Source organism: Malus sylvestris, chromosome 6 (assembly GCF_916048215.2).
Source record: "Malus sylvestris chromosome 6, drMalSylv7.2, whole genome shotgun sequence".
Lineage (NCBI taxonomy): Eukaryota > Viridiplantae > Streptophyta > Magnoliopsida > Rosales > Rosaceae > Malus > Malus sylvestris.
This window is the reverse complement of record NC_062265.1, coordinates 28,941,665-28,999,430: the sequence shown is the minus strand read 5'-3', so window position 1 is coordinate 28,999,430 and position 57,766 is coordinate 28,941,665. Positions and strand designations below refer to the sequence as shown.

At 38.0% G+C, this 57,766-nt stretch overlaps 8 protein-coding genes across 8 annotated transcripts; 5 read left to right on the top strand and 3 right to left on the bottom strand.

Annotated features, from left to right (window-relative positions):
• The first annotated feature begins 20,983 nt into the window (after window positions 1–20,983).
• Window positions 20,984–24,554, top strand: LOC126627412 (BTB/POZ and TAZ domain-containing protein 1-like). The gene is made up of 5 exons (XM_050296941.1): window positions 20,984–21,243; window positions 21,358–21,491; window positions 21,870–22,173; window positions 22,582–22,898; window positions 24,193–24,554. Exons 1-5 carry the CDS (start codon window positions 21,106–21,108, stop codon window positions 24,383–24,385), a joined length of 1,086 nt encoding a protein of 361 aa, XP_050152898.1. The 5' UTR covers window positions 20,984–21,105; the 3' UTR covers window positions 24,386–24,554.
• A 6,094-nt stretch (window positions 24,555–30,648) lies between these two features.
• On the top strand, window positions 30,649–33,746 carry LOC126627407 (autophagy-related protein 16-like). Its single transcript, XM_050296937.1, has 5 exons — window positions 30,649–30,951; window positions 31,077–31,203; window positions 31,499–31,680; window positions 31,772–31,967; window positions 32,445–33,746. Coding segments are annotated over exons 1-5 (1,530 nt in total). The 5' UTR covers window positions 30,649–30,949; the 3' UTR covers window positions 33,468–33,746.
• Window positions 33,747–34,086: 340 nt separating this feature from the next.
• Window positions 34,087–35,792, top strand: LOC126627421 (uncharacterized). The gene is made up of 2 exons (XM_050296955.1): window positions 34,087–34,307; window positions 35,528–35,792. Exons 1-2 carry the CDS (start codon window positions 34,203–34,205, stop codon window positions 35,615–35,617), a joined length of 195 nt encoding a protein of 64 aa, XP_050152912.1. The 5' UTR covers window positions 34,087–34,202; the 3' UTR covers window positions 35,618–35,792.
• Window positions 35,793–37,536: 1,744 nt separating this feature from the next.
• On the top strand, window positions 37,537–39,370 carry LOC126627410 (vignain-like). The gene is made up of 4 exons (XM_050296940.1): window positions 37,537–38,211; window positions 38,322–38,557; window positions 38,669–38,809; window positions 38,909–39,370. The coding sequence occupies exons 1-4, from the start codon at window positions 37,767–37,769 to the stop codon at window positions 39,173–39,175; spliced, it is 1,089 nt and encodes a 362-aa protein (XP_050152897.1). The 5' UTR covers window positions 37,537–37,766; the 3' UTR covers window positions 39,176–39,370.
• A 1-nt stretch (window position 39,371) lies between these two features.
• On the bottom strand, window positions 39,372–41,549 carry LOC126627416 (peptide methionine sulfoxide reductase-like). Its single transcript, XM_050296946.1, has 2 exons — window positions 41,085–41,549; window positions 39,372–39,865 (listed from the first exon to the last, which is right to left on the bottom strand). The coding sequence occupies exons 1-2, from the start codon at window positions 41,415–41,417 to the stop codon at window positions 39,611–39,613; spliced, it is 588 nt and encodes a 195-aa protein (XP_050152903.1). The 5' UTR covers window positions 41,418–41,549; the 3' UTR covers window positions 39,372–39,610.
• A 787-nt stretch (window positions 41,550–42,336) lies between these two features.
• LOC126627415 (peptide methionine sulfoxide reductase-like) lies at window positions 42,337–45,500 on the bottom strand. The gene is made up of 2 exons (XM_050296945.1): window positions 45,070–45,500; window positions 42,337–42,830 (listed from the first exon to the last, which is right to left on the bottom strand). The coding sequence occupies exons 1-2, from the start codon at window positions 45,400–45,402 to the stop codon at window positions 42,576–42,578; spliced, it is 588 nt and encodes a 195-aa protein (XP_050152902.1). The 5' UTR covers window positions 45,403–45,500; the 3' UTR covers window positions 42,337–42,575.
• A 1,702-nt stretch (window positions 45,501–47,202) lies between these two features.
• On the top strand, window positions 47,203–50,063 carry LOC126627414 (CBBY-like protein). The gene is made up of 8 exons (XM_050296943.1): window positions 47,203–47,606; window positions 47,845–47,915; window positions 48,021–48,179; window positions 48,567–48,633; window positions 48,983–49,078; window positions 49,178–49,224; window positions 49,424–49,504; window positions 49,602–50,063. Exons 1-8 carry the CDS (start codon window positions 47,301–47,303, stop codon window positions 49,720–49,722), a joined length of 948 nt encoding a protein of 315 aa, XP_050152900.1. The 5' UTR covers window positions 47,203–47,300; the 3' UTR covers window positions 49,723–50,063.
• A 3,484-nt stretch (window positions 50,064–53,547) lies between these two features.
• Window positions 53,548–57,325, bottom strand: LOC126627403 (probable UDP-N-acetylglucosamine--peptide N-acetylglucosaminyltransferase SPINDLY). Its single transcript, XM_050296932.1, has 10 exons — window positions 56,796–57,325; window positions 56,589–56,681; window positions 56,389–56,490; window positions 56,119–56,286; window positions 55,941–56,029; window positions 55,719–55,840; window positions 55,373–55,554; window positions 54,767–55,054; window positions 54,258–54,405; window positions 53,548–54,134 (listed from the first exon to the last, which is right to left on the bottom strand). The coding sequence occupies exons 1-10, from the start codon at window positions 57,183–57,185 to the stop codon at window positions 53,761–53,763; spliced, it is 1,956 nt and encodes a 651-aa protein (XP_050152889.1). The 5' UTR covers window positions 57,186–57,325; the 3' UTR covers window positions 53,548–53,760.
• Between the last annotated feature and the right edge of the window lie 441 nt (window positions 57,326–57,766).

Below are 57,766 nucleotides of genomic sequence, written 5' to 3'. Positions count from 1 at the left end.
TTTTTGGAGCCTTCTCTGCGGGCAGTGATGAAGGCTTTTCTTAGGACTAGATCTTCAGACTGGAACTGCCGGATCTTGGCCCTTTTGTTGTAGTTGAAAATGAGTTGTCGGTAGGCTGCGATGAAGGTGATGGTCTGCTCATGCTTGTCATCTGCCAGATCTAAGCTTGTAACCATCTCCTTATTGTTTTGCTCAATGCTTAGTAGTAGAGCGGTGATACTTGGCTTGATGACATTGGGATGAATGATTGCTTCCGAACTAAATGCCAAAGAGAAAGGAGTTTCACCGGTTGCTCGTCTTTTGATGGTGCGACATGCCCATACACATCCGGGGAGTTCATTTGGCCATTTTTCCTTCTTATTGGTGAGGGATTTCTTGAGGTAGTCGAGGATCATTTTTTTGGATGCTTCGACCTGCCCATTGCTTTGAGGATATCTCGGCATGGACATGTGCTGCTTGATGCCATATTTTTTGAAGAGCTTTGCCAAATCTTTGCCCACGAATTACAGGCTGTTGTCGGTGATGATGGATTGAATGATGCCAAATTGACAAATGATATTCCTTCATATGGAGCACTCTATGTCTGTATGAGTTGTGGTCGTCATGGGCTTTGCCTTTACCCATTTGGTGAAGTAGTCAGTTGCCACGATCATCATGCATCTGCCCCCAGTAGTAGGTGGCATAGGTCCTACCAGGTTGATTGTCCATTGCGTGAATGGCCAAGGATTCGTCTGCGAGTATAACTTACTGGCAGATAGTGATGGTATTAGTTTGTAATGTTGGCAACGGTTGCACTTTTGTACTAACTCCTTAGCATCTCGGTGCATGGTAGGCCAGCAGTAGCCTGCGTTAAAAGCCTTCTATGCTAAGGATCGACCTCTAGAGTGACTTCCATAAACGCCTTCGTGGATTGAGCTTAGAACCTTCAGGTTATCGGGAGGCGCTAGGTAGTAGAGATATGTGACACCTCAGCTGCTGGTTTCGCCTTTATGCTTAGCTCATCTAGATACTCCATCGGAATAGAGCATTTAAGTTGGTGGTCGAATGCAAAGGCTAGGTCGTGCGTCCACATGAGCGTTGTCTGCTTGTGGAACTTAAGTGATGGTATAAGTTTGAAATACCTCAAGTAGTCTGGCTAGTGATTAGCTGGGAATCAAAATGAATTGTGAGCTTTTTCACCACCAAGTCTTTTACCATTCGGACGCCTGCTAGTAGGGTCTCGTATTCTGCTTCGTTGTTGGATGCTTTGAAGCCTAGAATGGTCGCCTACTCAAGCATCGAACCATCTGGGTGACAAGGACTATGCCTGTTCTCGAACCTTTGTAGTTGGATGTGTCATGGACATGCAAATGCCAGAAGTTTCCATCGGGTGGAGCAGGCGCGGCTAGGGTGTGCTCGATTACCTCCGAAGTGTCATTGGGCCGCTCTGTTATGTCGCATAGGCTTGGCGTGAGGGCACAATAGGGAGTTGTGGAGCCGTCTTTGGGTCACCCTGTTGCTTTATGAAGGCGTGGTAGGGAGCCGTGAAGCTAGGGCCATGTTACACGCAGCATAAGATGCTCAACTGCTGGTATTGGGCCACTCTAAAGTTGATTTATGGAGCAAGGATCGAGTAGGATCATGTGACACGTAGTAGGAAGGGGTGCTGAACTACCGGTACACGTTGCTCTATGTAGAATCTTTTGAGGCAACAAAGACAAAACTTGCTTTCGAGTGTGTCATTTTAGTGTTCGTCTGCCCTTGGCATGTATTTTGGGCCGAGTTGTTGCATTTGTCAGAAAACTTTGCATTTGCCAGGATCTTACGCCTTTATCATCGCGTGTTTGGATTGGGCGAAATAGTGTGACATGAGGATGACTGCATGCATTTGAAGGTAAAACTTGAGCTTCTGAGTTACAACAACTATCATCAAAGTTAGTTTTTGAATTTTTAATAACATCGAGGAGAGCTTTTGAACTATATAATATAGGTAGTCGGGCCTCCAGCTCTTCTCACATGATGGTAGAGCTTATTGTTGCTTTAGATACCGTCTAACATACGAATAAGTCATCCGCTGCTTCCGGTTTATATAGTATGGAGGTGATGTCAGGTACTTCTTCAAGTCCTTGAATGTGCATTGGCGAGCCTCATCCCAAAGTGCATGATTCTCTGTCATAGCGAAGAGTCTGCCAGAGTTAGATCTTCTTTCATGACCAATTTTCCAAATAGCTGGTGGTATGCTAAAAGTCCTTTTTGGAAGGCTGCTCTAGCTATCGAGTCGTTACATCCAACTATCTTTGCCTTCTCTGCTTTGAACCTCCTCATATAGTCGCAAAGCGACTCCTTTGAGTTCTTCTTGACGTCGAACAAATAGTCAGACTTCTTTTTAATCGAGCAATAAGATTAATATTCTTTGGTGAAAACCAAAGAAAGTTCGTCGAAATTCCGAATGGATTGTGGCGGTAGGGTGTAAAACCAATCTTGCGCCTCACCTTGTAGAGTGGTGGCGAATATCTTGCACATGAGATCATCGTTGTTTCGATAGAGGATCATTGCGCTTCGGTAGTGTTTTAAGTGTCTTTCCGGGTCTTCATCCTCTTTGAAAGATGTGAAATATGGCATGCTGAACTCGCGTGGAGGCTCTGCCTGCTCAATCTCGTCCGTGAAGGATGACCTGCTTATGTTGGTCATGTTCCGTCGTAGTGCATCGTCAGTGACCTCGTTGCTTTGGAAATCGAGCAATCGCTTGGTCAATAGTCTATATACTTCTTCCTGAATTTGCCTTTGTTGAGGTAGTAGAGCTCTAGGATGCCCTCAACCTTGACTTGTTGGTCTAGGCTGCTCTTCCATGTGTTTATCTCGTCTATGCCTCGAATGCGGTGCATGTAGCGCGTTCCTAGCAGGCGAGCGAGTTCTTTGCAGGCTGCCAGTTGAACTTGAGTTGTATTAAGTGGCTGCTTCTTTCCGTCCATCGTGCTGTCTACTCCGATGTGAGGTGGATGATGCTTTTTACGGGCTTAGCCGCGAATAAACACTTCGCTTGGAAGGTTGCTCATGTTGACTATCGGAGTGTGACCCCAACCGTGAATGTATGTTCGTTTGTAGGCCTAGTCGAGAATGCACACTCCTCCGCGCTCTAAGACGGGAGTATACGCTATCTCGGGGGCCCAATCGGGAGTGTACACTGCGTGAATGCTCGGTTCGTAGCTGGTTGAGTGGCTACTTACCGGGGACGCTACTGGAAAGGTTCTTTTTCTGCCATTGTCCTACTTCGGGACACCTCGTCTGGGGCACGTTACATCTCGGTGCGCTGCAAGAGTTGGTTCACCAAGGTCGTCTGTTGTGCGAGGGCGCTCGTTAACTTTGTGACTTGTCGAGACAAGTGTTGTTCTCCATTTAGGTTGGAATAACTTAGAATGAATGCGTCTTCTTAAGCAGTGGAAGTGTGGTAGACTTCGGGCGCGAGATTTGAGTTGGAAAATGTCAAATCCGAAGAAGAATGTGGTGAAAATGTTCCCGGTTCGATCGTTAGTCCAAAATTTTAAAACCGGGACGGTTGAACTAATCTTGGATCGATTTGGGTTGCTTGGAATGTCAAAGGAGCAAGCTAGGCCACAAGAGTGGGCTGCTCGGCTAGAGCAGGTTGGGCCACGGGAGTGGGCTGTTCGGCTAAAGTAGGTTGGGACATAGGAATAGGCTGCTCGGCTAGAGCAGGCTGGGCCACGGAAGTGGACTGGCCGCGGAAGCAGGTTGGGCCACGATAGTGGGCCGCTCGGCGGAAGCAGGCTAGGCCACGGAAGTGGGCTACTCGGCTGGAACAGGGTGGGCCACAGGAGTGGGCTACTCGGCTGGAGTAGGCTGGGCCACAGGAGTGGGCTACTCGGTTGGAGTAGGCTGGGCCACGGGAGTGGGCTACTCGGCTGGAGTAGGCTGGGCCACGAGAGTGGGCTACTCGGTTGGAGTAGGCTGGGCCACGAGAGTGGGCTACTCCGTGTGTGATGCATGTGAGTGCGAGGCTTGGGTCGTGGCTTTGGTGCCATGGGCCTTGGATGGCACGGCTTGCGATTGCATTGGTGGCACATCTTGGGCTGTGGCCGTGGTAGTGGTTCCCGTGGTGGAAACTCGTGGTAGTGATACCGCTCCACCTATTGTCATATTTAGCCTCGTGGACCGTCGTGGTCCCATTTCTTGAATATTTGACTTTTCACTTGTGGAATTTTCTAAATTTCTAGCCATTGTATTTCTCTTTCACATTTTGTCAAAGAATCTTTGCAAATAAAAAAATTCTAATAATAAGAACGTACGAAAAATTTACAAATGGACAATAAAATAGAAAAACCTTTTGACGCAGGAGTCTTCTACAAGTGTGTGACTCTTCTCGCAATGAAAGCACCAATTTGTGGATGCAAATTTCTTCCTCCTTGATCTTGGACAAAATTGCACCTACAAAACAATTAACACCTTAGGGTCAAGGCCAAGAGCCTCACACACCCACGATGAATGAGAAGGGGCTTGAGCCGAAGAATCTCCAATGCCAAAGTTAGAATTTAGAGAGAAAAGTGTTTGGAGAGTATTGGGAACTTTGCAAGTGTGTTGGAATGATCTTTTGGTGAAAATGGGAGCCTATTTATAGGGATAGGGTAGCCGATCCCCTTTGGATGTTTTTTAGGGTGTAACTTATGGTTCAATGTGTGATTTAATGGATTAATTAGGCAATTAATCCATTAATTGGTTAATCAACACATTTTTGGAATAAATATTTTGGGGGTTATGTAATTTATATGGAATGTTTTGAAGGTTATGAAATAATTACCTTGTAGAAAATATAGGATGAGGATGGATGAAATAACTTTGAATTTGTTACCTATTTTGGGCAATTTTGATTTGGTTGAATGATGATTGTCTGCTGCTCGCGCGTAGGAATCCCATTGTACCTCAAGGGTATTTTTGCCCTCTTTTGTCCAAAAATCTACGTGTCGCCTTGTGATTATTTTTGGCTCCACATGTAGCTATTATTGATATGAAGTTTACGGGAGTGAAGGGGACCAAAGAGGTTAAGCATTTTGAAGTGCATGGAATGAGGTAGCCATTTTGACCCAACCATGTGGCAGACATTAGTGGAAGGAGACCTAATTGGAATACGACTAAGACCAATAAACTAGGTCCCCTTTTACCCCAAAACCACATGAGTCTAGAGACGATTACAAGTTTGAACCAAAACGCAAAACTTTCATTGGCATTAGCTTTACATACAGGGCAGGGCTCAGATGAGTATGGATGTCTAGAGAGCGAGATGCTTGATGAAACGCCTTTAAGAATGAGACAAGGTAAGGAGGTAAAGGAAACTAAGTGACAGGCATACTTCATCTTGCCAAAGGGAGAACTTCTTGAATCCGATAGTAATGAAATTTGATTAGGAACTGAGAAGCGGTGCATTTTTGTCCTAATTAAGCAAGGGACGTGTCACACATCTATTATAGTTAATTCATCATTTTTGTGTTTATACCCATGCTAAACTGAAGTCAGTTGTTAGAAATTGTAGTCTCTTAGCTTAATCTCAAAGAGGGTGAAACTTCTCTCTACAAGATAACGAAGCTTAAGTCGCACTAAAGAATTCAAAATATCATGATATTTTATTGACAATAATGCTATAATTGCTATTTGTACACAATAAACTGACCTCTTTCCTTACCTTTCTATTTCAATTAATGAATATCGTTACGTATATTTGATTTTTTTTCGTTGTATTCTTTTTTTTGTTTTTTTTGTGGGGGGGGGGTTGCAAGTAATGCTTAAAATTACGCAACATGAAGGAGACAAAAGAATTGGGAAACAAAAAGAAGCCAAGCCACCATGGACAGATCCAGTTGCCAGTTAGCCTAGCCCATTTTTGGTGAGGATGAACCAGTTAAACGTGATTAGGCCCTTTGCCAAGGGCCATTGGATTGAAAACCCCATTTCTCGACAGGGAGTGCAAAAACTATGACAACGAACCCATGAGGTTAAAAAATAAATTAAAGGTTATGTCATATATATGATATTCATACCATTACTTACGGCAGAGGCGGAATCATAAAGGGACAAGGATGGTCCTAGGTCCATACTAACATTTTTTTACACAAAAAAGTTTAGTGCTATACTTATGATTTTCTAGGTTTTTTCGTAAACTCAGGATCCCAATTCAATGTTTTTACTTTGATGTTTTTATCGGTTTGATTGGAGGTTGATGGCTCCTATGGAGTTTAGGCAATCCGTTTCTTTTGGGCTTTGAGGAGAAGTATGGTCTGGGGATCAGTGGAAGGAGAGAGAGGAAGAAATTCATAAAGGCGTGGGGTTTAGGTTTAAGGAAGATGATGATGAAGACGACACCATACCATGTTAACAATAGCTATGGAATCTGAAAGATCAGGAAAGACTAGAGAGAGAAAGAGAGAAAGCTTAGAAAGAGAGGGAAAATTGTAACTGATTTTTTTATTTCTTCAGTTATCTTCTATTACAAGAGATATTTCACTATAAATACTTGTCAACCTATCTATCTCAACTCATATAATCCAATGACACATGTCACAATCTTGACCACTAATATACTCTAACATTCCCCCTCAATCTTATGTCTTAGGTAAACCAAGCATAAGATTGGAACAATGAGTGGTAAACAAAGGGGAACATAAACCCTTGGTGAAAATATCGGCAAATTGAGCTTGGGAAGCAACAAATTGCAGAGATATAACACCTTGTTGAACCCTTTCCCGCACAAAGTGACAATCCACCTCGATGTGTTTGGCTTTAGAATGCAAAACCGGATTGGTAGCCAAAGCCATAGCAGAGAAATTGTCACAATGTAAACTGGGAGGAGAGGAAATGTCAAGATGAAGATCCTTCAAAAGTTGTTGAAGCCAAACAACTTCGGCAGTGGTAGTGGCCATAGCCCTGTATTCAGCCTCTGTCGATGACCGACTAACAGTATGTTGTTTCTTAGAGCTCCAAGAAATGGGATTAGAGCCTAAAAAGACAACAAAACCTGTAGTAGACCGCCTATCGTTGGGATCACCAGCCCAATCAGCATCTGTGTAAGCTCGTAAGCACAGGGAACCAGGTTGAAAAAAGATGCCCCAGCCAATAGTACCACGGAGATATCGAAGAATCCGCTTGACAGCAACATAATGAGAGTCCAGAGGAGAATGCATAAATTGGCACACTTGATTCACAGAATAGGCAATATCGGGCCGTGTAAATGTTAAGTATTGAAGGGCTCCGACAATGCTCCTGTAATGTGTGGGATCGGAATAACTAGGACTGCCATGTGTGAGAAGTTTCTGATTAGGATGACAGGGTGTGAGACATGGTTTACACTCGAGCATATTCAACCGTTGCAACAGATCATGAACATATTTAGACTGATGCACAAATAAGCCCGAAGAGTGATAGTCAATTTGCAAGCCAAGAAAATAATGAAGAATCCCCAAATCCTTCATGTCAAACTCGGTGGTTAACTGAGAGATAACAGACTGAACACAAGCATCACTATCACCAGTAAGTATGATGTCATCCACATATAACAGTAACACAACCATGTTGGTACCATTATGTTAAACAAACATGGAAGGATCGGCATAAGAAGACTTAAACCCCAATGAGAGTAAGAAAGTAGTGAACCTGTCATTCCAAGCTCGGGGAGCTTGTTTGAGTCCATAAAGTGACCTTTGTAATTTGCAAACATAGTCGGGATGAGCCTTGTTAACAAAACCCTGTGGCTGGGACATATACACCTCCTCCTCAAGAAAGCCATGTAAAAAGGCATTCTTGACATCAAGTTGTTTCAGTTTCCATCCCTGAGTGGCTGCAAGAGAGAGAATAAGGCGCACAGTAGTAGGCTTCACCACCGGACTGAATGTTTCATAATAATCCAACCCAGCTTCTTGAGAAAACCCTTTGGCCACCAAACGAGCCTTATATCTAGCAACTGACCCATCAGGATGGCGTTTGACTTTGTAAATCCATTTACAACCCACCAAATTTTTATTTGGTGGCAATGGAACAAGGTGCCAGGTATGTTGCTGTAGTAAGGCATCCATTTCCTCCTGCATAGCAAGCTGCCACTGTGGAGACTTAGAAGCTGCAGAGTAAGACGTCGGTTCTTTAACAGAATCAAGATGAATGGTAGTATGATACACCTTCTTCTTCTTAGAAATCCCCGATTTAGACCGTGTCTGCATAGGATGGAAATTCTGAGAAGTCAAGGGAACAAGGTGTAATTCCGGGGCTTGAGAAGTAGTAGTATCTGGATGCAAGTCCGAAACCATAGGAGGTTGAGACGGAGGAGTAGTTGGATGTAAGGATGAACCCATGGCAGAATCTGTGACTGAACCAGAGATGTCCGTCGGTGTGGAGACAAGATCACCTTGATTGAGAATATGAGACTGAGTAATAGGACTAGGAGTATGGGAAAAAGCAGGAACACTGGCTCGAGGTAAGACAATATGATTTAAGGAAGGATGCTCAAAGGAATGTGAATGAAGACCAGAGAGTGGAACACCGGAAGACAAAGGTGAAATAGACTGTAGAGGATGAAGGTTAGTGGAACCAGGAAAGTGACTTTCATCAAACAGGACATGTCTAGACACAATTAACTTGTGATCTTTGACAGAGTAACAAATATAACCTTTATACTGAGATGCATACCCCAAAAAAATACAAACAGTGGTTTTTGGATCAAGTTTAGTTGTTCTGTAGGGTTTCAAAGAAGGAAAACAAGTACAACAAAAAATGCGTAAGTGAGCAAGTTGAGGAGGTGATTTATACAAGACTTCAAAGGGAGACTTCATGAGTAAAGTGGAGGTTGGCATCCTATTTATAAGATAGGTTGCAGTGGCACAGGTATGATACCAAAACCTATAAGGTAATGAAGCTTGCTGCAAGAGAGTAATGGCAGTCTCAACAACATGCCTGTTTTTCCTCTCAGCTAACCCATTCTGCTCAGGGGTATAAGGACAAGACTTTTGATGGGTGATACCCTTTTCCCGAAGAAAAGACTGAAAAGAAGCACCAATATATTCCCCACCCCATCACTCTGAAGTGTTTTAATATGAGCATCAAAAGAATTCAATACAAAGGAATGAAATTGCACAAAAAGACCAAAGACAGCAGCTTTATTGATGAGTGGAAAAATCCATGTATACCTAGTACATTCGTCTATGAAAGAGACATAGTATATATACCCCTCAATGGACATACAAGGTGCAGGTCCCCATACATCGGAATGTATAACTGCAAAAGGGAGTACAGATTTGGAAGCAGGAGAAGGAAAAGGAAGTTTTGTAAACTTTCCTTCCAAACAGGGAGTACAAGGCTAAGGGTGTGCAGTACAATGAAAAGGAATGGCAGACTTACTAAGAGCTACCTTAACTATGTGATTAGTAGGATGACCCATGCGACAGTGCCACAATGAAGAAGACACCTTTTGACCAAGAAATGCTGCTGGTAAGACCTTTGATTTTGGAAGCACAGGAAGAGGGTAAACGGCATGATTACTCAGTCCTTGGAACAATATTCTCTCAGTGATCTTGTCCTGTATACAGAGAGAAAACTCATCAATGATACATCGACAATTATTATCTTTGCATAATTGATGCATAGATAATAAATGTTGAGACAAACGAGGAACATGCAATACAGATTGAAGTTGAAAAGTATGAGACTTGGTTGGAAGGGTAGAATTGCCAATATGAGCAATAAGCAAACCTTCACCACTAGCACCAGTGACAGTATCCGGATTAGGATAAGGAGAAGCCATCTGAAGATTAGAAATATCAGAGGTCATGTGATGAGTAGCACCGGAGTCAAGAAGCCAAAACTCTTGTTGAGGTGCAGATGGAGTGGGAGTAGCTTGAGCTGTCATAGCCACAGGAGAAGAAGAAGAACCACTCATGCCAGAGGACTGACCATTGAAATGCATGCCAGAGGACTGACCAGTGAAATTCATAGACTGGTGAGAGGCCGAAGGCCGTTGAGAATGGAACTGTGGAAATGGTGGTTGATAATACGGCTGAGATGACTGATATCCTGGAGCTGATGAATTATTTCTGTCAAAACAGGTTGCAGCCGTATGCCCCACTCTATGGCAAATCTGACAACCATGTTGAAAACAATTGATAGCAGAGTGACCCTTTTTATCACATATTTGACATTTCTGCAATGGTTGATAACTCTGTGGGGAGAGCATTTGTTGTTGTTGTGGACCGGATACTGAATGGAAAGGAGGCTGAGGTGAATATTGATTTCCACCAAATGACAACTGTTGTGGAAACTGGCCTTGATTACCCTGATAAAACTTTTTGCCTTTGCCTTTGTGTTTGAAATTATTCCCTCTGAAATTATTGTATGTACCGGAACCACTTTGAGAGACAAAAGCCAGGGGGCCAGGAAAAGGAAGTTGGTGAAACTGAGGATAGGGTAATTGGGGCTGTGAAAAAGGTTGTGAGAAAGGAATAGGAAAATACTGAGGAGGTTGTTGAAGAGGCACATAGGAATATGGTGACTGAGAGCCAACATAGTTGCTAGATGAACCATCCTTAGTACCAGAGATACCTCCAGTTTCATACGCAGAGGAAGACTTATGAGCCAACATAGCAGACATAAGAGGAACTTGCTTAGTGACTTCATTCAACGTATCTTCTTCAGCTTTCAATTGAGACCGCAGTTCCTTTAGAGAGACCAATGTTTCTCGTCCACGAATGACAGACTTAATAGTGTTATACTCAGGAGGTAACCCCCGCAATGCAACAATAGCAATGTCCTCATCAGAAATAACAACCCCAACAGCAGCTAAATGATCCCTAGCATCTTTAATTCTCTGAAGATATGCATCAATGGATTCAGAACCTTTCCTAATATTCTGAAGATCAATCTTCATTTGAACAATACTGGTCCGAGTCATATTTGCAAATCTTTCTCGAAGACTAGTCCACATTTCCTTAGAACTCTTACACCCAATAACACATGATAAAGCAGCAGTTGACAAGGTAGCAGTAATAAGCGTCATTAAAGCCTTATCATGTATCTTCCAAACATCATAAGCATCAGAATTCAACTCAGTCTTATCAGGACATACAACAGATCCATCAAGAAAACCAAAAATGCCATTGCCATCCAGCAATAACTCCATTTGAAAATTCCAAGTCACATAGTTAGAATCATCAAGTTTGACAGTGACAATATTACCCACAGTGGGAATGAGAGACGAAATTGGGGATTGAGTAAGAGCCAATTGAGCCGTTGTAACCATTGTTTAACCAGACAATACCACAAAGCAAGTAATGCAAATATACACAATGCACACTCAGAAGCAATCCACAAATGACGGTACAATCGCAGAAATCAAAATTCCACAATCTAGGGTTTTCAGACAATACGGGATCAAGATTCCACAATCTAGGGTTTTCAGACAATACGGGATCAAGATTATCAATATCGCAAGAACACTGCAGTAGATATGAGAAGAAACAAGATCACCTTCCTGAAGCTCAAAGATGAAAGAATGCAGCCGCCGAAACACCAGCGACGAATCGAAGAACTCCAAAAGATAGAATTCGCGACGCAACCGACAATCAATCGCACCAGCAACCTTCAACAACCGACGCAAACGACGAGCAGTAAAGCCAATCAACGACGAACGACGAGAACAACAAAACAATGCGGAAGCAGAGGATCGTCAATCAATGGTGTTACCCGTGATCGGCGATGATACCATGTTAACAATAGCTATGGAATCTGAAAGATCAGGAAAGACTAGAGAGAGAAAGAGAGAAAGCTTAAAAAGAGAGGGAAAATTGTAACTGATTTTTTTATTTCTTCAGTTATCTTCTATTACAAGAGATATTTCACTATAAATACTTGTCAACCTATCTATCTCAACTCATATAATCCAATGACACATGTCACAATCTTGACCACTAATATACTCTAACATACCAGACTCAAACGACGGTGGTCAGTTCCTCACCACACAGGACGCAGCAAAATAATTTTTGTAAGGTCAAGAGAGCATTTCGTATTGAGGCTTTTGTGTCCCTTTTAGGTTAAAATTCTGACTTCATCTCTAACTTACGAATTGGTGATAGCCAACAAAATATACCAGCATGTTATTAATATAATATTGAAAATACAAGTAATGTATCTGTCGTTTAATAAAGAATATCGTTATACACAAAAATTTCTAAAATATGATAAAGGATTAAGTATAACGTGACCTCAAATTGTTGTTCATATCTAAATGCCTTTACCTACATTCTATCCCAATGCAACCTAGATCTTAAATCTTACTACAAAATGCAAACCTGGATTATATATAGCTCAAGTGCGTCTGCTATCCCGTTCAGAAAGTTGGATGTGCCTTACTAATAATCCTTAAAAATATGAGTCAATTTTTAAATGTCAAAAATACAATTTAAAATGGTCATGTGCGAATCACACGCAACTTTTTAGAGTGTTGTTTACGTGTTGGTGTCGATTTGTTTCTAAGTTTGGCATATCACATATTGTTCGTGCACGAGTCCTTTGCCTGCCACTCCACATTTAGCTCTTCAGGTTGCTTTCTTCCTCCCAACTTCTAAGAAAGTTGAAACACACAAATTCCGATCGTGTGACTCGTATTCCACTGCTCACAATATAATCAGAAAGGGGTGTGATATCCACACACCTCTTTTTACTTCTCTCACACCTTTTTAGCTTTCGGCCATCAGATCGGATGAATTAAAGAATATCAACAGACAGAAATTAACAAGAGGTGTGTGAGAAGTTAAAAGGGGTATGTGGATAGCACACCCCATCAGAAATTAAGATTAAGATTAAGATTAAGATTGATACCTTATTTTATTTAATTCTAATTTTTCTAGTGTTTTCCATCCTTATTGTGTCTAAAATAAACAAAAACCAAACCTCATTCATGCCACATTGGGTTTGTTTGGTAGGCTGGTTGGGATAATTGTGACTAATTAAAATAGATTTGAATCCAAAATATTGTTTGTCGTGTCAAAATGTAAAATTGACATGACTGGAAATGATAGGTTATGAATTCACAATAGAATGCGTTATATAACCTATCTAGGGATGGGCAATGGTTATGCGGGCAGGTAACCTCGGTTATTTTACCCATAACCGTTTATGTTCATACCCGCATAACCGTTTACCCCGTTGGGTAATTACATAAATAGTTATACCCATAACCATAACCGTTTATAAACGGTTATCCATAGCCATAACCGTGTACCCATTTACCCATAACCATTTACCCATTTAACCATAACCATAACCATTTACCCGTTTACCCATGTTTTTCGCCCGTTTATCCTTTTTTTACCCATTTACCCTTTTTTCTCCCGTCTACATTATTTTTTTAACGATAGTTAATCAAAAGATGAAAAGCACTTCCAACTGCTTTTCCAAGAAGCATTTTCAATAAAAATTTCGACTTTTGTTCTTTATTTTTTGAGTTTCTGATCAATCGATTTTTGTTCTTTAATAAAAGAACTTCTATCTAATTGACCCCAAAAAAAGCACTTATATGTAGTGTTTTCTACCTAAGGAGTCCCAGACTGGCCTAAAAGTGTTTTCCATTTTCATTTTTCTAGGCAACCAAACAGATGATAAGAATTAAGAACCAAAATGCTTGCGTACCTGAACGGAATACTTGACGGCGAGGCTGGCGACGGTGTCCCCGCGGACAATCCGGTGCGAGATGGCGAATTTTCCGATCGAATTGTCCCTCCAGAAGCTTGAAGACGCCGGCTTTCCGATCACCTCCTTTAGATTCCAAGGAACTTTGAAGGCTTTGGCGACGATCTCCTGATCGAAGGCGACGGAGTTCCAGACTCGACAGACATAGCTGGAGCGAGCGAGGTCGGGAATCGGGAGCTTCTCGAAGATGAGGCGGAGGGTGTCGCGGCAAGTCAAGGCTGAGAAGTGAGAGTTCATAGGGGATATCGTGGTGGTGGAGTCGGAGGAGTCGCCAAGGGTTGGGGCGGCGGCGTCGGCGTAAAGAGGGTTGACTCAACACCTGCGACAGATCGCCGGCCACGGCGGTGCTGAAGATGTAAAACCCGTACAGCAAGTGAACTAGGCTGCTCACAAAAAGAGAGCGACGGAGAAAGAGGCGCAAAGAGAGAGCGACGGAGAGAGAGAGTGACGAAGTCGAAAGGCGAATAAAGAGAGTGACAGAGTTGTAACTCTGAGGGTTTTTAATTTTTTTTTTAATTTACATATATTAAATTAAATGGGTAAATGGATACCCGTTATAACCGCGGATAATACCCATAACCGTCCATTTAAATTTCATGGATAAACGATTATACCCATAACCGTTTATTTGTTTAAACGGTTACCCATAACCATAACCATCAACTTTAAATGGGCGGGTAACCGCGGTTACCCATACCCATGGGTATTTTGCGCATCCCTAAACCTATCATTGTACATATGTTACAAGTCTTGTCTTACAAACCTAACCAATCATTGCCCGATCCAATCATATTCCTACAGCTCAATTCCATCCAATGAATAAAACATGCTCTTCAGTTTTTATATTCCTTAGGTTCGATGAAATATCTGATGTACCACCAAAATTTTGGTTTTTGAATAAAAAAAAAAACATGAACCACACGACATATTTTCAATATTGGATAAGATATAAAGATATAACAAAATATAAATTGTTTTTTGTTTGCCTAAAATTGAGAGTATGTACGCCAGTACCTGCCTTACTGGCATCGCGTCGCACCACCCTGCACTCGTTTTTCTATTTGTTTTTCTTTTTGGACGTGGATTGTCTGTTCTCTTCATCTCATACATTTCTCGTCCCTTTTTATTTTTGTTGTTACGGTTAAGTCACGTTAATATTTTATATTGAATTTTTTTAGGTAGTTTTAACAAAACACTCTCGGTACTGTTCACTTTTAACGAAAAAACATATTTTTACCTTTAACTGATACTATTCACTGTACCTTTAAAAATGGTTTTTCGTTAAAAGAGAATTTTTTTTTTAACTTTTCGTTAGTTTTTTTTTTATAGAAATAATAAGATAAAAAACAAACAATCCAGGTCCTTTCGTTTTTTCGTTTTGGAGCACCTCAAAACACATCAACCAATTTAAAAGAGCAAGTTTTATAGAGGCCAACGTTTAGTACTGATAATAAAATATTATATGAAGAGAAAAAAAAAGTACGAATAACGTTATATTATTGGTGTAAAACGCTGCAGTAATTGTGTATTAACATCATATAAGTTGTTTTTAAGATTGAGATTTTTTTAGCACGAAAATTGAGCATCGACTATAATAACGTGTCGATTTTAGTTTAAAGTTATTATATTATATTTTATTCTTTATACTAATCTCAATACAAATGAGATCCGCGATAAAGATGTTATATTTTAGACAAAGATAGAATAATAATATTAAATTAATCTAAATTACGAAGAAGGGAATCGATCGAAATTATTTAGACCATTCAATTTTTCAATAAAAACGGTTCAATTTAGTTTTTTTTTAATTCGACGGTTCTACTTGGTTTAAAATTATTAAGCTGTTTTTAATCCTATATAGTTCATACTAATCCGATTTTGAATGAGACCCTCCATTAAAAAAAAAAAGAGTTAAATATTGATAAACCTAACCCAACTAAATATATTTGCTATAAAACAACTACTCGTGTCACTTTCTTATGGGAATTTGGATTATTATTGCCTTTTTATTTTGTTGATTTGGATAAACTTGCAATAGAAAAGTGTGTTCGAAATTACCATTCCCTAACTAAAACTAAACATATGTGCTTTGGATTTTAAGTTTGAGTTTGTAAACAATAAATTTAAAAAGGAAAATGCTAGAGAAATTACATTTTTGTGGCAAGTTAACCGGATAACATTAAACTATTGTAGTCAACTGAACCGAACAGAAACATATGTAGTTCTATTTACTTGATTAATATTTACAAATGGAGAAATTATTTATGTTGTCGACCGGATAACATTTCATGCTCTAATTTGAACTGAATCAAACTGTACTCCCTACTCATACTTTAAGGTGTGATATTCCTAGATTGTAACCACATACTACCTCAACACATAGCATATGAAAAGAAAATGTTAGGGCGGTTACATTTTTATGGCAAATGATGCATACATGTGTTGACCCTAAAAACTACGAAGTCTACGTGGCACGTAGACCGAGTAATTAAAAAGCCAACTACGTCATTCGGTTGTGTACGAGGCGTGCCAACTCGTCGGTCGAGTTCGGCTGGTGAGTAAAATGAGTTGATGTTGCGTTGGGTGCTTTGTTGACTTAAGAATTTCACAACTGCGGCCAAGAAAGGAACACGTTTCGGCCTTTGGGTTCTAGAGCCTGAAAAACAAGGCTGCTAGTTATGCGAAGTTCAATATTAAATTCGGCTCTCAAGGTACCGAATGTAGTAACCTGGTAACACCTCACTTCGCCTAGAAGGCTGATGAGGTGACATCTGCCAATAAGGACTCGAAAATCCTTCTTGACTGAGACTTGGATAGGTAACCAATCGGTCTCGAAGCAGTGCTGTTTATCCAAACTGAAGATGTTTCGCGGTCGAATGGTTCTACGGCTACAATGCTGTTTATCCAAACTGAAGATGTTCACCGGTTGCCTTCACAATGTTGTTTATCCAAACTGAAGATGTGTTTGCGAAAAAGGAAAATAAAAATCTCAAGGTTGTTAAGAGGTTTCGCGTAGAGCAAGAGTTTGCGCATGGCAGTTTGTGTGTGGAATTGGAGAGGCTCTGAATGATGCAAAATGCCATGTATTTATAGAAAACTTGCTTGATGTGTCGTACTATCGTAGGATCTGACTCGTGGAATACTATCTTGATGTCAGACATGAAGCACTGACCTTCTCCCGTACGTTGTTAATATGCATGTATTTGAAATTATCCTTAAGATAATTCTCATGTACAGGTGCATTTAATCTTCCACGTGGAAGCCATCGAATGCTCCCTTATTGTTACCAAAAATGTAATCATTATCTTCCATCACCTTGCCACTTACCAAAAATGTAATCATTATCCTCCATCACATTTATATCCGTGCATGCATTCTTTGTTATCTGATTAGTCTTTGAACTTGATAATCATCCAGCCATACTTTGATTCCATTCATGATAGTCATGCTATCTTTCTAAGAAATTGCAGCAGTATTAAACCACATGGCATTGCATCAAATCACCACAACTTTATTACCCAACCGTGTTCTAGATAATTTAATATATTATTAAGAGATAATTAATTATTATGATAAAAAGCATAATATTATTTCTCAATAATAATTGAAAATCATTTCAACCACTTTATCGTTCAACGGTCTAAAATCTTGCTCATTCAACGGTCTTGATTACTTGAACCAATGATGTAAAATCGGGTCCAAACAACATGTCACATTAATTATGAAATCTATCATATTAGATGTTAATAGTATGCATTACTTGTTATACGAGATGATGCACTATTGATACTAATGTGGTTTAAAATTGGGAGGTGGGTTGTCTCCCCTCCCATTTCCATACTCTCCCCATGTTCTCCTGTAATGTGTGGTCACGGTTAAGTTACGTCAACATTTTATATTAGTTTTTTTATAAAAATAATAAAATAAAAAGTAATAGAAATATAAAATGTTGACGTGGCTTAACCGTGATCACACAAACAAACAAAAATTCAGAAACTATAAAAATGGGAGGGTAGACAATCCACCTCTTTAAAATTGTTGTTTTGCTAACATTACTCTAGATAAATATAAAAGCTTGAGTTTAGTGGGTCCCAGTACGGCGGTGATGGACGACCAGGACTGAGTTGATCTCCAATAAAGTAAACAAATGTGGATTTTTGTATAGGTGAGCTGTTGACACGTGTAAGTACAAGTGGACGTTGGTTTGTGATCGAACCAGTTGAGATGTCAAAAAGGATTAGAACGAGTGAATACACGTCAGACCGAGTAAGCCCTTCGCGAAACGAAAGGCCATTTATTCTTTTCTTGAAGATTTTGTAATCGTAATCATTAATTGTATATCGTATAATTAGAAATCATACGATATATGATGAACGGTTATGATTATAGAATATTTGAGATCCCTATAGGATCATTTTCCATTTATTCTAAACAGAAATGGATTCTATCCGGATCTAAATTATAGAGATTTTAAAAATTCTCACATCTTAGTTATTTATCATCTATCGTGCGATAAAAATTTATTTAACTTTTTTATTTAAAATTAAACATAAATAATACATGATAAAAATTAATCGCACATATAGGATAAACAGTTATAATGTGAGAATCTATAAGATCTTCGCAAACTGGATCCTCTTCCATTCTAAACGACCTTAGTCAAGTCGGTCTATGCCTTCCACGTCAGACGAAAAAGATCAATTATCCATATGGTCTTTGGATAATTACGAAATTAAAAAATGGAAAAGCTTCCAAATTGGCAGGGGTAAATATGGAAGTGTAGTTATTTTGCTAGCAAATAATGGGATTTTCCCCACGCGCATGGCTGACTTGGACATTTCAGTCAACCAAAGCCATGACATAACAAGGAACAATGTTTTCGTTTAATATTATTGTCTAATGATATATTTTTTTCATTTATAAATGAGAGGTTTTATGTCGGACTTCCGCACCCTTTTAATATAGATAAAATCATTTATTTTCTTTTTCTTTTTCTTATTTTATTTGTCGTGTTTTTTAGACAAATCGATAGTGTAGTCTCCAAACTATAGTTTACTTTTTCAAAACAATTTGTTCGATGTTATACCATACCTTCATTACAAGAAACCTAACAATTGAAGAACGAAGATGAATCAAACCAATAACGTGATGCAAAGAAAAAAATTATTATTGAAAATAATGGTAGATACTAGTTCCAATATTTAAAATTTCCTCAATAGGGTCAATGTTTCCGTAGAAACAACGGAAAAATTAGAAAAATATATAGAAAAGGGACTTCACCCCGTGTCAAAAAAAACTCTTAAACTTCGGCTGACAGATTTCGTTGATATTTTCAACATATCTGTTAAATATCAACAAATTGCCGTATGAAATTCTCTCAAGTTTCATTTTCAATTCCACATTTTAAAGTAAATTTTCATCATTTCCATTGAAGAGAACCAATATCGATACAAATATATGTATCAATATTTCCACAAATTTACATATCAATATTTCGACCAATACCAATATTTTAAACACTACTGATATTGAAACTTAAAGTTTGGTCTTTACCGAAACGGAATTTAAATTAGAGATTAAAAAAAAAAAAAGATGAACAACACTCATTTATAAATCACAAAGCATCATGATAAATGGACTCACACACACATAATAACTTCAGTTTGAAATACCCATTGCTATTTTTTTAGTGGCATTTGATATTCAATGTGTTAAAATCTCATGATCGATTGTCGTTGGATCAAACAATATCTAAGGGCTAGTTTGGTATTGCTGTTTTTAAAAATAAAAAGTGTTTTTGCTGTGTTGTGAGAATAAACAACTATAAAATAAAATTGTTAAGTATTTGGTAAACCTTTTTTTGTAAAAGTGTTTTTAATAATAAAAAAATGGAAGCAGTGTCTGAGTGTTTGATAAATTTTTATATAAATTACTTTGAATATGTTAAATGACTAATATATATATATATATATATATATATATATATATATATATATAATGTGATATAATAATTGTCAAATACAATAATGTAGGGATAAGGATTGTAATTTTGTAAAACATGTGGGGGTATACTTCCTATTTGAAAATTTCATTAAATGAGCATTGATTATTATGCTTTGAAAAAAAAAGCACTGTTTTAGAAGAATGATAGACTTTGTTTCTGCTTTTTTACTTTTATTGACAACAGTTTTTTTTAAAAACTTTTTTTTTTTGTTTTACCAAACATATTTAATGTTCCAAATTTTTTAGTAAGCTGTTTTTTTAGAGCACCACAATCCCAAACCAACCATAATGAGTTTTAACAGGTCCTTTAAGGGAAGAGATTTTCATTTTATTTTTAAAAAATGGAGATTAGTTGTGGGACTCGCTTCACATTGAACTTCATCAATTCAAACCGTTCATTTTGTAAGTCTTGATTCATAGATCATCCTTGTAAAAATTCAATTCAATACGAAAACATTTGCTTATTTAACTATTACGACAAAATCTCAATGTTTTTCTTAGAACAAAGTGTTCGTCAATTTCTTTGATCTCAATTGGATGCCTCAAATATTTTCGATTTGGATAATGTTTAACAATGATGATCTATGATGTGCAACTTGAAAAATAGACAGTTCAAATCGTTATAATTTAATGTGGCATGTGCTTCACAACTAATTTTCATTTTTATAAAAAAAAAAAAAAGAGGGATCTTTTTACTTAGAAGCCTCCATAGTATTTTTTTTTTTTTAACAAACGATAATATCTACACAAAGAGGATGAGGGAGTGGGCTAAGTCTTACAATGGTCTTGCCATAATAATGTGTTTCAACTTTGCCTTTAGCGACAATCGAACCTAAGACCTCTCACTTACAAGTGAGGAATAATGCTACTAGATCATAGTACTAAATTACAAAAGTCTCCTTGGTTTGAATAACAATAATATGGTGATGTGTTGTCATTTAATACTATAATCTAGTGGTAGTCATCTTTACTGGTAAGTAAGAGGTCTTATGTTCAATTATCACAAAAAGTCAAATTTAAATCATATTATTACTAGCCTATTGTGAGACTTACCTCACTTTTATACCTTCTCAATATAGATGATATGTTTTATTCGAAAGATAATATGCCGATATGTTATGCGTGTGAGTGATAAGCACTTTTTGCCCAACTTATAACTTATCTTGTGACAGTGAAAAATGCAGCTATTAGAAAGCGCGTGTCACGTTTGTCGATGTTTCTAATATTTAATTTTGATGTTCCAATTCCACTCCCATCTTTCTTTCTCTATAAAGTCAGGCCGACCATCAAACCTCTTCATCCATCCTCATACAAACAAAACAACCGACTCGCAAAAAGCAGACTCCTTCTTTACTCATAGTCTCTCTCTCTCTCTCTCTCTCTCTCTCAATGGAAGCTAATCCGACCGCAACTTCCGGCACCTCCTTCGACCTGTACGGTCTCTCCGGCACCAAATCTCTCCCCGAACCCGACGTCGACATCCTCACCTGCGACGCCATCCGCATCCCGGTGCACTCTTGCATCCTGGTACGCTATTTCACCAAACATGCGCCGCCTTTCCTCCTCACTCCTCAAGCAATTTTACTTCTATTTTGGAAAAATCTGATTTATGTTTGTGTTTTGATTTCAATAATTTTGAAGGCCTCAGTGTCGCCGGTGCTGGAGAACATAATCGACCGGCCTCGTAAGCACCGGAGCTCGGAGCGGGTCATTCCGATTCTCGGCGTTCCGTACGACGCCGTATTGGCCTTCGTCCGCTTTCTCTACTCCTCCAGGTTCGCCGCCGTTTTCCTTTTACGCTTTGCTAAATCAACGCGATTTTCTAACAGTCATCGCTGCCGACCGTTTAAATTACACCTGGCAGATCTTGATTAAATGCTTCGAGATAATTAATGGAGGCAGATTATCTGCCTTACTGTTACTCTCTTATTTTGTGCGATCACAATTAAATCACATCAATATTTTATATTAATTTTTTATAAAGATAATAAGATAAAAAATAATAAAAATATAAAATATTAACGTGATTTAACTGTGATCGTACAAATAGAAATGGATGGAAATGACATCTAAACAAGAGGCCTGTCTTCATAATTAATACCCTTTAAATTACACCTGGCATGTTTGAACTGACGAAAGTGCCCCTGGTGCAGGTGCACAGAAGAGAACATGGAGAAGTACGGGATCCATCTGCTGGCGCTGTCCCACGTGTACTTGGTCCCGCAGCTGAAGAACAGATGCACGAAGGAGCTTGGTCAACGTTTGACCATCGAAAACGTGGTGGACGTGCTGCAACTGGCGAAGATGTGCGATGCAGCGGATCTCTACCTCAAATGCATGAAGTTGGTCGCTAATCACTTCAAGGTTGTTGAGACAACTGAAGGATGGAAATTCTTGCAAGCTCACGACCCTTGGCTCGAACTCCACATCATGCAATTCATCGACGAAATTGAATCGGTACGCTACCTTCATATTTCTTCGTTTCGTTTCGTAAAAGACAAGAAAAATTAGTATAATATTTCTCATATATCTCGTTTAGAAGGACTTTTAAAATAGCTGAAAATGTTTTTGTAACGATTTCTTAGTAAAATGACAAATGAATCAAGAAAAAACACATTTTTTAGATGCACAAAGCACTTCAAGTGCTTTTGGAACTCAAAATCATTTTCGTGTAAAGGTCCTCGTTCATTTTAGAACTGGTTTCAAATTGATCAATGATTGTCAATTGCTGATGCATATAAAACTGACGTAACTATTGATAATCAGTTTAATTAACATTGTCATTGTAGAAATTTATCATTTGTGTTAATTGTTTAAACCCAATTTGTTATTGTATTAATCAAAGTTAATATTGTGATTAAGCAGAGGAAGAAGAGGACAAGGAGGCATAGAGAGGAGCAGAGGTTGTATCTCCAGCTGAGTGAGGCAATGGAGTGCTTGGAGCACATATGCAAGGAAGGTTGCACTAGTGTTGGGCCCTACGACATGGAGCCAGGTCACAAGAGGGGCCCATGCAGCAAGTTCTCCACGTGTCAAGGCCTCCAGATGTTGATCCAGCACTTTGCCACGTGTAAGAGGAGGGTGAATGGAGGGTGCTTACGTTGCAAGCGCATGTGGCAGCTTCTTAAGCTTCACTCATCAATGTGCGAAGAACCTGATTCTTGCAGAGTCCCTCTTTGCAGGTAAACATATATTGAAAAGCCGTGATTAAATTCTAATCTTAGTTAGTCATTCTAATTGTAGCTTAAGGAATCCTAATAGTAGGCTAATGAATAATTAAGAGAAAAAGTAGTTGTTGGTAGGATGCCAAAAGATTTTATCAGCTAAAGTAATTGGTTTTCTTTAATTTGCAATTAGAAACTCTCACTTTAGTTGGCCATTTCTGGTTTGGAATCTCATAAAATGTAGGACGGTGAAAGAATAGACTAGCCTATGCATCATTGAAACCTACTTCCAACGAGGCATCTTTGGAAGGGGTGGTGGAACCCAACTGATCATGCCAATTAGACCGAAATCCTCTTCAGATCTCATTGTCCGGAACCTAAGGACCAGGCAATCCTTACCACTCAAATTGAATACACGGTTCTCATTAACTCATTCCTTTGGCCCACTCACACAAACCAAGGGCCAGATTTCCTAGTCCTTAGGGTTTGATCCAGAGAAAATCCAAATTCATTCCAACCCATCATAGCACCAATTTAATTTTGGTCCGGCATCCCGGTTTGTTAGGGTTATATAGCGAGTAATGGTATCTTGACATACGGTGAATATGAATAGTACTTTCATACAAAATATAAATTGAATTGATAAATTGTAGAGATTTAGAATCTAGGATCTTATGTTGCTAGACAATTTGATAAGACAATTTGATAAGAGAACATTTCTTCTTATCTGAGCTTGTTTGTTGGCCGGCCTTTAATAGTTTAGGTATGCACGTGAGTCATGTACTAGAACGACAGCTTGTGAATATCATGGTTTATTAAGGATGAAGGACAGAAGCTGGCTAATAAAACCAAATAAAATAGATTCCATCACATATGGGATGGGACAAACGAAGGTAAACATGTTCCACGACCCTTCCATCCAATCAATTGTCTTAATTTTAGTGCATAAAATATAGAAGGTGAAAGCATTCCATCGGCCGACGTAGATTAAGTCAATTAAATCTACGTCAGCAGAATAGCGTGCTCGTCTCGTTGCACACAAGTTCGAGTTCTTCCCGTAGTTAAATGTTAGAATATATGTCGTCTTCTAATAAAGAAGAGGTCTTTCATCCCAATCCTAATTCCTAACTCTTACAACTTGCAAATTAAAAAAAAAAAAAGGGTTTTGATTTTATTCAACTTGTCACTCCTACGGTCCTACCTACATAAAATATCATGGATGGTGGGGTTTATTAAGACGATGTGTGTATCTAACCATGTAGCAACTAGCATTGATATTGGTTAACACGATGTCGTTTTCGGAATGTGACAGGCAATTCAAGTTGAAAATGCAGCAAGAGAAGAAGACGGACGATGCCAGGTGGAAACTGCTTGTGAAGAAGGTGATGTCGGCTAAAACCTTATCTTCCCTGTCTCTGCCAAAGAGGAAGAGGGAGGAAGAATTAGGAGAAGGAAGAAGCACTTCTACTATTACTACTCATGGAATTAGAAGCTTCAGATTGTGATTAATTAGTCGTTAATTAATTATTATATTTAAGTTGGTAGAAAATGGGGTTTAACATTTATTTATTATGTTTAGTTACCAATATTGGGGAAGTATTATCATGTCCAATTTGGTTCCATCATTTATATGTAGTAATTTTTTTGACAATAAATTTCCATTTGTTTTGGTTACATTTATCTCATCTTTAATATTATGATAAATTCGTAAATTCGTAATTTTATGTGTCTTATCTTTTTTATTATGGGAGTGTTAAGTGTTAGTAAGATATACATTAGTGTATTTTTTAACAATTTAAGTTTCTAAGGCTTATTGGTTGTCTACGTGATATCAAAGCTTTGATTTCGTTATGATATGCATCTGTCTGCCTCTTCACATGCATGATACGTCAACACGTTAGAGCTTACAACTTAAGTTGCAGGGTTTGGGGCATGTTTACTGTCTACTTATAAATAATTAGACTAATTTTCATATTGTCCAACAGTTTTATGATTAAATCTCAATTTTTCGAATCGTAAATTTGCATCTTCTTATAAATCATTGGGCTAATCTCCATAGTCCATATTGCCAATTACTTTTATGTTTAAATCTCAACGAGAAATTCAATTTATAGAAAATTATATCTCTCGCCCATCACAAGAAATATAAACGAGATAACACATAATTACATGAAAATGAAAGTTAAAAAAGTCTTCAAAATTAACAAGAGAAAAATATGAATTTTTTAAAAGAAAACTGATTAGTGTACGCTTCAATCCTCATTATATGAATGTTTTAATTGTTACATCATCTTGTGACTTCCAATATAAGAAATCAAACATTTCCCACATTTCCATATTTTAGAGTATGGGCTTGTAAAAGATATTTAGTTAGCCTATGTATATTTTAGTTTACGTGCAAGTCATTTTATCTTCAATTTCGATGACATGTACAAGTGGTTATTGAATTGATCACCACCTTAAAGGCGTGCATTAACAACCACGACAAGTCAATACTTGTAAACTGTGAATCTGTTTAATTGTGACCACATATAAGGTGTAATTCCCAACTAGTTTCCTCTGGGCCCAGAAAGAGCGAATAATTGTGGTTCCCCACCAAGTGTCCCTCTTTTGAAAGAAAAGAAAAACATGCATTAACATATCCTGATGTGGAACCCTCAACCACATGTCATCCAATGGTAGGATTCTTAATCTCATCCCCTTCCATCCCCTTCTCTCACACATTATTTTTTGTCTTATTGTCTCTATAAAAAAAATTAATATAAAATGTTGACGTGATTAGGAGGTGAGATAATTTTCCTCCAAATAAAAATTATTAAAGAAAATGGACATTTTTAGCTCTTTTAACAATGGAATAGCAAATATGATTCAAAGTTGGGAGTTTTAAAACTGACGGCAACTGCTTACAGTTTCCTATACTCTTGCCCTTTTACCTGGAAAAGGATCCTCGCCGTATCCTCTTTGTGGGGATCCGGAGGATTAATTAATCACGTCCATTCATCGTATATCGTGCGGTCAGTCATTTAAAATTTAAAATTGAATATAAATAGTATCTAACGAAAACCACTGTTATAAAAATCTCCGCCTAGGCGCTGGGTCACTGCCCCGATTAGTTCCTAAGCATTTGAAAATTAAGAAAGTGCACCTAGACCCACCTAGGCACATGCCTAGCCCGCCTAAATCCGCATAGGCACTCGCCTAGGCTGCGACTCTCACTTAGACATAAAATCGATAACTTTCATTTTGCGTTTTAATTTTTCAATAAAATGTAAGAAACTTGTTGAATACTTGGATGAACACTCATTATATGTTTGTTCTCCATGTTTTCAATATGTTTTAATACTTTAGAATTTATATCTCATTTTATGTTGCAATTTATGTATCTCAATACAATTATGTGTATTTTTAAAGTATAAATCGGCACTTATTTATACAATATATAATAAATTTACTTAAATTTGCCTAGTCCGCTTAGGCGCTAGGCACCAGCCGGCCGCCCGACTAGTGCCTAACGTTTTTTAGAACCTTGACGAAAACTAACCGCATGATGTACAATGAACGGACGTGATTGATTAATCCCCCGGATCTCTACAAAGAGGATCCGGAGAGGATTCTATTCCCTTTTACCCAACGTGGTTTCTTTTTTTTTTTTTTCTTTTTTATATATTTTTGTGAGATATTAGTCTCGCTCCTAAATGAAGGACGAGTGGAGTTGGTTGCGTGATATGTAGATTACGATTTTAATCTTATTATATCTGTATATTACGATTATAACCATATTATATTGGGATTGTTTTGTGTTTTGTTTTTGCAAAGTGAGGGCATTTTTAACATTTTGGAATTTCACCATTGTGGTGTACTTCCTTTGTATTAGGTCTTCATTTGAAACTTTGAGTTGAGAGGTCTTCATTTGACTAATTATTTTACTTATTGTCCACCTACCTTGAACACACATTTAAAAATGTGTAATAAAAAAAGATTAATACACAGCTTGAAAATATCAATATTTTGATCCCTTGAATCTTTGAATGCATACGTTACTTCTAGATTAATTGAGGGTCCTAATATTACAAATTAAATTAAAACATAAGTAATAAAAAAATAAAGGGACATTGTTGAAAAGGTAAAAACTACGATTTTTTTTGTTGTCAATATTAAGATTTGTATACTATGTATAAATCTTGTAACGAATACAATAATTCATGACCTAACATGCCATGTTCACATGTTCCATTGTTTTGGAAACCTTAGTGGTAAAATGCGAAATGCAAAGTTGGATTAACAAAGAAATACTTCGTGGTGGCCTTTTATTGATTCTCTCCTACTCCGATCTCACTAGTCCAATGCATTGATCTATCTCATCTCATGTCGAGATTTTTGTGTGTAATCAATGTTACATCTTATTTAGTAATAAGTGATGATAGGGATACTATCGTGATGATATATTCTCAATTGCAAACTTCGAATTTCTTGTATGGTTTTTCTTCAGCGTAGTTGTATAGACAACACTTATGCTTAATAGTACTTCTGCCATAAATACTTTCATTAGAAGCACAACGAACAATTATTAACTATTTAAGTGCTCCGAGGAAGCATATTACTATTTTAATTTATATTAGAAAGACGAATTTAATTGAATCGTTGAATGTTGCAAAGAAAGATTTTAATAATTACCAAAACAGTTCACAACTTGCTTCTGAAAAATAAACAACATAAAAATACTTTACTACTTTAAACAATGAATCTTCTAGTGGCCTCTGTCCCTGGTTGGAAACTTTAGAGTCCATTTTTTATGATATTCAAAACCACTCTCAAGACATTTTTTTTATCAGTAAAAATAAGGTACGACCCGTCGGACACAAACTGTTTATGTGTGATCATAACGATGTTTATATTGTTCAAGGAGTTTGTAATATAAGACACTGTCCACACCCACCATCATTCGGATCCATCAACTAAGTTGGTTTCTAATATTATTGAAAAAGCATTTTTTGCCTCGAACGCTTAAAGTGGAGACCCTGAAATTTGGAAGGCTTGTTAAGATTAGGAATGAAGTTGTTTTCAGAATCCATGACAGATTGGTGAAGTCTTAAAATTATTATAAACCGAAAAATTAAAGGACGATGTTACCCAAAAAATGTAGAAGTCTTGAGCGATAAATGATTCATGGGATGTCCCGAAAAGAAGTCATTCTCTTTATCACATTTATTGTTCTCAAGATAAAACAGCCCAAGAACCTTGATTTTCTGGTTAGGTTCTTCCCCGCGCAATTGGAGAACCTTCGAACTCACACCCTTTCGATGTGTTGCTCTGAAACACCTAATTTCAGAAACACAACCAGATTTGGAGTTTTAATTGCTAGTGTAAAACTCCATTATCCAAAACCAATATTTAGTCACAAATTAAAAGAAACGTCGAGGAATCGAAGACTAAAAGCTGGAGAAAATCTGCCCTTCCACACAGACACAGTGCCATCTTTCCCAATCTCTTTATCTTGGTGTGGAAGCTAAACTTGTGGGCAGAAGAAGGCTGAAAAGTCTTTGTGATTCTTTCCGGCTCCTGAAACGAATAGATAACCGTGGCTTGCCACTAGTTGTCCCTTTTTTTTTTATTAAAAAAAAAAAAAAAACATCCTACGAAAGTTTAAACGGTGGGAGGTTTTTGTCCAAAGTGTACTTCAATTGGTTTGAGATGGTCCGAGGAACTATGTTTGAAGTTCCACTAATATGTTTTAAGCTAATTTAGGAGTTGTTAAAACGTTCGCTTCCTAGGAGGACTTTGTGTCATAGGTTTCGTTACCTTGCGGCTGTTCAACTTGTCCTGCCTCACCCTACGACTCGGACTAACACAGGTACAATGTGCTCACTGAAATGGATTATGTTTCAAAAATTATGTGTAAAGTAGAATCGGAAGTTCACAACTTTCAGAATTAGTAAAAGCATTTCAATTGTCATCCAAATTTTGTGATCGCCCGTGCAATCAATAGTAATGAAATTTTTATGTAAAAGACATTGATACAATTAAAAGTGGAACTATTTGACATAAATTGTGATTCTTAACGATAATGCAATCTCCCCTGGAGGACTTGTTTATGTCATAGGTTTCAATACCTTGAGGCTGTTCAACATGTCCTGCCTCTCCAATTCATCTCCCTAATTTTTGGAAAATTTTGGATAAAGTCGAATCGGAAATTCACAGTTTTCTGAATTCGTAGAAACATTTCAAAAGTCGTCTAAAATTTTCGGACATTTGGTTTGGAATATGGAATTTTTTGGATTCAAAAATTTCAGTCAAAAGCGGATTTCACTATCAAACTCACACCCTTACTACAATTAGAAAAATGACACACACATTTCTTTTAGCTTCTCATACTCATTGTTAATCAATTTTTTGTTTCTATTTGATTTACATAATTTGAGAGTTATGAATAAAGAGAGGTAAACGCTTAGCGCTCGTTTGAAAGTGCTTTTAAAATAGTTAAAAATTGTTTTGATCAAAGTGCTTTTGGAATCAATCATTACTAAATACTCATTTGGAAGTACTTTTAAATGACCGAAAGTGCTTTCAGAGAAATATTTTTAGGTTTCAAACCAGTTACGTGCTTCTTTCAGGAAGAGTTTCATGTCTTTTTCTACACATATTGTCCAATATCATAATGAATAGGGTGTTAGGTTTCTACCTATGTGTCTCAGATTCGAAACTCACTCTCCTAAATTATTATAATAGTTTCAAACTTTTCCCTCCCCTAAGACCTACTCCAACCCTTGAAGTAAAACTCAAATTTTAGGTTCTATACTTACCCTAACTTGCTCTAAATCTCGGGGCAAATATAAGTTTTAACCCAAAACTCATTTTTGGGACAAATTTAGCCCAAGATTTCTCATGGGTTAGTGGAGTTGGCCCACTATATATGTGTATTTTTTTTAGTTTTATTTATTCATTAAATCAAACGGTTAAAATCTAACATAATGAAATCTAACGGTAAAAAAAGAAGATCCAATTGTCTAAATTTAAATTCAATGGCTAAAGTAATTAAAAAATATATTATTTTATGTGTTTCATATTCTGTCATAGTGTTTCACGAGTTTCATGGTGTCGGTTTAGAGATTTTTCAATATTTATCGAAATCTAAATATTTTTAGGTTAAAATGTTCATAAAATTAAATTAACACAGTCAACATAATTTTTTTTAAGTTACCTTAAGAAAAAAAATTATCCTAAATTCATTTTTTAAAACTCCCAGGCTAAAAACTTAACCAGAAGGGTTGGAGGAAAAAAAAAAAATCTGTTTTTGGGTTAAAACCCAAATTTCTATGGGTTACAATTTTTAACTTTAACCCAAGGATTGAAGATGGTTTAATAATAGTAAAACTTGAAAAAAAAATGTTTTTTAGGATTTATTTGCGTTTTTACGAGGAATTGATTTAAAAAACAATCCACAAAAAACACTTCAATCATTTTTAAAAAACTTTCAAATGAGTCATGAAACTTTCAAGTGAATCCAAAAGTGTTTCCAACTATTTTAAATACACTTCCAAACGAATCCTAAAATATGCGTAAAAATCACCTCCTTTAAAACTAGGGGTGTGCTATCCACACACCCCTTTTTACTTCTCACACATCTGTCCGTTGATCTTTTTTAATTCATCCGATCCGAAGGCAAAAAATTAAAAAGGTGTGGGAGAAGTAAAAAGGATGTCTGGATATCACACCCCTAAAACTAATGTTAATTAGTCAAGAACGACGCCGTTTTATTGATAGTCTCCTTTCGTCAGTCGTACTCCCGACTCTACGCTGGCTCGATCTCTTGGCAGCAACCCCCGGTTTTTTCAGACTCTCAGTCGGAATCGAATTCCATCGTCTCAGACTTCCCCAAACGCCCTGATTCCGAACGGACCAATTCCAAAGGGATCCGAATTCCCTGTTTTTGGGCGTTGCTAAAACCGGCCGCCGCCGCAACTTTCAACGCTATTCCGGAATTACCCCTGCGCCTTCGAAGAAGACCATGATTTCTTCCCCTTATTGAATCCCTAACGATTTCTCCGGCACAATCCTCGATTTCGATCGCAATGTAAGTACGGCGTCGTTTCCGGAATCGTGAATTTTCTCTTCGGGAAATTTTCTCGGCTGCCAAACAGAGGCGATCGTACACTGCAGAGGTGTTTGTGTTTTGCTGAAGTCTGTTTCTTTGTGCAGGTCGCAGGAGGAGATTGCGACGGAAGCGATAAAGCACGCTCTGAAGGCTCTGCGGAGGCGGCATTTGGTGGAAGAAGGTGCTCATGCTCCAGCTATCATCGCTCTTTCGAAGCCAATTCTTCATCAGGTAGTCTCTTAGTCTCTAACAAGCTGCGATTTATGGTTCTGATTTTTGGGAAATTTTGTTTGAATTTGAAATATTTGATCCCCGAGTTCGCTAGCAGAAGAATTTTCGGTTGATTGAAGTAATTGATGTAATTACTATTTTGGTGAAGAATTTGATGCTTCGTTAACTTGTTGTGGCGTTTAGTTTGCGAGTTATCGGTTTCTTGTGTGATTGGAATGGTTTATAGTTGTAGCTTCCTTTGGGTTTGAATTGTTTAGAACTTAGAGATTGAGTTACTTTTTGGTTGTCTTTTAAGGGCTCAGAATGGAAGGAGAAAGCGGAGAATCTGGAAATGGAACTGCAGCAGTGTTACAAAGCTCAATCGCGGTTGTCCGAGCAACTCGTGGTGGAAGTAGCAGAGTCCAGAGCTTCAAAAGCTTCACTTCAAGAGAAAGAAGCGGCAGTGGCTGATCTTCAGAAGGAGTTAACTGAAAAAAGGTTGAAGTTTTTTTTACTAGTAATGGAAAAGCAGACGCTTTTTGAGATTTCAAGGTTCTTGATGACTGATTTCAATGAGTACATGTTGTAGGGATGAATGCTCTCAGTTAGCGGCTGACTTGGAAGAGAAGATTAAAGCTTTAGAATTGGTTGTGAATGAGAACAAGGAAATAAGAGCACAGCTAGAAGCAATGTCTATTAGAGCTAGGAATGCTGAGACTGAAAGTAAGGTGTTAATTGACCGCTGGATGTTGGAAAAGATGAAGGATGCAGAACGCCTTAACGAGGTACTTTATATGTTCTATAATCAAACTTAAATATTGTGGTTCTCTCATTTAGTTTAGTCGGTAGTTCTAGATGTTAATGGGTTTAAGGTGTGATGCGAGACATAGCGCGTTTTCTAGTTGTTAATGGATTTAAGGTTTGCCACTTTCACAAGTGTTTGGTAAATGTTAGAAAAACCTAAATGGAAACAATGGTATATATTAATTTGGATCTCTTTTGACATGCCACATGGGATTTTCCGTTTTCTTTCTTGCACTTAAACTATTATTTAACTTGGACATAAAACATTAGAAAGTATATGGGATACCCGGATAAGATTTGAAATCTCATTTAAGTGGTTGCAAGGACTGCCTTGTTCTCCAGTATACAATAGCATTGAATTTCTTCATTTATTGAAAGAAATATTTCTTTTGTACATTTCTTACCGATTGTACATATGGGGTATATGTTTTAACCTGTGTGTTCTTTATTTAATTTAGGCAAATGCACTATATGAAGATATGATTGAGCGGCTTAGGGCCAGCGGTTTGGAAAAACTTGCTAGGCAGCAGGTAGATGGTGTTGTCCGCCAAAGTGAAGAAGGTGCTGAGTACTATGTGGAGTCAACCATTCCCTCTGCATGCAAGAATAGGATCCCTGCCCATGAAGGAGGTTGTGCATCCATATTATTTGAGTACAATTCTGGCAGATTGATTACTGGTGGACAGGATGGGTCCATTAAAATGTGGGATACAAATAATGGGTCACTAACTCATACACTTCACGGTTGCATTGGTTCTGTTCTGGACCTGACGATTACCCATGACAATAAATCTATCATTGCAGCAAGCAGCTCAAACAAATTGTATGCCTGGGATGTTAGCTCAGGGAGGGTTCGCCACACTCTCACTGGTCACATGGATAAAGTGTGTGCAGTAGATGTCAGCAAATTCTCAAGTCGTCATGTTGTGAGTGCAGCTTATGATCGTACCATAAAAGTTTGGGATTTGCAGAAAGGTTACTGCACCAATACAATCATGTACCCGAAAAATTGCAATGCTTTGTCATTCAGCATGGATGGACAGACCATATGTTCAGGCCATGTTGATGGAAATCTTCGTTTGTGGGATATTGAGAAAGGAAAGCTACTCAGTGAAGTAGCTGCACATTCAAATGCTGTGACATCTATATCTTTGTCCCGAGATGGCAATGTTATACTGACCAGTGGGAGAGACAATGTGCATAATTTGTTTGATATGCGGTCTCTGGAAGTCCGCCGTACATTAAGAGCCACTGGAAACAGAGTAGCGTCGAATTGGAGCCGGTCCTGTATCAGTCCAGATGACAATTACGTTGCTGCTGGATCTGCTGACGGTTCTGTGTATATTTGGTCAATATCGAAAGCTGACATTGTGAGCACTCTGAAGGAGCACACTGCATCTGTCCTGTGTTGTTCATGGAGCGGGCATGGAAAACCTCTAGCTTCTGCGGACAAGAACGGAATCATCTGTACTTGGACGTGACGGATCTGGCCGATTCCTTTTGTTCTTGTTTCCACAAGACACACTTATACATAATGTACACAAGTTCGATTAGATTTGGTGTAAATAATGATTCATCTCGAATTGTAGCGTGCCTGCATTCGTCTATATCTCTCATCCAAATATATTGACTAAATTTTATTCATTGCTTTGGCTATTGTTGATTCCTTGTATTTTCTTGTTGAAGCATATCAAAACTATCATATATTGTTATGTTGTTATAGAATATGGAGAAAATGTGGGTTAGCATGTTAACCATAACGCCACCTTGTTTGGGATGCTTTTTAAGAATGGTTAAAAACGCTTTCAGACTACATTACATCGTTTCACAAAAACTTTGAAAGTGATTGTGGATCGTAAAAAGTGCCTTCTAGAGAAGCACCTGCTTCAGGCTCTTCATGCATTGTAGGAAGCACTTTTGTTCACAAGTACTTGAACTAAAAGTGATTTATGAAGAAGCATTTAAAAGTGCTTCTCCAAAAATCAAGAAGTACTTTTCATGTTTTGGTAAAAATGGGCCAAATAGCATTTGTCAATCGGCCCAGCAAAGACACTTGGAGGGCTTTCTATCTACTCTTAAGTTGTATAAAGCATTTTGGCGTTCGGATTCGACCCGTTTACGATAACGGAAAGTGGCGTTAGTGGGTCTGTCTATCCATCGATCGCTCACCTGAAACCTAAAACGGAGATTTGGAAGCAGAAAAGAAGGCGAAGACGATGGTGAAAGTGGCAACCTACTTCGCTATGACTTTGGGAGCTTTTGTGTTCTGGCAGTCCATGGATAAAGTCCACGTCTGGATCGCTCTGCATCAGGATGAAAAGGTTAAAATCTCTTCTTTCTCTTTGCCTGCAGAAGCAATTTCTCTTTCAGATTGGACTTAAAATTTGGGTGATTTGCAATTTTTTATTTAAGAATTCGATTGAATTTGAGCACCGCAAGCTCAGAATTTAGATGGGTTCTCATTGAATTGTTCAATTATGGCGGAGAATCCGATTTTTAGGAAATTGGCGTGAAACTTTGTGGTGAGGTTAGAGGGAATGCAATGTTTGGTTACAGGGAATTGGGGAACATAATTGAACTTGGAATTTCGCTGTATTTGTTGTTGCTAACTTGCTATGCTATATTATTATGATAAAGTGACACCTCCGGTGTAGAATTCAACCTTTCGTATCGTGGGGTTTCTTATTTGGAGCTCTGTTTTCTGTGATAAATGCAATGTAGTCATTGTTATAGCCTTGTCGTAGCCGAGGGAAGCATAAATGCAATGTGGGATGCTGGGGATTGGGGAACGTAATTGAACTTGGAAATTCGCTATTATTGTTGTTATTATGCTATAGTTTTGTGATAAAGTGGCACTCCTGTGTAGAATTCAACCTTTCATAAGTTATAGACATTTCGTATCGTGGGCTTTCTTATTTGGAGTTATTCTTTGCGTGACAAATGCAATGTAGTCAATGATATATTCGTTTTGTGTCCGAGGGAAGCTTAAATGCAATGCTTGGTTACTGAGAACTGGGGAACATAATTTGAACTTGGAATTTGACTCAGTCATTAAGTTATATTTCTGTGATCAGTAACACTCTGTGTAGAATTAAACCTTTCATAAGTTATAGTCGTTTCTTATCTGGACCCTTATTCCATGTTGAACAATTGGTTGTGTTTTCGTAATACGTTGCCTATTATCATGACTAGTTGTGCTGCTTCTCTTTTGTTTCCCTCCATTAGATGCAGGTTCCATATTACGTTCCCATAATTTAAGTAGGAAGCACAAACTTGTTGAAACCAGGAAACTAGTATTTTAGTTCTGAACTACATGTTCAAAGGATAGCAGGGATGCTTGGACCAAAACCTAGATTTTTGAAATCTTGGTAGTAATAGTTGGCTGCTCATAACATGGGCGTAAATGTAAGCTTTTTTGTTGTGCTTACCTTTTAAATGTGCCTTTTTAGTTGGCCTTCTCCGTGTATTAGCCGTTATGTTTTGGTATTGTTACCGTTCAACGTTTGGAATGATATTGATTGGGGTCTCGTTAACGTGGCAGCAAGAAAGACTCGAAAGGGAAATGGAGATTAAGAGAGTTAGAGAAGAGATGCTGCGGGAGCAGGCCAAATTAAGGGAGACTCAAGCATGAGCGACTCAGATTGATCTTCTTGTATGTTTGTATTCCGTTGTTTCCTCTGCTTCTGATTTTGTCTGAGCATTGCTCTCTTGAACACAATCACAATTCTAGAATAATTTAACTTGGCATTCACAGAATAGCTAAGTTCTGTCTTATGGCTTACTTTATATAAAGCTTTCGAAAATTACATGTCGTGTTTTTCAATGTTTAGTGAAACTTTAAAATGACGATTATCATTTGTCGAGGCACGGTTAGGAATGCATTATCTGAATATTGTTAATATATTTCCTTATCTAGATGTATAAATCGTCATCTCATCTGCCGACTTGGTTAACATGCGAGCTGTATATCTCTAGACCTGAACTTATATTCACTTTTACACCAGTATCCGCGGCACATTTTCAACGGCATAAAGTCCTCGGGCCATCCCCGTCGTGAGGTCATGTCATCGGGATTTTGGGCAGTTAGATTTAAGATCAGTTGTCTCTCTGGTGGTAGTGTATAGATGGCATGAAGCATATCCCAACAGCTTTTGGCTTCTGCGGCTAACAGCTTTTGGAATATTGTTCATCACAGAGATTTTTCTTTTCCCACTTAATCGACTTTTATTTTCATTTTCCTATTTCCTTACAAAAGGAACTAAAATTGAAGATCTACTTATCTTTTGCCACTTGAGCTCGAGTTTGAGATTTTCGTTCGAAAGAGTACACAAATGTCATGTTTACTTACAAGAAATGATAATTGGAATTATTTGAATTTTTTAATTTTTCTGCGTTTACTAAAACATGGGTAAAATCTATTTAAATTCTTAATTTCCTGTCTACTAAACATAAAAAATAAAAAAAAGAGTTCTATCTTAAAGTATGTAATCACATACTTAAAAATGCAAAAGTTAGATCTACTAGGCGGTAAATTAATCTTATTCCGTATTTCCCTTCTCAATTCAAGATCATCCTCGTAAACATGTTAAAAATATAATTGTGTGTCACAACACGATAAAAACTACTAAAACCTTGTTACATGTCACATCATTTGGTGATTAAAACTTGAGAAATTCTTATTCCATTTAACATTATTTAAGGTTGTTTCTAAAGAACTTTTGTGTCCAAAAAGGGAGGCATCCACACTTTTTCTTAATGTGAGAAGCCTCACTTTCTCCAAGCGTAGAAGTGACTAGTTACCAGTACACTACGCTAGTGTTTAGTCAAGTCCTACAAGCGATGTTTTACATCTTTTTGGTTGCTTCGGCATCAAGTAACATATACGAGGCTATTCTTTGGGTTTTCATGACCTCCAACTCATTCTCGTATGTCGAAATTTTGAAAGGAAATTGTTTTTTACTGTTCAAAATAATCAGTGTATACTTCTCAAAGTGTTATTTCTTTCTTATGTTTCTTATGAGTAGGAATGCACAACGAGATGTTTCACTACTGCAATTGTTGTTTCCAAGGGGAAATTATAGTTATATAAGTTGTTTTGCCAATAAAGTAGAGACCAAATGCTGCTAAACCAAATGATCATTTGTTACTTTTTCGTCTTTATTAGAAGTACTCTACAACAAGGGATTATGTTGATCAAAACGCAAGGCTTGCCATCACCAATTGAAAAGGCATTAATTAACTGTGTGACGATCAAAACTTAAGTCACTATGTTGACTATGATCAGTTAAAGATAAAAAGCAGTTACCATAGAAGCACTTTTCTTCCACTTGCCAAAATCGTGTCTAAGACACTCCACCTACGTAACCATGCTCCTCTCTCTCTCTCTCTCTCTCTCTCTCTCTCCCTCCATCTCCATACATGGTGACGGTAAAACGTGTTGGGAATGTATTCAAACCCTAATATCCAAAAGCACACCAGCTTTTATTGCTAACTGCTAAAAAATACCTGCATTCTTGCTTCCTTTTCTAAAAGTTCCATGCCAAAATATGAACCCACACGCACTAATTCAATCCATTGCTTCCACAAACAAGCCAAATCCCATTTCCCACACAATCATCACATCCCATATTTTCTCTCGGTTATTTAAAGTTGTTCGTCTCCACAAGATACCCCATAACTTACTCTCTTTGTTATCCATTCTTTGATCCTCCATATAAGGCGGTGTCGAGGTCTTCGTATTCTCATCCTGTGTCGAAACTTGAACCCTAAGCCGGTAGAAAATGACTAAGTTTGTTTGGGTTGCGCTTGCTCTCTCGCTCGCTTTGGTTATGGGGGTTTCTGAGAGTTTCGACTACCACGAGAAGGACTTGGCCTCGGAGGAGAGCTTGTGGGGTTTGTACGAGAGGTGGAGGAGCCATCACACGGTTTCTAGGAGCCTCGACGAGAAGAACAAGCGGTTCAATGTGTTTAAGGAGAATGTCAAGCATGTTCACAACACTAACAAAGGTGATAAGCCTTACAAGCTGAAGCTTAACAAGTTTGCTGACATGACCAACCATGAGTTCAGGAGTGTTTACGCTGGTTCGAAGGTTAAGCACCATAGAATGTTCCAAGGGCAGCGTGCTGATACAGGCTTTCGGTATGGAAATGTTGGGAGTGTCCCGCCATCTGTTGATTGGAGAAAGAATGGAGCTGTCACTCCCGTTAAGGATCAAGGCCATTGTGGTAAGCAAAATTTGCTAAATCATTCCTCGTTTTGTTTATTTTCTTTCTACAAAATGCTATCTGTATCGATTGTTTCAACTATATTCCCTTGTTTCGATGAAATTATACAGGTAGTTGCTGGGCATTTTCAACTGTTGTAGCTGTTGAGGGCGTCAATCAAATTAAGACAAAAAATCTGGTTTCGTTGTCTGAACAAGAGTTGGTCGATTGTGACACGGAACAAAACCATGGATGCAATGGAGGTCTAATGGAACTGGCAATGGAGTTCATCAAACAAAAGGGAGGCCTGACAGCCGAAACTAATTACCCTTACCGAGCAGCAGATTCAACGTGTAATGTTGCAAAGGTAATTAATTTTGTTCCCATACATTTCAGGGATATATCTTCAATCCCTTTTCGACACCCCTTCGCTTATGAATGTGAGATTATAAGGTTATAACCGATACTTGTTTTCCAGGAAAACGCTCCGGCGGTGTCCATTGATGGCCATGAGAGTGTGCCTGCTAATGACGAGGATGCATTGCTCAAAGCAGCTGCAAACCAACCTATTTCTGTCGCCATTGATGCTGGAGGTTCCGATTTCCAATTCTACCATGAGGTAAAGCTTCTAATATCTATTCGCCTTAGCTAATATCTACTGGAGAAAAATGAAAAGGTCGAGGGATCGTATCTTAATCTGCTGGACCATGATTCACAGGGGGTATTTGATGGAAAATGCGGCACAGAGCTTGATCACGGAGTAGCAGTTGTTGGCTACGGAAAAACACTTGACGGAACCAAGTACTGGATAGTAAAGAACTCATGGGGAACCGAGTGGGGAGAGGAGGGTTACATAAGGATGCAGCGCGGCGTCTCTGCTAAGGAAGGGATATGTGGAATAGCAATGGAGGCTTCGTATCCCGTCAAGAACTCATCGACAAACCCTCAAGCAGCACCTACCTCAAACCCTAAGGATGAACTCTAAACAAAATCCAACAGTTTGACTAGCTTTCGCTGATGCTGCTTCGGTTATAAAAAGTTGCATCACTCAAGGCCTCGTGGCCAAATAATATTTGTCTCCTAGGTTTGAATTATTCATGTATTATCTAAAGATCTGTAAATTTCCTCAATTCACTAGTAGTAATATTATCAAAGCACGTAGGAAAATTAAACCCGAAAACTCGTACAAAAGAAGCTTCGACATATAAAAACATGACGCCAAATGTGCATAAACGATATGGGTACATAAGTGCCAAATGATACTATTAGATGCGACAGTGTTTCATTCGTACATTTTCAGTTCCACTCTAAACCTCATTTATTTAAGATACGGTAGATATTATCACACCATATGTTATCGTTGGTGACTACGATTTAGGAATATTTTTTATCATATGGCATCAAATGCATGCATAACTTATCAACCATAGCATCTGATAGGATCAGTGCAACCCTTCTCGGCAGATTGTTTGTTGCCTTTACCTCCTCCTTTTTCGAGATATTGCTGATGGTATTCCTCCGCCCTGTAATATTTCTTTGCCGGGAGGATCTCCGTCACCACCTTCTTATCCTTCAACTCCGCCTGCTTAGCTTCCTTCGATTCCTCGGCCAGCCGAGCCTGGTTTTCGTTGTAGTAGTAGATTCCGGATCGGTATTGTGTGCCAACATCTCCTCCCTGATGCATAACACAAATTTATTTGATAAATATATGACAATCAAGAACTAGTTAACCCAAAAAGGAAACATATATAGGAGTATGCCATATTTGTCAAGGTAGTACAACTTGAGAATAGACAATGCTTGGCTACTCAAGGATAAATACGAACTTCGACTCAAAACTCTTCGTGTTCAAATCACAGAGTTTTGTGCTTATGATTTTCATGTTATTAATCACACTCTAAATATCATATTTGAAAGAAAAAAAAGACTAAATAACTTTAGAACAGTTCTAGTAAAAAATACAAAATTCTATAAATTGGCAAGGAATAATTTTGAGCAGATTTGAATTATTTCTCGAGAACAACTTGAGCCCATCTCAATCACATGTCACTTCAAGGTTTAGTTGCCTGCTTAATTGTTAATTCATCCATTCTGTTTCAATTCACAAGCAAGTCAGCAACCATCCATTGATTCAATGCTCCCATGTTTTTACCATAATCACCCTTGTACTAGTTATTGCTCCATCACATAATTTTTGAGAAATGCACACAAATAATATCTGTTACAAATTTTTAATTAAAAATAAAATTTGGATACTAGACAAGCGATAACATGTGTATAAGTCGCAGTATAGTACTCTTTCTTTTTACAAGTGATGTTAAGGGATCTGAAATCAAACGCAAAATCTACATAATAACGGTAAAATGTTATTTACCAATTGAGTTACGACCTCCATATTAAATACTCTTGTGTCTTTTGTTTAATGTCCTTTCAGTTTTATTTTCCCCTAAAAACACAAATTTAGCTGAAATTTATCAATCATTAAGGGCTCATTTAAAAGTGTTTTTAAAATTATTAAAACCACTTTTGGTGAAAAGGTTTTTAGGATCCAAAATCACTTGAAGTATTTCTGCAACAAGCATCAATTATATGCCTTTTGTAAGAAGTACTTCAGCCGCTTTTTCATAATTTATTTGTATTTTTATTAAGTATTGAATCCAAAAACATGTTTATCAAAAATATTTTGAAATCATTTTTAAAAATTCTTAAGAGACTGGCAAAATCATAAAACAAAATTGTTGTTGTTTTACTTTTGTCTTTTAGGGCCAGAGATTAAATTCAAAAGCAATGATAAGCACAAAAGTAAAACTCCATACGTCAAAAGCAGAAGGCGCGAACAAAATACCGGATCAGGCTACAAAATCAACGGCCCATAAAACTCAAAAACCAATTACCTGGCGATTGAGCGTCGTTGGATCATGGCGATCCCAAAACACAGTGAGCAGATCCTTGTAGGGGCAGACTTCCGGGTCAAACTGGACCCGAACCACCTCCGCATGGTTCGTGGTTCCGGTGCACACCAATTTGTAATTGGGATCGTCCGCATGGCCCTGGGAGTACCCGACCTCGGTCTTCACCACCCCTACAACTCTCTGGAACCTCAGCTCCGCTCCCCAGAAGCACCCGGATCCGAACTGAGCGAACTCGTGATCCGGATTGTCCGGAGTATCCGAGTCCGGGCCCAGAGCCGGGTTGTTGACAGCGGAATTATCGGAAGCGGCGGCCATTATTCTTGCTGATTGAATTTTGTGGAGGAGTGGGAGTGGATGGACTGTTATGAAGAGGTGTGGTAGTTGAATCTAGCAGCCATAGCCGGCCAGATACAGACGTTGCTAACGGCTTACAAGTTACAACCACACGTCGGTATTCATATGTTGTTTTTCTACAGTACGTTGACCGTTAATACTATTTATACACTTATTTTTATTTCTTAAATATTGTTATTAATTTTCATCCATTAAATAAATTTAATTAAAATAAATTAATAAGTAAAAATTAACAAAGTATATACAAAAAAAAAATAAATGTGGATAGCATTATTTGTTTTTTATTGTTTTAATTAAAAAATCATTGCACAATAAAAGTGACATCGGTGGACGTGCCGGATTGGTTATCGGGCGTGACTATAAATTATGTGGGCTTGCCCGCAGAGGTTCGAATCCGGTCGTTCCTGTTTTTACACTTTCAAATTAATACTTTTTTTTCTTTTTTGTTGGTGTAGCAAGGAGGAGGTTCAAACTTTACCAACCAAGGAGGTTCAAACTTAAGTACAAATGAGGAAACAGGAAGCTGGTCTTGACTCTATAAAGTACTAATATTTTTTATGTGACTTGAGCAGTATTATTTGTGTGATGACTTAATAGTAAGAGTTCACTTACAGGTTGATTGTAAGATTCGATCCTTTAAACCTTCGGAGGGGTAAGAATCTACTAGCCAATACCCTGGGGGTGAGGTTAGCGTATGTTGTATGACCATGGCAATCGACAATCTCGCTATTTTACCATGCGTGGTAGGACTAGTGGATCTTATAGACCGGTAAAGATACTGTGATACCTTAAAACCTTTATGAATGTTGAGTGAGCACATGAGTTTATGGTTCTACCTTGTTTATTTATCAAAGCAAGTAGGAAAATTAAACCCGAAAACTCGTACAAAAGAAGCTTCGACATATAAAAACATGACGCCAAATGTGCATAAACGATATGGGTACATAAGTGCCAAATGATACTATTAGATGCGACAGTGTTTCATGCGTACATTTTCAGTTCCACTCCGAACCTCATTTATTTAAGATACGGTAGATATTAACGCACCGTATGTTATCGTTGGTGACAACGATTTAGGAATATTTTTAATCATATGGCATCAAATGCATGCATAACTTATCAACCATAGCATCTGATAGGATCAGTGCAACCCTTCTCGGCAGATTGTTTGTTGCCTTTACCTCCTCCTTTTTCGAGATACTGCTGATGGTATTCCTCCGCCCTGTAATATTTCTTTGCCGGGAGGATCTCCGTCACCACCTTCTTATCCTTCAACTCCGCCTGCTTAGCTTCCTTCGATTCCTCGGCCAGCCGAGCCTGGTTTTCGTTGTAGTAGTAGATTCCGGATCGGTATTGTGTGCCAACATCTCCTCCCTGATGCATAACACAAATTTATTTGATAAATAAATGACAATCAAGAACTAGTTAACCCAAAAAGGAAACATATATAGGAGTATGCCATATTTGTCAAGGTAGTACAACTCGAGAATAGACAATGATTGGCTGCTCAAGGATGAGTACGAACTTTGACTCAAAACTCTTCGTGTTCAAATCACAGAGTTTTGTGCTTATGATTTTCATAGTATTAATCACACTCTAAATATCATATTTGAAAAAAAAATGACTAAATCACTTTAATTTTAATTGATTTTTTTTATCTTTATAAAATGATTTATAATATGAATAGTTTTAATAAAAAACACAAAATTCTATAAATCGGCAAGAATTAATTTTGAGTAGGTTAGAATTATTTCTCGAGAACAACTTGAGCCCATCTCAATCACATGTCACTTCAAGGTTCACTTGCCTGCTTAATTGTTAATTCATCCATTCTGTTTCAATTCACAAGCAAGTCAGCAACCATCCATTGATTCAATGTTCCCATGTTATTACCATAATCACCCTTGTACTAGTTATTGCTCCATCACATAATTTTTGAGGAATGTACACAAATAATATCGGTTACAAATCTTTAATAATAAATAAAATTTGGACACTAAACAAGCAATGACATGTGTATAAGTCCCACTATAGTACTCTTTCTTTTTATAAGTGATGTTAAGGGATCTGAAATCAAATGCAAAATCTAGATAATAACGGTAAAATGTTCTTTATCAATTGAGCTATAACCTCCATACTAAATACTCTTGTGTCTTTTGTTTAATGTCCTTTCAGTTTTATTTTCAATCAAAAGTTGCTAACTCATATTATTTACTTGCCTAATTTTTCCCCTAAAAACTCAAACTTAGTTGAAGTTTAGCAATCATTAAGAGCTCATTTAAAAGTGCTTTTAAAATGATTAAAACCACCTTTGATGAAAAGGTTTTTGTGATCCAAAATCACTTTCTGCAACAAGCATCAATTATGTACTTTTTGTAAGAACTAAGAAGTGCTTCAACTCATTGTTACTAAGTATTGATTTTAAAAACACTTTTTATAAAAGTGTTTTCAATTATTTTGAAAGCACTTTTAAAAAGTCTTCAAAGACAGGCAAAATCATAAAACAAAATTGTTGTTGTTTTACTTTTGGCTTTTAGACCATCTCCAACTCTTAGGCTAAAAGCCAAATTTTTTAGCCCAAAAAATTTGGCTTTTAGCCCAGAAACAGTTTTTCTGCTCCAATCATTCTGGCCTAAAATTTTAGCCCGAGATTATTAAAAAATGAACTTAGGCTAATTTTTTCTTAAATCAATTTTTTTTAAAAAAAAAATTAAATATGTAGACTATTGTAAATTAATTTTGTGAACATTTTAATCTAAAAAAATTTAAATTCCGATAAATATTGAAAAATCATTAAAATTTTCACAAAGCAAGCCTTCAAACGACAATTAATAAACTTAATTAAAAAAGCACATAATTCATATATCAAAGTGTGGAATAATAAGTACAATAATTATTGAAGGCATCTATTCTACATCAAAGTGTAGGAGAAAATTGAGTTTTGTGTGGATGTTTGAACAAATACATAGGTATTTATAGAGTTTTTGGGTGAATTTTGAGTTAAATAATTTTTTTTTAATTATTTTAGCCGTTGGATTTAAATTTGGGCCGTTAGATCCTTTTTTTTACCGTTAGATTTGATTACATTCGATCTCATCCGTTGGATTCAATGTATTTTAAAATAACATATTTTTTTAAAATGAAATTTGAATTTGGACCGTTGGATCAACCAACGGTCCTTAAATGATGGTCGTCGGATGGGGAAAAAAGCCGTTAGGCTCGGGGGTAGTGGCCGACAGGGCCCTGGTAGTGGGACCCTGCGCTGTCGGAAGCAAATGCAAACCAGGCCCGTGGGGCGCGTCCGCGAGTGGGAGGGCCGAGAGTGGCCCAAATTGTGGCGAGTCCACGCGGATAGGGGGGAATTTAGCCCAATTTTAGTATTCCCCTTTTAGCCCAATATTTTAGCTTGAGTTGGATGGTGTTTGAGAGGAAATTTTGAGCTAAAATTTGACTTTTAGCCCATATTTGAAGTTGGTCTAAGGGCCAGAGAATAAAATTCAAAAGAAATGATAAGCACAAAAGTAAAACTCCATACGTCAAAAGCATAAGGCGCGAACAAAAAACCGGATTAGGCTACAAAATCAACGGCCCATAAAACTCATAAACCAATTACCTGGCGATTGAGCGTCGTTGGATCATGGCGATCCCAAAACACAGAGAGCAGATCCTTGTAGGGGCAGACTTCCGGGTCAAACTGGACCCGAACCACCTCCGCATGGTTCGTGGTTCCGGTGCACACCAATTTGTAATTGGGATCGTCCGCGTGGCCCTGGGAGTACCCGACCTCGGTCTTCACCACCCCTACCACTCGCTGGAACCTCAGCTCTGCTCCCCAGCAGCACCCGGATCCGAATTGAGCGAACTCGTGTCCCGGATTGTCCGGAGTATCCGAGTCCGGTCCCAGAGCCGGGTTGTTGACGGCGGAATTATCGGAAGCGGCGGCCATTATTCGTGCTGATTGAATTTTGTGGAGGAATGGGAGTGGGTGGACCGTTATGAAGAGGTGTGGTAGTTGAATATAGCAGCCATACCCGGCCAGATACGGCCGTTGCCAACGGCTTACAATCACATGTGTTTACCTTTCTAAATCAATTCAGCCAAACTATATCCATATGTCGTTTTTCTACTGTACGTCGACTGTTAGTGCTGATTACACACTTATTTTTATTTCGCAACCACTGTTATTAATTTTTTGACGTTTAATCAAATGAATTAAAAAAAATTAATGGAATAGGATCCTCTACGGATCATTTTTATGAGGATTCAAAGAATCAATCAATCAACTCCGTTTATCGTACATCGTGCGTTTAGAAATCATAATTTAAAATTGAATATAAATAGTACTTAACGAAAGTGACTACACGATATACAATGAATGTACACAATTGATTGATCTTCAGATTTCCATAAAGAAGATCCGAAGAGAATTCTCGTCCAAAATTAATAAAGTGTATACATAAAAATAAATATGAATACCACCATTTGTTTTTCTGTTTTAATTAAAAAATCATTGCACAGTAAAAGTAACGTCGGCGACATGCCGGATTGGTTATAGTCCATGACTGGAAATCAGGCGGGCTTGCCCGCGCAGGTTCGAATCCTGCCGTCCACGTTTTTACACTTCCAAGTTAATACATAGTTCTTCCAATTACTTATGAATTATTCATGCATATTTTGAAGGTTAGGTTTTCCTAATATATATCCTACTTGGAATCCAAATTGCACCAAAATGCACTTTATTTCCAACTTTGTTATTAGAACCTTCAAACACACGAAAATAGCTTAAAACACTCTTATAAGCAATAACTAAGTAAGTAAATGCAAACGAGGAAACACGAAGCTGGTTTTGATTCCAGAAAGTACTAATCTATGAGAGGAAGGTTCAAACTTAAGTGCAAACAAGGAAACACGAAGCTAGTTTTGACTCCAGAAAGTACTAATTTGTGAGAGGGAGATACATAGTTCTTCCAATTACTTATGAATTATTCATGCATATTTTGAAAGTTAGGTTTTCCTAATATATATCCTACTTGGAATCCAAATTGCACCAAAATGCACTTTATTTCCAACTTTGTTATTAGGACCTTCAAACACACGAAAATAGCTTAAAACACTCTTATAAGCAATAACTAAGTAAGTAAATGCAAACGAGGAAACACGAAGCTGGTTTTGATTCCAGAAAGTACTAATCTATGAGAGGAAGGTTCAAACTTAAGTGCAAACAAGGAAACACGAAGCTAGTTTTGACTCCAGAAAGTACTAATTTGTGAGAGGGAGTTTCAAACTTAAGTGCAAACGAGGAAACACGAAGCTGATCTTGACTTCAAAAAGTACTAATATGTGTGATGTGAGTTGAGCAGTATTATTTGTGTGATGACTTGAGAGTGATGGTTCACTTATAGGTTGATTTTAAGATTCGATCCTTTAAACCTCCAGAAAAGTAAGAATCTACTAGCCAATACCCTAGTGGTGAGGTTAGCGTATACCATGGCAATGGACAATCTCGCTATTTTACCATGCGTGGTAGGACTAGGGGATCTTATAGATCGGTAAAGATACTGCGATACCCTAAAGCCTTTACTAATGTTGAGTGAGCACGTGTTTATGGTTATACCTTGTTTATGTATATCTACTCTCTCTAAAAATATCGAGTTGTAACACTTAGTACTACGGTTTAGTGATATTCATTCTTATAAAGTAAAAGATCTTAATTCCGATTCTTGCAGGCAAATTTTAGATAGATTATTTACAACCAAGTGGAAGTGGGTTGGGTGCCACCGGACCAACTGCTCATGGTTGCAAAAGTTGGAGGCTTTATTAATTTGAACTTTGAAGAGATTTCAAATGGCGTCAATGGCGTCCTGTCATACCTTAGCTACATTATCTTTTATAAACCCGTTGCCATCTCACAAAAACACAACCCCCATTGCCAACCTCAAATCCCAAGAAAGGACCTTACAATCTTCACTGGTGGGCACAGCAATAATCATTGGCAAAACAATGAGCAGCAAGATTGGAACAACATCTAGCTCTGCTTCTGCTTCTTCTTTTTCTACTCTTCCTTCTGCTCTTCTCTTCGATTGCGATGGTGTGCTTGTCGACACGGAGAAGGACGGCCACCGGATTTCTTTCAACAACACTTTCAAAGAGGTAATTTTTCACACTGGGTTTTCTTGCTTTTGGTGGATTGCTGTGAATTTTTTTATTGGTAAGCTCATAAAGTGATGAACTTTCAAGAGAAGTTGGAATTTTCGATCTGGGTTTTGTTGCTTTTGGAGAAATTATTAGCTTTTGGTAAACCCTTTTACTTTGATGGGAATTATTTGCAGAAGTCGATAACTTTCATGGGTTAATTAGTTTAGTGACACTGCATAATTTGATTGCACAGAAAGAATTGGGTGTTACTTGGGATGTCGATTTATTCGGTGAATTGCTCAAGATTGCAGGTGGAAAAGAAAGGTAATTGCCTCTCACAATATTCTATTGCCTTTGCATTTGGCCAACATCTAATTTTGTTGCAGAACTTGAATTATATCTGTCTTCAAATGGTTGTGGTCTTTGTAGAATGACAACCTATTTTAACAACACGGGTTGGCCGGAAAATGCTCCGAAGAGTGAAGAAGAAAGAAAAGCATTCGTAGTTTCACTTCACAAGCGAAAGACAGAGTTGTTCTTGGCCCTTATTGACAAAAAGTCACTGCCGCTTCGGCCAGGGGTTGCAAAGTTGGTTACCATATCATCTTCTGCTTTTGCATAAGTTTGTGTGTTGTAGTTCTCTTGTATTTTCTGGTTTAACTTGCTAGTCTTCACTAACAATATTAGTCTTTCAAGCAAAATAACACCTCGGTGCATTCCAGTCCAAGAAGTACGCGTGTTGTTATGGTCATGCATTTATTTACATCAGGCATTAAGGACGTTAATTTGATAAGAAAATGGAATTTAGAAAAATCAATCACTCAAGAATCCTTAGCATTTGGCTTTTAAATTTTCATGAATGTTGTTATGAGTATACTAACAAGATATCGTATAAGTAGGTGGTGTAAGATTATCTAAATGTGTTTTCAAATTTCAGATGTTGGGTTGGTGAATTTCTGTTATCAACTTGTACAGGCTGATAGATCAGGCTTTAGCAGAAGGAGTTAAAGTTGCCGTCTGCAGCGCTTCCAATGAGAAGGCGGTATGCTTAATCAGGTTCCCCGGCTTAATTTCTTTTGTAATTAGTTTTTTGTGACAGTAATCTCCTCCGTCTGGTTTTTATGCAAGAACTGTGCAAGAAATCATAGTCAAACGCTTACTAATTTATCAGTCTTACACTTTATTTAGAGCATATGGTTAAGGTTAAAGATCTAAAGTTAAGGACTTATCAATAGGTACTGTTGCTCCAATACCCAACCAAAGGGCTACTTAGCTTAATTTTTGAAACAGTATACTTCTTACTATATCAGATACATATTGATGTATTTCTTATACATAGCTGACAAGCCTGACATCCCATTTTGACGTACGAACCCCATTTTCGTTTCAAGGTCTCTGCAATAGTTTCAATCTTGCTGGGACCAGAACGGGCAGAAAAAATCAAGATATTCGCCGGAGAAGTGGTTCCTCGCAAGAAGCCTGATCCCGTAAATTTTGATCCCTCCAGATGTTGGTTTCATGTTGTTTTGAATGAAATATCCTATTTGATTTTACAAGACACTAACATCTTTCCATGTTTTTGACAGGCTATCTATTTATTGGCGGCTAACACTCTCGGCGTTGATCCTTCAAGGTATATTACACCATTTACAGGGCAAGAAGGCCCAACTGATTTCTGTTCGTAATGGGATTGCATTTGAACTTTACTCCTCTAAGTGCAGTCAAGAGATCTATTTGCATCAGCTGCCCCATGTTTCTAGGATATCCGACTCTCGTGCTTAAAGCGCGCCTTCTGTTCATGACAAATAATACTGTGTTTTCCTTCTCCGCAGTTGTGTGGTAATCGAGGACAGTGCTATAGGCCTTGCAGCTGCCAAAGCTGCTGGAATGAAGTGTGTCATAACCAAGAGCGGGTAACCTACTTTCACTACATGAACAAAAATAGAGTTTGCCAATCAACTGTCTAACATGTTTAACATGTTCGCTTCATCTCGTAATCTCTGGTTTCAGATACACAGTTGATGAAGATTTTCAGAATGCAGATGCAGTTTTTGACGTCATCGGAGATCCTCCGGAGGAGCGATTTGACTTGGCATTCTGCAGAAGCCTTCTCAAGCAATCTGTGAGCTAGCCCATACAGTCAGTTTCCGACAGGTTAATCTCATTCAGTGCCTGTCTTCCATCTACAATCTTTGGATGGTGATTACTGATTAGGGTTTCAGCTAAGATGATAAAAGAGTGCTAGTGTGCATTTGGTAGTAGTCCGGATCTATGAGTACAAACCGGCTCTTCTCAAGCAAACTATGTTTTCGTTTGTGAATCTCTCGACGGTGAATTATTACCATTAATCATGATTACCGTTTGATGAATATATTCACAAATAGAAATTAATCATAATATAGTTGTGCTACTCTACTTTCGATATTGAGACACAACTCATTCGAACCTATAAATCACATACAATTTTACAAATATTGTACAACGGAATTTGGATTTTTGGTTGAGTGTTGTATAGAAGTGCAATAATAATAGCCGACCCCACTTAGTGGGAAAAGGCTTTGTTGTTGTTGTTGTTGTATAGAAGTGCAGAAGTAACAGAAGCACTGGCTATCACTTGAAGCTTTACAACCTCACTTTTCACTTCTCATTCTGTCAATTTGGTTCAAAGCTGGCCCAAGGATGTTGTAAAGCACCCAAAGTATAGCAGGAACAATTGGAATTAGGAGTGCGAGGACGCGCTTGTCACCTTCTCCAGTCGCCGCAGCCACTTCTGCAGCGAACGCAGAATCACAGGAAATCAAGGTGGAAACAACGGCGGTGATGATGGAAGTAGAATGCTTGGAGTTGATAGGAGACTTGAAGGATGTGAAGCTTTTCGGTTGATATTTGATGGAGGAAAAGGAAACAATTTTCATGGTTGGTTTGTAAGTGATCATGTTTTTGGAGGACTTGAAGGTGAAGCATCTGTGGCTGAGCGCAGCCATGGAAGTTCCTATCGTTGCAGCCATACAAGCTTTTTAGGTTTGGAGACTCCGAAATGAGAACTTATGGTATATAAACTGGTTGGAATAGCATTTCCTAGAATCCAGATTCTTCTACACAAGATCAGTGAGATTTATTGGAGATTCTAGGCTCTCCCGGCCGATTTTTTGCCCTCTTAGCACTCGCCACGTGATTTGACGTGACTAGTGCAAATGGGGATGAGATATATTTTCGGTTGTATGTGAGAATCTCTGACATAATGTGATGGTGTTATGGTGTCTCAAACTTATTATGACGCAACGTGTTTTAACGTATGTGTTTTGACATTTTCATATGACATTGCGTGATTGATTTAAACACCACAACCTTAACGTCTTATTTCACGTATGCACTTTTTTTATCTGTTTTATCGAACCGTTAGTTGAAACTAGTGGTGGAAAACCAATTGTCTGGATACCTCCACTGTTTGCAACCTTCACCATCAAACTGTCGTATGGTACTTTTCCACATGACCATCTCAAAACAAAAATTTCTTTACAAAACAACAAATTTTGTTCCAATCAATATGCACTTGCCATGCCCGGTGCAGGGCGTGACAGCACTACAACCCTCCCATCAAATGTAAGAAATTGATGGATCTCTATGTTTGTAGCCACTGGATTTGAAGACTCGAGCAGTTCAAGAGAGAGATCTGGATCATTCAAGGGCTTGATTTTGTGTAAGGGCAATGAAATAAGTTAATGAGAGCCGCAAGATTTAAATTGAGTGGTCCGAATTCATAAGACGAATTATGTCCATAACCAGTGTCTTTCGCTTATAATAATCAAGATATTAAAGGCCACTCAACCACTTTATTATGTATTATTGATGCCTTAATCGTTAATCCTACTTAAGTTTTTCATTTTTGAGTGTTTTCAGGTCTTCTCTTATGCACGCTTCAAAGTTAATTTGTGATACGCAAAGTTACATAGGCATCATTTTCAAACTTGTATTGTGATACCAAATACATTTTGCAATTTTGTAACCCGCAATGAACAACTCACTTTCCAAATATAAAACATATTCATTAGTTTTTTATTACTGTCACACATAGATGACCTCGTATATATATTTTAGATGTTGACAAAAAGAAGTATATATATATATTTTAGATGCCCAAAATGTTCGTCATTACCTTATGATGAAAATAAAACTTATCATCGTCCACAATTTCTTTCATGTACACACATTCTACCATTTCTTCTTGTCTTGAACAAAACTATGTTTACACATTTAAAAAAAATGGGTATTTTCTCGGAAAACGTGTAAGACTGAGATGATAGTGTAAGATTATAAAGAATGGTTAGGATCATGCCACTTGTCATAAGATTGTAGACCTAAGTTAGTTAGTTAGAGACTTGGTTCTCTATATATACATCAATGTAGTAGCTTCTACAGTAAGTAATGAAAGCCTAACAGATTTCTGCAATACTTCTTCTCTCTCTAAGATTCTCTCTCTTCTTCTTCGATCTCTCTCTCTAGTTCTTGAAACGCTAGCTTTCTCAATCTTCTTACGTTAATAGATAGAAGCAAGATAAATAAATGGGAAGAAGATTTTGAAGCGTGGCAAGAAATTGGACAATGGCCAAATTCTATCACTAGTAAAATTAATCTTTCTCAAGCTTCTTACGTTAACAGATAGAAGCAAGATAAATAAATGGGAAGAAGATTTTGAAGGGTGGCAAGAAATTGGACAATGACCAAATACTATCACTAGTAAAATTAAACTCTTTAGTTCACTCCAATACCTAAGATTGAGATAACATGCTTTATACAGGTTGTGACGAGTGTTAAAGTATAATCTGAGCACGATGCTTGTTCTAAACTTGGAGTGAACTAAAGATTTTAAAGTAAGTTTAGAACAAGCATTGGGCTCAAACTATGCTTTAATGTTGCTCACAACCTGCATAAAGCATGTGATGTCTACCTTCATACATTTCTTATTTTCTTAACAAAAACAACAAGCATGCCTTCATTTGAAAATTCCCTCACGCGCACATTTTATTTTACAAATGAGTGGCTGAGATTTAACTAAATACCTTTTAGTTAACCTCAACTTTTACATGTAAAAAATAAAAAAAAATTGGGCGGATGAGCAAAGCTCTACCTTTTTCTTGCTCAGTAAGCCTTGGGCCACTTACTAAATTTTGGACTTCCCTTGTCCTGTTAAACCGTAGGGTCATATTTCTTTCCCTTAGTAATTCAAGCTTAAAAAACTCATTAAAACAATATTTGAGTTTAGCCACAAGGGAAAGGGATCCTTTCCGGATCACTTCCACCAAATCACTTAATATAGGCCCTTAAAATTTAATCAAACGGCTAAAGTTATTATAACTTTTAAAGGGCCCCCTGTTTTTAGCTGTTGGATCAAATTTCAAGGGTCCAGATTGATTGGTTTGGAGGATTTGGTGAAAGGGATCCAGCCACGAGAACCTCTTTGAAAAACCATGGAACGCCTAAAATGTGGTATTCGCCTTAAGTGAAACAAGAGGCCTTAGCCAATTTTACGAACAACCCTCCAACCAAATTGCATCAAATTATTTTTCTAAATATCCTAATGGTAGCTAAGCATCAAGACAAATGATAGTTTAAATACGATGATTAATAATTCAAAACATACATGCATAATATCATAAGCAAATTAAAAAGAAACTACATATTCTTGCTAGTACCCGTTTCTTGTATGGACTTTGTTATTTGTGTCAAACACCCCCACCTTCGTCACTTAGTATTACGGTCTAGTGGTATTCCTCTTCACTTGTAAGTGAGAGGTTTTAGGTTCGATTCTCGCCAAATGCGAGTTTGAACCACTTCATGTCAGCCCATCGTATTGAACTTTGCCCGCATGATCATGTTGCCCATATTGTGCGTGTCAAACACTAATCGGAGAGGCAACACAATCTCAACAAAATGAAAGAAAGAAACTAACAATGCATTAGACAATAATTTTCTGCACTGAAAAATTGACTTATGATACAAAACTGAGATACAACGGTGCGTCGGACCGGAAGATAAGCTCTACCCTCTAAATACAGAGGAAGGCTTCTCCTCGTTTTCTCGTAACTTCGCAAGTTAATACGGTTTTACAATTCTAAAACATGACTGAGGAAACCATACCTACCCCTTACACTTGCTTACAAAATACAAATTAATCTTGAAGAAGACTAGAGGACAGGCCTGCACATGAACTGGATGCAGACACTGCTTTAAGCATGTTGGACTTGGCAGCATCCAGCAACGGGTCTGCCCGGAGGGCTTTGTCAAAGCAGAATTTGGCTTCCTCCCACTGACCCTCGGCAACAAATACGAGACCCAGGTTGTTGAATGCGGGAGCATAGCCAGGCTGGAGCTCTAGAGACTTTGTAAACATTGCTTTGGCACGTTCGTAGTGCTTCTGCTGGCGGTAGAGATTTCCAAGGTTGGAGAATATAGTGTGGGCGTGTTTAGTTGTTGCCAATGCTAAAGCCCGCTTGTAAACTTCTTCAGATTGCGATGGCTCATCTGATAGTTGCAGCGAGATACCTGGTGATGCATGTATTTGTTAATAGGTGTACACTTCACCAACTTCAGAGAGAGAAAGAGACAGAGAGAGATAACTCAAAAGTATTAAAAACATACGAAAATGGTTCTTAAGATTGGACACACCTAGATTTGACCATGCATAGCTGCACTCTTTAAAACGGGCAACTGCAGCTTTGAGGTACTTCTGCGAGTTTTTGAATTGCCGAGTACATAAGCTATGGAGACCAAGCTGGTGCCATTGCACAGCATCATCTGGATCCTCTGCTACTGCCTACATAAAAATGATTTGCCTAAGTTGAAGTGCATTGTGAAGAACATGAATACGATTCTCCAAATAACATACAGAAAAATGAAGGGTGACATAAGACATAGGAAACTGAAAGATCCGAACTTTCGGCAAGCCTTCTAAGTTCCATTATACATGATAACAAAGGCTCTTGTTTACTGCGTAGTCAGATTGTGCACATGTGAACCGACTGGTTGTGCAAAGATGTATGATATTAGAAGGAACAACTGTACGTGCCATATACAAGGAGTTGCTTTGTCATGTCGTCCATTATGACATATGAAGCTCCTTTTGTCATGCCATTTAAGTGAAATAAATGGCATCTTAATTACTCTTTTGTGATTACCTGCTTTAAACTATAATCAGCATGCTCTTCTACCTCCATTAAGGTATTCTGATCAGCTTCAAATGCTGATGCGATCTCATGTTGGGCTTTGTGCACCATCGCAAGGCCTGCCCATGCTATAGGAAGTTCAACTGAGACAGAATCTCCATCTCTTATAATTGAAGCCATTTCATTTCCTGCCCAGGAAATTTGGTCACTAGGGTCTTGAAACCTTTCTGCATCCTTGATTCGGTGTACTGCAACAGCATATCGAGTAGACATACAACAATTGACCTCCAGTTTTGCCGCCTGAGGAGCATGCAATGATAAGAGAAAACAGCTCAAACTTGTCAGTGATTAAGGATGGAGTAGGAGCCATACCAGTAAAAGAAGCATGAAAACTTTGTCCTTTACAATAGCAAATGACCAGTACGCAACACAAGCATGAGTAATGAGAGCATGCATAATAAGTTCTTTTGTTTTTCTAAAAAGAATGAAAAACATGCAAAGAAAAAGTTCTTGCATCATCATTTTCCACAAAATGAATATAAAAACAAAGAAAAAAAACACCAATGAACAACCTCAAGAAATAAGCAATAAATGATTATAGCAATAAGCCACAAGCACCTTCTCCAAGCACTTGCTGGAATTTCTATGATCACCGGTCATATAATACGCATTAGCAAGATTAGCCCACACGTGTGCTGCTTTAGGATCTTCTTTTAGCGATGCAAACAAACACTCCTTCGCAACATTGACAGCAGAAGTGTGATCTGCAGAAGCACCTTCACCATCATTTGCCCCAGCACCTGAGAATTAAACCAAAAGCTATGTTCATGCAGGTTCTCCAACTACACGCATTATAACAGCTTTCTTGCAAAATTTCACCAGTATTCACTATGATCTCAAAAAAGTTACATAATAGGTATTGTTAAAAAGAAAATTGCTAGAGTCAAACTCATCAAAAGCATACCTGCAACAACCGAACCATATCTACATAAAAGGAGGGCAGCGTAATTAATTAAGGCCGCAGGATGATTTTGATCTTTGAGTATCAACTCCTGAAAACATTTTTCTGAAAGTTCCAAATTTCCACTGAAGCAAGACCATTTGCAAAGATTTCGAGTTACAAAGGGATACAAGAGGTCATAACATTGAAGAGGGCATTATTGTATCTACACATATAGGCTCTTACTTTTGAAGGTAAGCAATCCCAAGGTTTCCAAGACAATCATAGTTGTCGGGGGCAACAGCTAACAGAGATGATAAAACTGCAATTGCACTCTAGAAAGTAATAACAGTCAATCAGAGTACGTGAGGGTACGGAAAAGAAAGAGCGACCATAACCAACAATGGAATCAACAGACTTGTACCTGCAGACGACCAGTCTTAAGTAGTATCAAGCCGAGGGTATTCCACACAGCTGCTTGTCTTACATCTGATTGCATTGATTCCTTTAGTTTGGAATTAATTACATCAAGCTCTTGAGGTTCAAGTTCTTTGTCGAAACTACCATCCCCCAAAGTTTCTAGCATAAGGCACTTGACAATTGATAAAACAGATACCAGCTGGATCAGCAAAGTTCATAACTACGTAAAAAAACCAACCTAAAGCCACAATTTACCAAAAGACTAGTCCTCTACCTGCGCATGATGAATTTGAACTAGTGAAAGGAGCTCGCGCCTGTCGATCTCTGCATCAGGGCGGAGCAAAATCTCTTCTGCCTTCTCATATGCCAAAACTGCCTAAAACCCGGAACTCATTAGAACGCGAAAACATCCATAGTAACATACTAGCCGTGTAATCAAACCAAAGAGTCAATATACAAGTATACAAATCCCACCTTTGAAGGCTGCCCCAATCTCTGATACATCAAACCCAGTATAAAATGAGCATGGGCATTTTTGGGCATCCGCCTCGCCACATGAACCAAACCCTACAACCACCAAAACCCAACAACCGTTTCAAAATTTCAGTCAAAATTTCAATCAAATTTTCAAATTACAAGAAGCAATGAATTAACACAACCGCCATTGAAATGGGTTCTCACAGTTTTGAGGCTGCTGACTTTTTCTTCACGAGACGACGAAATTCCTTGACCAGGAAGGTACCCATCGGCAGCATCAGCTCCATCATCCATTGCACAGTCCACCTTGCAATTCCTCGACCTGCTTTTTCCCAGCTTGCTCAATCGTTTGCCTTCGGCTTCGATGCTTTCGTTGACTGCTGATTGCCCGTCGGAGGATTTCGGGTAAGGGGGAAGCAGAGAGAAGACTGGGGAGGTGTGCTGGTGCTGACAAGTGGAGGGAGCTGCGCCGTCTGTTTCGGGAGGGTCGGAGTTGAGATTGGCGGAGAAAGCGGCGGGTTTCGGTGGCTGTGGCGGCGGCTTTGAGCTCTTTGCGGCTGGGTATGGCTGCTGAGGCTCGTTTTGTTCGGACATTTTTGTGCTCTCGGCCTTTCAGTAATGGAGGAGGAGAAATTGAAGACTTTTTGTTTAGACCATTTTCCTGAGCTTTTCTTTTATTTCGGTTGATTTTCTTGGCAACCAAACAGAGAGTACCAACTAGGAAGTGACCATTTACCCGACGAAGAAAGAAAGAAAAAAAACCGGAAAGGAAGGGAGTTAATTAATTATTAGAAAAATTAATAAAAAATGTTTAAAAATTTTGAATTTTAACGATAAAAATAAAATAAAAATGTCAAAATAAAAGGTAGAGAGAATAGTATTAGGATTGATTTTTTAATATAAAAATATGATTTTTCATTAAAATAAATAGTACTGAAAATTTTTCGTTAAAATTCTCTTAATTATTTCTATAGTTTTTTTTATCCTGAACTTAACATGGTATGGATAACATTTGGAACCAACATGAAGCCTACTTTACTGAATTTTTGTCTAGTGAAACAGTACCCACTTACTAGAGGTTAGGGAGAACAATCTCTCTTTGACAATCCGAAACTATCATTCATGCGTTTTCATATATAATTCTTCTAAGTACATACAAATTTTTCCCTTAACGT

Coding starts and splice junctions, on each gene's coding strand:
- LOC126627412 (XM_050296941.1), top strand. CDS start 21,106: ATGGAAGCTAATCCGACCGCAACTTCCGGCACCTCCTTCGACCTGTAC. Junction 21,492..21,869: donor CGCTTTCTCTACTCCTCCAG/GTTCGCCGCCGT, acceptor CCCCTGGTGCAG/GTGCACAGAAGAGAACATGG. Junction 22,174..22,581: donor TCATCGACGAAATTGAATCG/GTACGCTACCTT, acceptor GTGATTAAGCAG/AGGAAGAAGAGGACAAGGAG.
- LOC126627407 (XM_050296937.1), top strand. Junction 31,681..31,771: donor AAGGAGTTAACTGAAAAAAG/GTTGAAGTTTTT, acceptor TACATGTTGTAG/GGATGAATGCTCTCAGTTAG. Junction 31,968..32,444: donor ATGCAGAACGCCTTAACGAG/GTACTTTATATG, acceptor TATTTAATTTAG/GCAAATGCACTATATGAAGA.
- LOC126627421 (XM_050296955.1), top strand. CDS start 34,203: ATGGTGAAAGTGGCAACCTACTTCGCTATGACTTTGGGAGCTTTTGTG. Junction 34,308..35,527: donor CTCTGCATCAGGATGAAAAG/GTTAAAATCTCT, acceptor TTAACGTGGCAG/CAAGAAAGACTCGAAAGGGA.
- LOC126627410 (XM_050296940.1), top strand. CDS start 37,767: ATGACTAAGTTTGTTTGGGTTGCGCTTGCTCTCTCGCTCGCTTTGGTT. Junction 38,212..38,321: donor TAAGGATCAAGGCCATTGTG/GTAAGCAAAATT, acceptor GAAATTATACAG/GTAGTTGCTGGGCATTTTCA. Junction 38,558..38,668: donor CAACGTGTAATGTTGCAAAG/GTAATTAATTTT, acceptor CTTGTTTTCCAG/GAAAACGCTCCGGCGGTGTC.
- LOC126627416 (XM_050296946.1), bottom strand. CDS start 41,417: ATGGCCGCCGCTTCCGATAATTCCGCTGTCAACAACCCGGCTCTGGGC. Junction 39,866..41,084: donor CAACGACGCTCAATCGCCAG/GTAATTGGTTTT, acceptor GTTATGCATCAG/GGAGGAGATGTTGGCACACA.
- LOC126627415 (XM_050296945.1), bottom strand. CDS start 45,402: ATGGCCGCCGCTTCCGATAATTCCGCCGTCAACAACCCGGCTCTGGGA. Junction 42,831..45,069: donor CAACGACGCTCAATCGCCAG/GTAATTGGTTTA, acceptor GTTATGCATCAG/GGAGGAGATGTTGGCACACA.
- LOC126627414 (XM_050296943.1), top strand. CDS start 47,301: ATGGCGTCAATGGCGTCCTGTCATACCTTAGCTACATTATCTTTTATA. Junction 47,916..48,020: donor ATTGCAGGTGGAAAAGAAAG/GTAATTGCCTCT, acceptor TGGTCTTTGTAG/AATGACAACCTATTTTAACA. Junction 49,505..49,601: donor TGTGTCATAACCAAGAGCGG/GTAACCTACTTT, acceptor CTCTGGTTTCAG/ATACACAGTTGATGAAGATT.
- LOC126627403 (XM_050296932.1), bottom strand. CDS start 57,185: ATGTCCGAACAAAACGAGCCTCAGCAGCCATACCCAGCCGCAAAGAGC. Junction 55,841..55,940: donor GGGATTGCTTACCTTCAAAA/GTAAGAGCCTAT, acceptor GTCTTGCTTCAG/TGGAAATTTGGAACTTTCAG. Junction 55,055..55,372: donor CCAGCAAGTGCTTGGAGAAG/GTGCTTGTGGCT, acceptor CATGCTCCTCAG/GCGGCAAAACTGGAGGTCAA.